At 36.8% G+C, this 72089-nt stretch overlaps 3 protein-coding genes and 1 long non-coding RNA gene across 4 annotated transcripts; 1 reads left to right on the top strand and 3 right to left on the bottom strand.

Annotated features, from left to right (window-relative positions):
* Positions 1 to 41718: 41718 nt before the first annotated feature.
* Positions 41719 to 43663, bottom strand: LOC121765163. Its single transcript, XR_006042744.1, has 3 exons — positions 43420 to 43663; positions 43248 to 43299; positions 41719 to 41853 (listed from the first exon to the last, which is right to left on the bottom strand). It is a non-coding gene; the product is annotated as an uncharacterized LOC121765163 (long non-coding RNA).
* Positions 43664 to 65302: 21639 nt separating this feature from the next.
* LOC121764697 (CBS domain-containing protein CBSX3, mitochondrial-like) lies at positions 65303 to 66971 on the bottom strand. The gene is made up of 6 exons (XM_042160714.1): positions 66834 to 66971; positions 66472 to 66668; positions 66315 to 66396; positions 66166 to 66239; positions 66035 to 66095; positions 65303 to 65541 (listed from the first exon to the last, which is right to left on the bottom strand). The coding sequence occupies exons 2-6, from the start codon at positions 66658 to 66660 to the stop codon at positions 65399 to 65401; spliced, it is 549 nt and encodes a 182-aa protein (XP_042016648.1). The 5' UTR covers positions 66661 to 66668; positions 66834 to 66971; the 3' UTR covers positions 65303 to 65398.
* Positions 66972 to 67316: 345 nt separating this feature from the next.
* LOC121764194 (putative uncharacterized protein DDB_G0290521) lies at positions 67317 to 68834 on the top strand. Its single transcript, XM_042160252.1, has one exon. The coding sequence runs from the start codon at positions 67317 to 67319 to the stop codon at positions 68832 to 68834; it is 1518 nt and encodes a 505-aa protein (XP_042016186.1).
* Positions 68835 to 68897: 63 nt separating this feature from the next.
* On the bottom strand, positions 68898 to 71113 carry LOC121765440 (tubby-like F-box protein 5). The gene is made up of 4 exons (XM_042161607.1): positions 70435 to 71113; positions 70275 to 70362; positions 69927 to 70059; positions 68898 to 69860 (listed from the first exon to the last, which is right to left on the bottom strand). The coding sequence occupies exons 1-4, from the start codon at positions 70696 to 70698 to the stop codon at positions 69200 to 69202; spliced, it is 1146 nt and encodes a 381-aa protein (XP_042017541.1). The 5' UTR covers positions 70699 to 71113; the 3' UTR covers positions 68898 to 69199.
* Positions 71114 to 72089: the final 976 nt, after the last annotated feature.

The raw sequence follows: 72089 nt of genomic DNA, 5'->3' as shown, positions 1-72089 counted from the left end.
TATTAAAAGGTGTTGTCATTTTAACACAGCCATATATATATATATATATATATATATATATATATATATAGTAGTGATATAGGGCAAGTGCCCACTAACTACATAACTAGAGAACAAATCACAGCCACAAGATTAAGAAAATCAAGGGCTAGTATTAATACATGTAATTTTAGAATTTAAAGGAGAAATTAGTTCTCTCTCACACAAATTTACTCCACAATAACCAAGCAGGGGTATAATGGTCATTGACGGCAGCTAGATCCTTGGTGAGAGGCCACTCGATCTCGTCGGAGACGGCGGCGAGGACGGCGACGGTGTTGTCGCCCTGGCGGAGGCGGATGATCTGGAGATCTCCGGCGGCGAGCTTGACGGAGTAGTGCGTGTCGATTAGGTGGACGATTCACTCTTATGTGCGGGATCGGCGGCGGTGTGCGCGGGCGTGCCGATGGCAGTGTGGCCGATGTACTCGGAGCAGCACTTCAATAGGTGTTCGTGGAGGACATGAAGGTGGCGGTGAGGGTGGTGGAGGATGAAGAGGGGTTCCTGTCAGTGGAGGAGGTAGAGAAGCGGGTGGTGGAGCTGATGGAGAGGGCAGAGGAGGGAGGTGGAGAAGAAGAGCGTGGAAGCGAGGGAAGCCATGGCGAATCGGGGATCTTCCCTATCTGTGTGCGTGATTGAGAGAGAGAGTTGGGCGAAGACACTGTTTTACAGCTCACGAAACTATATCAATTGATAGCAACTCATGATGTATGATGAACCACCATCTCATAATTTGAGCAAACTTATCAATTCGAATTTAATCAGTTGTACTAGTATTAATTTCCAATTCACTTATCCAACTATCACCGAGGAAATCATGAGTTTTAATTTCCAGTTCACTTAACGAAAGGGGTCATCGTGCTAATAGTGATGTATTTTTGTTAACAACAGTGAAGTAAAATCATGCTAATAGTGATGTATTTTGTTAACAACAGTGAAGTAAAATCATACTAATAGTGATGTGTTTTGTTAACAAAAGTGAAGTAAAATCATGTTAATAGTGATGTGTTTTGTTAACAAAAGTGAAGTAAAATCATGCTAATAGTGATGTGTTTTGTTAACAAAAGTGAAGTAAAATCATGTTAATAGTGATGTGTTTTGTTAACAATAATGAAGTAAAATCACGCTAATACTGATGTGTATGGTTAACAACATTGAAGTAAAATCATGTTAATCATTAAAATATCTTAATTGTATAAAATAATATAAAATAGGCCAATTTTATAAAATTGAGTCAGGCGCCAACTAACCAATTACCGTTGGTCTTGAGCACTTCCCAAAACCAGATTGCATTAAACAACGAGCACTTCCCAAGACTAATTTCTTCGAGTGTTCCATTTACAATCAATTAATTAAATAATAGTAATTAATTAACCAAACAAAAATACCTAGAAAGTTTCCACAACTATAAATTCAGCCGCTTTCCTTTTCACCTTCATCAACATTGAAAGAGAGAGAGATATATTTATGCAATGATTGAATTAGGTGATATATACAAAGTGGTGGTGGCGATGACGCCGCTTTACGTGGCGTTGGTGCTAGGCTACTCCTCCGTGAGGTGGTGGCGGATGTTCAAGCCCGACCAATGCGACGCCATCAACCGCTTCAACTGCTACTTCATCATCCCCTTCTTCACCTTCCAGTTCACCTCCGGCGTCGACCCCTACACCATGAACTTCCACTTCCTCGCCGGAGACGTCGTCGCCAAAGCCATCGCCGCCACCGCATCAGCTTTGCTTGGGTCATAACCTCCTTCAATCTTTCCAGCTTCAATAACACGCTCGTCGTCAGGGTTCCGTTGCTCATGGGTATTTTTTCCAAAAATACCCTTGGCCTATTTTATAATATTAAAATAAATAATATTTATTCCATTTATTTGTGTGGTTGAGATTTGTTCTCTAGTTATACACTTAAAATTAGTTATATTTTGATCACTAACCTATATATATAGTGAGATAATCAAAGTATAACTAATATTAAGTGTATAAGTAGAAACAAATCTCAGCCACACATTATCTTAATTCAATGCCCAAAATAGGTTAACATTTTTAGTTAATAAAAACTGCATAAGGGTATTTTAGGAAATCAACTTTGTTCTCATATTTTCACATGTACACACCATTCACCCTCACACACAAACACACACTCTCTCCATCTCAAAACGAAACAGAATTTAACAGAGCTCCCTCCCCCCCCATAGCTCTCGTCGGTCCCTCCCCAACCAAGTCGACACACAGATCGCCAAATTTTTCAAAGCAAGATCGATGCCGTCGTGTCATCGCTATTCAGGCAAAGTCCAGACCGAGCAGCTCCAATTCATCGCCTCACACGCACCTCCGGCAGCCCCGAATTCACCCCTCGAGATAAGTTGTTAAATTTTTTATTTCTTTAATTTTGGTTTCCCCTAATGGATTTGTAATTACCAAACTCATGAGATGCAGTAATTGAAGAAAGTGAGTTGGTGTTGAGTATGGGATATACCTTTGAATGAATTGACTTGAAAAGAGGTTGTGGCTTGCAGATTTCAGAGAATAAGTTGCAGTTTTACTTTCTGTAATTCGGATTTGAATCTACGATTCAAATTCCAGATCAGAGGTGCGGAGTATTCAAGTAGCTGAATTTCTATTTTTCTATAGAGAAAGATGCATGGGCATGGGGATTTGGATAGGCGGATAGAGCAATTGATGGAGTGCAAGCCGTTGTCAGAGGCGGAGGTGAAGATTTTGTGAGATCAGGCGCGGGCGATTTTGGTTCAGGAATGGAATGAGCTTTGATTTTGAATTCTCTTCAAATTTTGAGTTTATGAGCTTTGATTTTGAATTCTAAATCCCAATAATTGTGTATTCTACATGTTTTTACTTCATTGAAATAATAAAATAGTGCACTATAAACAATTTTCTTCACTGAAATATGAAACATTATATTTACTTCACTATATAAACTATATACATCACTGTACGTTCACTATACTTCACTGAAATAAAAACAAGGATACACTCTTAGCATGTTTTTACTTCACTGATTTTAAAAATATAGATCACTATAACCATGTTTTTACTTCACTGATGTTAACAAAATACATCACTATAGCAAAAAATCAAAGAAACGTCACTCTAACCCTGGAACACATCACTATAACCATGTTCTTACTTCACTGATGTTAACAAAATACATCACTATAGCAAAAATTCAAAGAAACATCACTCTAACCCTGGAACACATCACTATAACCATGTTTTTACATCCCTGATGTTAACAAAATACATCACTATAGCAAAATATCACAGAAACATCACTCTAACCATGTTTTTACTTCACTGATGTTAATAAAATAGATCACTATAACAAAAAATTAAAGAAACATCACTATAACCCTGGAACACATCACTATAACCATGTTTTTATTTCACTTATCTTAATAAAATATATCACTATAACAAAATATCAAAGAAACATCACTATAACCCTGGAACATATCACTATAACTATGTTTTTACTTCACTGATTTTAACAAAATAGATCACTATAACAAAAAATCAAAGAAACATCACTCTAACCCTGGAACACATCACTATAACCATGTTATTACTTCACTGATGTTAATAAAATAGATCACTATAACAAAAAATCAAAGAAACCTCACTCTAACCCTATAACACCTCAACGCCCCACCATTTCAAATAAAGTGAGACGCATATTGCCGACGACAGAATTGGAGTACTATCATTTACTCTCAATTAATTGACAAATTACATTCATTGAATCTTCAAATAGGAGTATATATATTTCCCCCAAAAAATTCATAAATCCGTACAAAACTATAGCGTTGGAGATTAATTACACACAAAAAAAGTCAATCATCCGACTAACTGAATGTCGCTTGCGCGGCGATCTCCTCCAGTTGCTTCTTCACGCTCAAATCGATCAATTTCGAGTCGGAATTCCCATACTGGATGGTGATTCCGGCGAGCAGCGACTTTTCGATCACCGTCTTCAGCTTCACATTCTTCGCCCTGGTAAGCTTCTGCACGCGCTTCGCGATCTCCTCCAGATGCTGCGACTCCAGCTCCACCACCGATGCCACCGTCGCCACCTCCGTCTCCGACAGCCGGTTCACGATCAGCTCGAACTCCGCCGCGATCTCCTTGATCAGATCCACTTGCTTCATGTCCACCAAGATATTCACGAAGTTCGCCACGTACGGCTGCAGCCCCAGGGAGCGGGAGATCTCGTCCGCGAGGATAACTTTCAAATGAAGTAAAAATTTACATAACCTAATTTTTCTGTGCAATGACCATTATACCCCCGCCTAGTTATTGTGAAGTAAATTTGTGATAGAGAAAACTAATTTCTCCTTTAAATTCGAAAATTACATGTATTAATACTAGCCCTTAATTTTCTTGATCTTGTGACTGTGATTTATTCTCTAGTTATATAGTTAATGGGCACTTACCTTATATCACTACTATATATATATATATATATAGTTGTAATCATATGATAACCCCTAAATATCGTAATAACCCTATAACCAAATCTGGACCACACATATTTCTAATCATGCGGTTGAGATATTGTCATTTCTCTCATTTAATTTCTGAATTTTGCCAAATATCACGTAAAATGATAAAATTATAGGTTTATTGCATAGAATGATAGTTTTGAGATTCAAACTTAGATTTACTTCATAAAAAAAAGCGCGAGGGTAAAACTGTCATTTCCCTCATTTAATTTTTGAATTTCGCCAAATATCACGTAAAATGATAAAATGATAAAATGATAGGTTTATTGCATAGAATGATAGTTTTGCCGGATAGAATGATACTCAGAGTTAATAAAATGATACTTTTGACTGACTGATAAAATGATAAAATGATAGGTTTATTGCATAGAATGATAGTTTTGCCGGATAGAATGATAATCTGAGTTGATAAAATGATACTTTTGACTGACTGATAAAATGATAAAATGATAGGTTTATTGCATAGAATGATAGTTTTGCCGGATAGAATGATACTCTGAGTTGATAAAATGATACTTTTGACTGACTGATAAAATGATAAAATGATAGGTTTATTGCATAGAATGATAGTTTTGCCTGGGTTGATAAAATGATAATTTTAGCTTATAAATGTTAGGTTTACTGCATAAAATGATAGTTTTGCCGGATAGAATGATACTTTCAGCCGATAGAATGATAGTTTTGTCGGCTAGAATGATACTTTTAGCCGATAGAATGATAGGTATTTTTTGTGTATAAAATGACATTTTTGTTTAATAAAATGATACTTTTACCTGATAAAATGATAATCTAAGCGGATAAAATTACAGAAACCTTATAAAAATGATACTCTGAGTTGATAAAATGGTACGTTTACTGCTTTGTAGGTTTGTATATTATGTATTGTGCCGTATATATTAGGTTTATTGCATAGAATGATAGTTTTGCCGGATAGAATGATACTCTGAGTTGATAAAATGATACTTTTGACTGACTGATAAAATGATAAAATGATATATGTTAGGTTTATTGCATAGAATGATAGTTTTGCCGGATAGAATGATACTCTGAGTTGATAAAATGATACTTTTGACTGACTGATAAAATGATAAAATGATAAAATGATAGGTTTATTGCATAGAATGATAGTTTTGCCTGATAGAATGATACCCTGAGTTGATAAAATGATACTTTTGACTGACTGATAAAATGAGAAAATGATATTTGTTAGGTTTATTGCATAGAATGATAGTTTTGCCGGATAGAATGATACTCTGAGTTGATAAAATGATACTTTTGACTGACTGATAAAATGAGCGAAATTCAGAAATTAAATGAGCGAAATTTGGATACGTAAATTTTATCATGAGCGAAATGACATATTTACCTCCGTGCTGTTACGGTTTGAAGCTCGACAAACACAACAATAACGCGATGGACTAAAACACACCAAGGATTTACGTGGTTCGATCAAAGATGATCTACGTCCACGGACAACAAAATGGATCTTTATTCACTCCACTCTCAAGATTACAATCTCTCAATCTATCTACTATCTCTTGATTATTCAATGAGCAAAACCGCAAGAAGCTCTTGATGAATACAACAAGAATGAGAAAAATGATTGAGCTAACTAACTTGTATGTGTGTGTGCGTCGACTGCTTTTATATGTGAATGGTTACAACAGAATCATAGAGAGGTTGGATTCTCTAGTAACAAACTCGTGCTGTTACTCCTGATCCTTACTTCAAACGGACTCCTTCCGAGCTGACGTGGATAACCGGACTCCTTCCGAGCTGCCGGACTCCTTCCGAGCTGCCGGACTCCTTCCGAGCTGCCGGACTCCTTCCGAGCTGCCGGACTCCTTCCGAGCTGACTATCCACATTTTTGAGTTGAACTTCACTTCGCATGCAGTCACAACTCCACCTCTTCTCTTATTCTCTTATGCCATCACATTCACACACTACAAATCTCCACCTTGAATGTGAAGCATAGAAACACTTTGCTGTCAACCTTTCCTTGCATTCACTTCTCAACCATATTTACCAACTCCTGACAATAGTTGAACTTGGCAGTTGGTAATGGTTTTGTGAGCATGTCGGCTGGGTTGTGGTCTGTGCTGATCTTCACCACTTTAACTTCTCCCTTGTCAACTTCGTCTCTGACAAAATGCATACGCACGTCAATGTGCTTGCTTCTTTCATGGAATACTTGATGCTTTGCAAGGCACAAAGCACCACTGCTGTCACAGTTGATCTCCACAACCTTCTGCTTCACACCGAAATCCTCAAGGATCCCCTTTAGCCATTTACACTCCTTAACTGCTTCTGTGAGTGAAATGTACTCGGCCTCTGTGGTGGAGAGGGCCACCACTGACTGCAATCCAGACTTCCAAGAGATGGCTGAACCAAATAGAGTGAAGATATAACCGGATTGTGATTTTCTATTATCCAGATTAGCAGCATAATCTGAGTCACAAAATCCCACCAAGGGCTCGGATCCCACATCATCCACTCCTCCATACACAATGCCAATGCCCTGAGATTGTTTAGCATATCTCATCAGCCATTTCACAGCCTGCCAGTGGCTTCTGCCCGGATTGCTCATATACCTGCTAACTACACTCATTGCTTGAGCTATGTCCGGCCTAGTACACACCATAGTGTACATGAGGCTGCCCACAATGTTTGAGTATGGGATCATGTCCATTTGCTTCTTCTCTTGATCATCCTTAGGTGCTTGGTTTCCAGAGAGCTTGAACTGCTGGCTCAGAGGAGTTGAGACACCTTTCGACTCATGCATCTGATACTTCTTCAACATCCTCCCAAGATAATCTCCTTGCATCAGCCACAGCCTCTTAGACTTCCTATCCCTGACAATGTCAATGCCAAGGATTCTTTGGGCACAACCAAGATCCTTCATCTCAAACACTGAGCTGAGTTGCCTCTTTATGCAGTCTACTTCCTTGATATCAGGGCTAGCTATGAGCATGTCATCTACATACAGCAATAACCATGCCACAGCTCCCTGATTCCTGTATCTGATGTACACACATCCATCAAACTTGGACTTTATAAATCCCAGCTTGTGCATCTCTTCATCAAATTTGAGATACCACTGTCGACTTGACTGCTTCAGACCATATAGACTCCTTTTGAGGAGACACACCTTATCCTCATCACCCGGAGCTATGAAACCCTCTGGTTGAAGCATGTAAATCTTCTCCTCAAGGCTCCCATGTAAGAAAGCTGTTTTTACATCCATTTGGTGTAATTCCCAGTCGAGTTGTGCTGTGAGAGCCATCAAGATTCTGATAGAAGCATGCTTTACCACCGGAGAGAAGACTTCATTGAAGTCTATGCCTTCCTTTTGTGAGTACCCTTTAGCTACGAGCCTTGCTTTGTATCTAAGCTTCTCAATTCCAGTGACCTCCACCTTTCTTTTGAAAATCCATTTACATCCAATGGGCTTTTGCAGATCAGATCTCTTTACAAGGATCCATGTTCCATTCTTCAACAAGGATTTTATTTCATCAATCATGGCCTTCTTCCATGCTTCTTTCTCCTTGCTCTTGATGGCTTCTGCATAGGTCAGTGGCTCTGAATACTCTATCTCTTCAGCAACACACAAAGCATAGTATATCATATCAGCTTGGCTGTATCTTGTAGGTAGCTTCTGTACTCTCCTTGGCCTATCTCTTGCAAGCAAATAGTTATCAAGATTTTGAGCTACTGGAGCTGGCTCTTTATTATTTTCTGGAATAGGACCCTCAGCAGCTACTGGAGCTGGCTCCTCTGCTCCTTCTTGTGACTGATCATCATCATTACCATGCATTCTGCCCAGCTCCACCTCAGTCGAAGTACCACCATAATCAGAGATACCTGCTGCAGGTTGCTTAATCTCAGAGAATGGCATCTTGCCTTCATCAAACTTGACATCTCTACTTATCACCAATTTGTGATTCCCGGGCTCAATGGACCATAGCCTATAGCCCTTCACACCAGGCTGATACCCCAACATAATGCACCTTAAGGCCCTAGCTTCAAGCTTGCTTTGCTTTATGTGTGCATATGCAGCACACCCAAAACTCCTAAGCTGGCAGTAGCTGCTGTCCCTGCCATACCATCTGTAATCCGGGGTATCAAAATCAATAGCTGAGCTGGGGCATTTGTTGATCAAGACTGCTGCTGTTGTCACTGCCTCTCCCCAGAATCTCTTAGGAACACCCGAGCCAAGAATCATGCACCTAACTCTCTCCAATAATGTTCTATTCATCCTCTCAGCAGTGCCATTTTGTTGGGGATTGTTAGGCACTGTTCTGTGTCTTCTAATGCCCTTTTGAGCACAATAACTCTGAAACTCATTCGAAAGAAACTCTAATCCATTATCAGTTCTCAAACACTTGAGGGATCTGCCCTTTTCCAATTCAACTTCAGAGCACCAAACTTTGAATTTTAGAAAAGCTTGAGATTTTTCTTTCAAGATGTATATCCAAACTCTTCTTGAATAGTCATCTATAATTGACATAAAATACCTCCCTCCTCCCTCAGAAACAGTAGGTGAAGGCCCCCACAAATCTGAATGTGCATAATCAAGTGGAGAGGAAGAAGTATGAATACCTTTCTGATATGGAAGCTTCTTGCTCTTTCCTAATGCACAATCCTCACAGCTTGTCAGATTCTGCTGAGTTCCAGATCTTATCAATCCCCTTTTGATGAGCTCTTTCAGGCCCTTCTCTGAGACATGCCCGAGCCTCCTATGCCATAAATCCAAGTCACAGCTAGTAGCAGCATTTACCTGTGAACTGACTTCAGTCTCACCAAGCAAATAATAGAGGGTGTTAATTCTTGTTGCCTTCAACAATTCCTTGCCTCCTTTGGACACTATCATCTCCCCAGCTTTTGACATGAACACACACCCCTTTGCTTCAAGAACACCAAGGGACACCAGATTTCTTTTAACCTCAGGTATATACCTTACCTGAGTAAGAATCAGAGAGGAGCCATCTTCATTTCGGATCTTGATGTCTCCTATTCCCTTCACTTGGCAGATTTGGTTGTTGCCTAGTAGAACGGTGCCATCACTCTTGGTTAGATTCAAGAACCACGACTTGTGAGGACTCATATGAAAACTGCATCCCGAGTCCATAATCCAAGAGTTGCCAATGTCTTGCTCAACTACATTCATTATCTGAGGCATTTCCAGATCTTCAGCAATATCTGCCTCGTTTGCACCATTCTGCTCCTCAGCAACCTTCTTCTTCCAGGAATGACAATTTTTCTTTAAGTGTCCCGGCTTTTTGCAGTAGAAACATTCCCTAGTTTCCCTTTTCTGAGGATCTTTACTCCCCTGATACTTAGCCTTTGCATTCTTGGTTTTCTGCATGGGCTTCTTGCCTTTGAATCTGACATTCAAGGCTTCTGCTGAATGATCAGTGGTGGATTTGATGGTGGATTTCTGCAATTGTTTGGCTCTCAAAACCGATTGCACTTCATCAAGAGTGATGGTTTTCTCCCGGCCATACAACATCGCATCCTTCAAATGATCAAAAGACTTTGGCAAAGCATTAAGAAGGAGAATAGCTTTATCTTCATCAACTAAACTCACATCAATATTTTCAAGGTCATCAATGGCCTTGTTGAATTCCTCCAGCTGCTCCTCTACGCCCCTTTCTTCAAGAAATCGATAGGAGTATAGTTTCTGCTTCATGAACAGCCGATTTGCCAAAGATTTCGTCATGTACAAGTTCTCCAATTTAGACCACACATCAGCGGCAGTCTTCTCCTTGGCCACCTCGCGCAAAACCTTATCCCCCAAGCAGAGAATAATTGCGCTATGCGCGCGATCAAGCATCTCCTGCCTTTTGATCGCAGCTTTCGGATCCTCTTCCACCACTGCAGCATCTTTATCGATAGGCTTCAGCGCCTCCGCCAGACCCTGCTGCACAAGGACGGCCTTCATCTTGATGCGCCATAACCCGAAGTCGTTGCGCCCGGTGAATTTCTTGGTTTCCAATTTCGTCGTCGCCATCGCTCCGCTTCCCACAGACGGCGCCAGTTGTTACGGTTTGAAGCTCGACAAACACAACAATAACGCGATGGACTAAAACACACCAAGGATTTACGTGGTTCGATCAAAGATGATCTACGTCCACGGACAACAAAATGGATCTTTATTCACTCCACTCTCAAGATTACAATCTCTCAATCTATCTACTATCTCTTGATTATTCAATGAGCAAAACCGCAAGAAGCTCTTGATGAATACAACAAGAATGAGAAAAATGATTGAGCTAACTAACTTGTATGTGTGTGTGCGTCGACTGCTTTTATATGTGAATGGTTACAACAGAATCATAGAGAGGTTGGATTCTCTAGTAACAAACTCGTGCTGTTACTCCTGATCCTTACTTCAAACGGACTCCTTCCGAGCTGACGTGGATAACCGGACTCCTTCCGAGCTGCCGGACTCCTTCCGAGCTGCCGGACTCCTTCCGAGCTGCCGGACTCCTTCCGAGCTGACTATCCACATTTTTGAGTTGAACTTCACTTCGCATGCAGTCACAACTCCACCTCTTCTCTTATTCTCTTATGCCATCACATTCACACACTACACGTGCTTTTTTTTATGAAGTAAATCTAAGTTTGAATCTAGACCACGTGATTTTAAAAATGTGTGGTCCAGATTTAGTTATAGGGTTATTATGAAAATTGAGGTTATCATTATAATGCATATATATATATATAAAACGAGTGTGTGCATGTGAAATAATTGTGTGAAAATGTGATAGTGTAGGGAAAAAATAAAATAAGATAAGTAGTGCATGGATTCAAGTTTATATGTATATTAGGATATGCGTATTTAATGAGAATTGGGTATTTCAATTTGTATAATATCCTGTGAAAGATTTATATAATGTTGTATCATTCTTTTATAATTTAGATAAATCTTGTGGGAGGTTGTATAAACGTGGCATTATATGAAGTCTTTTATGATGACACTTCATAAATAATATTAGGCTATCAAAGTAGCCGACTTGAATTTTTAGATAATGTATACTGTATTATATCAATATTGTTAGAAGGAGTTGGAGGGAGAGGTGTCACAGAAGTGAAAGACTCAAGAGATAAGACTTTTTCTTCGGCGGATATAAACGTGATATGATGAATGAGAAAGAAAATAATTTTGAAAGAAGTAAAGAGTAGAACCAGAAGCTCAGCTAAATTATCCGTCAGCATTAAGGTGGGTACAAATTATACTTTTAATTTTATATCTACTATGTGATTAATTACTATATATTGATTTGGAATGAATAATTTCAATTTTATTAATTTAGTAATTTGGGTTTTAATCAATGGGTAGGGATAAATATACATAATTTGTACTCCCTCCGTCTCATCTCATGTGATGGATTTTATTTCGGCACGGAAATTAAGAAAATGATATTTATTAAGTTAAAGTGGAGAGAGTAAAGTATGAGAGAGGAAAAAGTAAGAGAGATAAAGAGATAATAAAATAAAAAAATAGAGAACAAAGTTAGAAAGGGAATAAAGTAAGAGAGAGATGAAGTTTTTTTTAGATAAAAAAGGAAATTAATAACTTGATATGAGATAACTCAAAATAGAAAGTTGATCACTTGAGATGAGACGGAGGGAGTAGTACATACATAATTGAACTTTTTTGTTGACATCTTAAAAATGTGTATGCAATTGTTGATTTCTAAAGTTACTTTATTTATATTTATTTATATTTTTGGGATGGCATGTTTAAAGTGTGCTTGATTGATTTCTAAAGTTGTTTTATTTATGTTTTTTGGGTAATACATTTAAATTATTTTACGTAATAAATTCAAAATTTGAATTATTTTATATATACGTGATTTTTAATCCTTAAATAATGTAAATGTTTCTAAAGTTGTTTTATTTATATTTTTTGGATGGTACATTTAAATTATTTTACGTAATAAATTCAAAATGTGAATTATTTTATATATGTGATTTTTAATCCTTAAATAATGTAAATGTATCCGATCAATGGCGGACCCACATGTAAAGAGGGGAGGGCTTTAGCCCCTAATCGAATCCAATTTTTAAATTTTTTTCTATTATAAAATTTAAAATTTTATTCATATTTTGAACATATTGGTATATAAAAGCCCCTAATAGTATTTTAAATTACATGAAAATTTATTTTTGTATAAAATTTTGAAAATTTAGCCTCTACTCATGTTTATTTCTGCGTCCGCCCCGGTATCCGATTATATCGAGGCATGCATTGCACATGAAATTACTTAATTAATTTTCATATTTAATCGCATAATTGACGTTTATAAAAGATCTGTTCCGTTGTGTGCTCCCATCATTCAATTCTAGGTCATATTTCCATCGGGGTTTTTGCTTTTTTGGGTGTCTTTTTTCTCGATCAGTTTGTTGAAAGAAAAGGTGAGATTTTGACAAGAATATGGAATCATCCTCAAATTTGATTATCTGTTCAAGCTGTGTTGATGATTGGAGATTCCGGGGTTGGAAAAAGTAGTCTTTTTGCCGAGTTTTACATCTGATGCTTTCAAGGAGCTCTCTCCAACAATCGGTACCTCAATCATAATCTCAAAAAAAAAAAAAGAAAAAAAAGAAAAAAAGTACAGTTGAAATAATGTAGTGATAGTGGGTCTCATAAATAATAAAGTAAAAGTAAATGAGAAAAAGTTATCGTAAAAGAAAATGGACTATTTCTATAGGAAAGATGAAGAGGGAAATTCGGTCTATATCTTGGAAAATTCAGATATGACCATGAAACAATACTACAAATTTTCCAATTAATTGTACCATTTGTACCATTAGATGCACGATTAATACTACAAAGTAGTATATATAGTTATAAATATTCAAAATTAGAGTCGTGCATCAAATGGTACATAGTATTTCACATATCTTTGTTTGTGATACATTTTCTTATTAAATACTTCATTCGTCCCAAGATATTAGACTCATTTCTTTTGGCACAAGAATTTATGAGGTGTTGTTTAGTGGTGTAAGTGAGGTTGGTCATAAAGTACTTCCTCCGTCCCACCTCAACTGATCAACTTTCCATTTTGGGTTGTCCCACCTCAAGTGATTAATTTCCTTTTTTAGCTAAAAACAAAACTTCAACCATCTGTTACTTTATTCTCTCTTTCTTATTTTATTCTCTCTTTATCTCTTATACTTTTTCCTCTCTCATACTTATTCTCTCCACTTTAACTCAATACATATCATTTTCTTAATTTCCGTACCGAAAAGAAGTTCATCACATGAGATGGGACGGAGGGAGTAAATTTTTACCATAAATAGAAATGACTCAAGTATGTGGGGATACCCTAAAGTGGTATACGTGTCTAATATCTTGGGATGAATGGAGTACTTCCTTCCAACCTCAAAAACAGTACCCACGCGTGCGACACATGTGAGCAAGTAGAGCGCTCTTCGGTAAGCAACTTTCTCTCAATCACAACTATAAATCCCTTCATTGTTTAGCTTAGAGCATCCACATCCGTGCTCTTGCCAACGAGCATTATCAAGTGCTGAAGCTGAATTCCGAGGGATAAGAAGTGGATTAATGGAAATTTTATGGCTTAGAAGGCTGATGGATGAAATCGGGATCACACAAGACAAGAGTCAACTATACTGTGATAACAAGGCAGCAATCTGTATATCCGAGAATTCGGTCCAACATGATAGAACAAAACATGTTAAAGTCGACAGACACTTCATTAAGGAGAAGTTGGAAAATGGAGTGGTGGAGCTACCCTTTGTCCGTTCCGAAGATCAGTTAGCCGATATCCTCACCAAAGTAGTCAACTCAAGAAGTCTCATGAACGTACTTAGCAAGTTGAGCTTTGGAGATCCCACTACTCAACTTGAGGGGGAGTGTTATAAAAGGAAAAGATACCAAAGAATAACTCCAATTATGCTCCACAATTATTCACTTGTTCATACGAACATCTCGCCTCTCTCATTTCTCTCATCTCTCACATTTCTACCTCTCTTACATACCAAAATGAAGCACGACGACGACACCACTAGTTCCTCGGAGGAAGGTAGTCCGACCAGGGATGCCTTAGATGCCGCCGTTGAAGAGGCCATGGTGGAATGCTTAGCCGAACTGCAGCGCGAGGAGGCGGCGGCGGCGGCGGCGGATCCACAGGCCTATTCGACGTCGGACGGTTGTCCGACGCGACCACGCGGCAGCTCACCAACGTCTGGTTGCAGACTATTTTGCTGAGCAACCACTGTGGGGCCCGACTGTTTTCCGCCACCGGTTTAGAATGCCGCGTTACCTTTTTCTCAGCATTGTCCGAACGTTGGAGTCACATGATGAATACATGACGTATCGGGAAGATGGCGTCGGCAGACCCGGCCTTACACCGTTGCAAAAGTGCATGGTTGCACTCCGTCAGTTGGCCTACGGCACCACGACGGACATTTTCGACGAGTACCTCCACGTCGGGGAGACAACAGGCCGGGAGTGCCTAAAGAGATTTTGTAGGGGAATTGTGGAGGCCTACGGGGACACATATTTGTTCAGGCCGACTGCTGTTGATTGCCAGGGCCTGATGAAGATGCACGAGACCGTGCACGGCTTTCCTGGGATGCTAGGGAGCATCGACTGTATGCACTGGGAGTAGAAGAATTTTTTGAAGGCGTGGAGAGGCCAATTCACTAGTGGATACAAGGGCAGCCACCCGACGATGATCCTCGAAGCCGTCGCTGACTATCGGCTCTGGATCTGGCATGCTTACTTCGGTGTAGCCGGGTCGAACAACGACATCAACGTCCTCAACTCATCCATCTTCACCGAACAAAGCAATGGCAACGGCCCGACCATCGAGTTCACTGCCAACAGGCGCCAATACCACATGGGGTACTACTTGGCCGATGGCATATATCCACAGTGGCCTGTTTTTGTGAAGACGATCAGATGCCCAATTGGTGAGAAGAGGGTTTTATTTGCGCACAAGCAGGAGGTGGCGCGGAAGGATGTCGAGCGGGCATTTGGTGTGCTCCAAGCACGGTGGGCAATAGTGAAAGGGTCAGCTCGTCTCTGGTTCAAGGAAGTCATCGCCGATGTCATGTATGTGTGCATAATCATGCACAACATGATAGTCGAGCATGAAGGTGGGAGCATCAGCGACTGGAACGATGATGAAGGTGCATCTAGCTCGTCCGGCACGGCGACCGCACCCACCGCTAGAGGATTAACCACGGGCTTCAATGAGGTTCTATCTAGACAGACCTCAATGCGCAACCAACAAGGCCATGCTCAGCTCATGAACGACATGATTGAAGAAGTGTGGGCCCGTAACCGCCGACGCTGAGTTTGCGTCTTTTTTAATTCGTTTTGTAATGTATTAATTTTTATAAATGAAATGAAGTTTTTTCCCAATTTTTGTAGTTATTTCAATATTCAAATAAAAGAAAATGCATAGGGCGCGCCTTAGGGCGCCCCATTGCAAGTGGGAGGGTAGAAGGATAAAAATGATAACGTGGCGGTGCATAGGGCGCGCCTAAGGGCGTCCCATTGCTAATGCTCTAAGATGTGGTATTCTTGAGAGAAATCGCAGCACCATAAGCCGACATGACTTGATTGTAGAGTTGGTGGTTGCAAAGCAGAAGGAAAATTGTTTAATAAAGGGAATTGCTAATCACGTGCATCGATTAACGATACCACGATGCCCGCCCATATACACCGATCAATAAGTCAACTGATTAAATTTTTTTGGAATTCTAACAATTTGTGTTTTGAATTCTTTGTTATTATTCAGGTTCTTTAAAAATACACTTATCTACTACGCTTGTTGAATGAAGAAGAAAGTAAAAAATTACTTTTCTTTATTTGTAAAAAAAGAACTATTAAAGATAACATAGAAATAAACTAAAAAAAACACAAACTAACATTAATAAAAAGTTAAAATATGAACTAATATCATGCACTCCGACATCGAATGAGCTTCAGAATAGGATTTATAAGTGATATTTTTCTTTCATATTCTCTCACTCAACTCTCCGTCCATAATCTCTGACTTCGCCTTTCACTCTCTCTCATAGGGCTATAGCTCCACCGTCTCCACATACCGTTCAAGGAGAGCTCTCGTCGTCGGCCGCTGAAGTTGAATTATTTGAGGAAGCAGTAATAAAAGAGCATGTATTTATAGGCATAAACTAAAAGTGAACAACATTTCTAAAACCTTTCAAGTTTTACCTTACAACATAGACACAAAAATACATTTATCTAAATAATCAATAACAATTAAAATGAAGAATAAAACCTTTCGAATTTTATTGTGTGATTAGTTTATCGACTAAAGTGTATGTATCTCTTGTAGTTTACTGTTCGCTCTTCATCATAAAAATGCTTCAGAAAAGCATTTGAAACCCCCCTCCCCCAATCATAAAATCGAGTTCTTTCTATTTTTGTTCTAGCCCATTAATGGAATTCCATTTTAATGAAGGAGAGTAGATTTATTCCGAATGGGAGAGTGACGCACAAGGGTTATGCGTCGTTATTAATGAAACACACAACCCTTATGTGTCTTTGGTTAATGACGCACAATGGTTATGCGTCATTCAAAGACGCATAAGCAGTATGCGTCTTACCTTAATGACGCATAACCTTTATGCGTCACGCTGGTAAGTATTCCAGCCTATCACGCGGGTGACCCGGGTTCGATCCCAGGCAACAACACATTTTTTTAAGTGAGTAGTATTTGATAAAAATGAGTTATTCTAAACATTTATTTTTGGCAAATAGATATTACTCTAATAAAAGAGTTAATTAAAGAAGTTAATTGGAATTATTTTAAGAATTTTATAGACACTTCGCATAAGCTTCTTTTGTTACAAACATGTCTCAAATAATTTCATTTGTATAATGACTTCGTATTGATATTCCACTCTGATATTGTTAACTCATTCTTAAATTGCTAATTACAATCAAATCAAGCACAAGATCATTCAATCAAATCAAGAACAAGATCATTCAATCACGAGTATCAATATAGTGTATAAAAAATTGTTATTAATCTCATTTAGCAAAAAGTTAGTTATAAAAAATTGTTATTAATCGTATTGATATGTTTAATACACTACATTGATATTCGATCAAAAATCTTAATTTTAATAGTTTTCATATCTTTTTAAATTTAAATAATAATAAAACGAAATTATACATATAAATTTATAAACCACTAGATCTCTACAAATCTTATGATTTAAAATTAATTGTAGTTAACAATTAAAAATAGAGTTAACAATTGATTACACCCCTATCGTGACATATTATTATTTGTTAGTAGAAGATAGATACAACCCCATACGTCTTCATTTGCATTTTCTTTAATAAGCCAAATCAGGGTGGAATATCAATACGAAGTCATTATACAAATGAAATTATTTGAGACATGTTTGTAACAAAAGAAGCTTATGCTAAGTGTCTATCAAATTCGTAAAATAATTCCAATTAACTTCTTTAATTAATTCTTTTATAAGAGTAATATCTATTTGCCAAAAACAAATGTTTAAAATAACTCATTTTTATCAAATACTACTCACTTAAAAAAATGCGTCGTTGCCGGGGATCGAACCCGGGTCACCTGCGTGATAGGCGGGAATACTTATCAGCGTGACGCATAAGGGTTATGCGTCATTAGGGTAAGACGCATAATGCTTATGCGTCTTTAAACGACGCATAACCCTTGTGCGTCATTAACCAAAGACGCATAAAGGTTGTGCGTTTCATTAATAATGACGCATAACCCTTGTGCGTCACTCCCCCATTCGGAATAAATCTAATCTCCTTCATTAAAGCGAAATTCCATTAATGGGCTAGGACAAAAATAGAAAGAGGAGTCACTTGTTTCCTAGAGCATGGAATAAAGAGGAGCAAAAACAATTATGAAATGCAGGAAAATAATATTCCAATAGAAGAGGAGTCACCTGTTTTGACGTTTGTAAGAACATCATCATCAGTGCAAGAGAATTGCAGTGTGGAGACGGTAACTATCCTGCTTTTTGCCATGTTTGTTTCTAGCTAAGATTTTAGTATATGGAAAGCTAATATATAAACGCTGAAATTTCTCTTTTCATTGAAAGGATTCATTGCAATTTATATTCCAAAACTTATGATTAGTGTAAATCACATTAAATTTGTTGAGTAATTGTGGTTACGTTTTGTAACTGCAACCCACAGTTAAATATATTTTTTTATCATTAATATAAATCACATTAAATTTGTTGAGTGATCGTGGGTGATGTTTTGACACTGCCACCCACATTCCAATACTCCATATATTTACATCGATTACATAATTTCTAGGTCATTGATTTAATTAGATACCACGTCAGTACAAAACTTATAAATATTCAAATTCATACCCAAAACTATATAAATATTCAAGACTAAGGTCAAAATTCGCTATTTATATATGTATAGATATTTATACTAATATAAAAGACGAGTTTTGGGCATAATTTTAAATATTTATAAGTTTTGGATGTCATTGTAATTAATTTGAATTTATATTATATTCATATGTAGTACTCATATATGCGTTACTTCTTAATAATCCACGATGTAAAAATTTAATATTCCCACTCATGCGTTTAGGATAGTGGGTTACGGTGTCACGGTGCGGAGAGTGACATATCTTCAGTCGAGTATAGCTACGTAAGAGATGGAAGACTAAATAAGAATGGAGATTAGAGAGTCTCAGACATCCCTTGATTCCTATAATTTACAAATAATCCTAGAATTAGTGTAGATTTGATAGGGACCTCGAGCCCCAAGCCCAAACGACCAACTAGGTCGTGCCCGACATCTTTTATTGTTAGTTTATTATTTATTTCCTTGTCTAGCTATAGTATTTTTGGGACACAAACCTTCTCCTCAAGCAAGATATTTACCGTATTTTAGCTTAGGACTTATATAAATCTTTTTAGATTTTCTTCTTGATTCTTTCCTGAATCGTAGAGTCGAATCGAGCAGGGTCTGGGCTCTATAAATACTAGAGTCCATTAGAGAGTAAAAAACATCGAGAAATCTATACAGTTTTGGGGTGTTTATGGAAATTTCATTTTATATTAAAATTATAATCTAATTGAAATTACTTTTTTTATTTGTGCATAACCGACTGGTGTATGTCAATCATTGTAAAATTTCATTTATGTGTATTTAATAAAAATATACCCCATTTATGTGAGGTGGCACTACATATTCCCTAATAATATTTTAATTTCATTTAATCACTGTAATGAATGAGTTCTTCGAAAGAGCATATTATAAGAGAATTGTGAATACCAAAAGCTATCAGATTTTGTTTAAATGTCAATGTATTCAACTGCATTGGCTATTTGGTGCTCGCCTTGCTCTTGTGATTGTGTTTCCAACACCACCTTCACGTCTTTGGAGAGTTTCCGTTCACCTTCTACATGCAGTGGATGTGTATGGAATTAGATTGTTTTGGCTGGTCAAAAGTTATTGCTTGATGTAGAATTTAGTTTATGTTCCTTTTGTTTTGCATCATTAATGCAAAGTTGTTAAGGACTTAATCCCTAACGATCCGATAAAACGGACAATAACGAGATAAAGATAATCCGGCGCCCGTGAGGGTCGGCGGAGATAAAGATCTGGGCGGCTGTGCGCGGGTTCCAACCCGTCGGGCAACGGCTACAGATCAGATATACGTTCCGGCTGTGCGCGGAGACCTTCCGTCGGGCAGCAGGTAGCGTAGGGAATTATGGATTCAAAGCATAACTCGAGGCATTTGGCCAAAATAATATATTTGTTGATGGATGATTAAATATGATAACAAGCTCTCCTATTTATAATACTAGAATACTACCCTAACTTATTGAATAAGAAAACTAAGATATGGAAAAGATTTGCTAAATCCCTATAATATCTAAACTAAATAAATATAATATAGGTTCGTATCAACTCCCCCACGGTTAAAATCCACCTTGTCCTCAAGGTGGGAACCACGAAGCCACGAAGAGTTGAAAGAAGCAGCTTTGGCGATTTATCTCCTCCTGGATCAAATGCCCACCGAATAGTTGGGCGTCTCCCTTCATCATTTCCACCCAAAATCACCAATAGAGAACCGTGTTGGGTATAAGATATGGTGGACACCCCCGCCACATTGTTGTCACGACAATTCAACGCTGAAATGAAAAGTTTTGCCACACCTCCATGAATGCTCAAACACGGCGTGTCATTTCCCGGAGGAATCAACCTTGCATCTTTGTCGAACGATGTTGATCGATGATTCATATTTGGATCATCACTGACATTCAAATCCACATTGACACAAGCAATTACGGGCAAATCGGTATAAGCACTATCTCCTTTCTTGCCCAAACAATTTCCAACAACATTTTGGGATGACACTTGAACAACATTGAGTGAGGCGATTATCTTCTCCACTTCACCAATAGAACCATCCTCCTCTTTATCTTCTAGCATTGTCTCCTCATTTTCACCAATCTTCCCATCAGATACCCCAACGAGCACTTGCGGTGGCTCATTGTCGTTCTTGACAATCCCTTTGTTCTTGAGAAACTCTCCAGGGGACTCGTTGTTTGGAGCATCAAGAGGAGCGTCGGTAATGTCATTGGGAACATCATCACCGAATACTATCGTGGGAGTATTATCAGTTTTCTCTTCGGCTAAATTCTCATCTTGAATGTTCTCCTCAAACTCATCCCCATCATCCGCATAACAGAGAATGCGTTGTTTACACACATGTCTCATCACCCATTTCTCGGGACAGTGCCAGCAGAGACCCAACCTGGACCGTTCTGACTTCTCCGCCTGGGAGACCCGTATTAGAGGCAGGCGTGGCTGCTCCGGAGTTTGACTGGTCACACGTGCGGGCTGACTGTACAGGTCTCGCATTGGCTTTTCGGTGGAGTAGCGGGGCTGGTGGGAGGCGGGCTGGACTCGCGCTCTCACCTCCTCCCGAGGGCGAGGTCGGTCCCAGCACGTCTCCGAGCGTCGGGGCCGGTCAACGGTCGGGTAGCCGCGGTCCTGCTGTTGCGCCGGTGGGTCCCAACAGGTAGGTCGGCGCTTGGGCGGTGATGGCGAGTACATATCTAGCTCGTAGGATGAAGAATGTTGATATGCAGTGGTCCGACGGGTCCATGGTGGGTCCCAGCAAGTGGGCTGTCGGTTATGGCAAGGGTGAAACGGCTGCACGAGTTGAGGGAAATTGTATTTACGATGGCAATAGCTGGCGTAGTCGTATGACATGTCGACGGACTGAATCGTGGTTGTGGTAGAAATGGTGGTGATTTATTTGGGGATATGGATGAACGCAGACGGAGGATGCTGAGCTCTCAATGAAAGCACCAGTTGTTAAGGACTTAATCCCTAACGATCCGATAAAACGGACAATAACGAGATAAAGATAATCCGGCGCCCGTGAGGGTCGGCGGAGATAAAGATCTGGGCGGCTGTGCGCGGGTTCCAACCCGTCGGGCAACGGCTACAGATCAGATATACGTTCCGGCTGTGCGCGGAGACCTTCCGTCGGGCAGCAGGTAGCGTAGGGAATTATGGATTCAAAGCATAACTCGAGGCATTTGGCCAAAATAATATATTTGTTGATGGATGATTAAATATGATAACAAGCTCTCCTATTTATAATACTAGAATACTACCCTAACTTATTGAATAAGAAAACTAAGATATGGAAAAGATTTACTAAATCCCTATAATATCTAAACTAAATAAATATAATATAGGTTCGTATCAAAAGTCCACAAACGAAAGAGGAAAGGCGAGCATGCTCTAAAAGTATGAACCAGGTAAGGTACTTGTTATATATGAATTGAAGATTATAACCAGAAATTGGATTTGGAAATTGAACTAAGCACAAACCCAAAGAGGCATTACTCTTACACCAATACCATTAAATAACATGCACATTTCAGGTTCAGTGAGACTGTTTCATTTCAGGTTCAGAGGGTTTCAATAATTCAGGTTCAGGTTCAGGTTCAGGTTCAGGTTCAGGTGAAGTAGAGAGAAAGTGAAAGAATTTGTATTGAGTAGGATTTGGGAGATGCCGACTGTAGTGATATATTGGTGTGTTTAGGTTTACATTGTATTTTGATTAGATAATTTGTTGGATTATTTTAGTTTTGATTTTTAGTGCCATTGGAACTATTTTTAGAAATGTACATTACATGCTACACTCTTAAATTTTGTTAATAAATAGATTCATTTATATTTAATAAAATTGTAAAACTAAATATTATTTCATACAAAAATAAAACAAAATGATACAGCTAGAATTCAGAATCGGTATACAATAAATTTTTATGAAATATATTTCTTAAGAATAAGTCATGTTTGTAACCTAATAAAATTTATACTACTTTTATTAAATGTATTATTTTATACGTTTCTTATTAATATATTTATAATTTTATAATGATATTTTTTTATTATTTTAAATAAAATTTCATACTTAAAAAAAGTGAAATTGGTCGTGCATAGCACGGGGTGTGATAAAATTATAATTTTACTAAAACTATTTTTACTAATGCATTTTAACATTGTTTAATGGATTTTATCGATACATGAATATTAATTACAAAACATACCTTCAAGATCAAATTTTTTTCGGATATTGAAATGTTGGGAAGAAGGGAAGAAAAAAAGCTCTGAAACTGAAAAGAAGTCGAAGAAGAGACTCAAAGAGGCCGCATGAATTTATTATTCGTTCTCTGAGTTAAAGGTGACTGGAATTCAAGGGCATGGACCGAACATGTTGGGCTTCATATTTAGCTAATGTAATTGGTTAGATTGTAGTAACAATTAATTTGTAAAAATGCGTTTCACATTTTATTATTATACTATGTACTGAATTCCAATGTTTAAATATGTTTTAATTTATGCTTACATTTTATTGTAGTATGTTTAATGGATCATATTTTCATTTTCAAGCTATGTAATTTTTATCGAATATACATTATATTTTATATATAAATAAATTACAAGAAAGGTTTTTGAATTGAATGGGGAAAATGAAATGAATTTTTTTTTAAGATGAATTAAAAATATTTGAGAAAGTCAAATTAATTTGTGATATAGTTTTGGTGTTTGTGGGGTATGAATTATTGTAGGTATTGCAACACTCAAAATGGAGTAAAATAACGTGACATAATTAACTGTGGGTTCTGAGATGGGGTATACGTATACCGTTTATAGTATGGGATGTAAACAACCTTAGTATAAATGAATGAAATTCCGGTTAATAATATTATACAATTACGGATCATTATTGTCAATATACTCATGTTGTTGCATGATCGAGTCTATTCCATTCTATCAAAAGTTTTAAATATTAGATAATAATGTTGTGTAATATTTAATGCACAATAATAATGATGATAATTAATTTTTTTAATCCAATCAAATATATGAAATATAATTTAAACCTAAATTATTTTATAAATTTCAATATTTACAATGATATTCATATAGATTTTTATGAATTATATAAAAGTGGAGTTTAGGGAAAAAAACAGAATGTCATCATGTTTTTTTAATTAAAATTATTCTTTCTTGATATAAGCATATAAACAGATTTATAGCCAAGATTCGGGTAAAAAAACATATACTATTAATAAGGATTATCAAGTAGGCCGACCCAGTGTAAGATATCGAATACAGATCTAAAACCTCCAAAATAGAATAAATGATCAACAAAGTAAAATTGAACTGGGGCGGAGGGAGAATTTTATTGATATTTGGCTCATTTGTTGGTCATGATGAGTATATTTTAAAGTCAAGGGTTTAGGATTTAGGTTTCAAGGTTTAGGTTTTTAGTGTATAGGGTCACTCTATTGCAATGAAATGAAGCTCGGGGAGTTTTGGTCATATTTACATGAATGTCATTTGAATAACAAATTTATTTATTATTTAAAATTATTTTTTATAAATAGTTTATGATTTGAAACGTAAAAAATAGACATTTATTATTGATATAATTTGTAACAAATGACAATAAACTTGATATTCAATGTCAGGTTAATAAAAGAGTTATTTATTAATTAAAATAGTTTTTTATTAATAGTCCATGGTTTAAATTGGTGGAGTATATTTGCTCTACGGGTTTTGCTTTCCACGTTCCAAAAACCACCGTACGTGACCTTTAATTAGCATTTGTTCCCTAAGCATTTCACCTACAAATATTAAATTTTAGTAAACGTTTCATATGTAAATATTACTCACTCCTTCCTCAAAGGATATACACTTTGGAATCGGCACGAGTTTTAATGCAAAATTAGAAAAGTAAGAGAGAGATAGAGAGAAAAACTAATTAAAGTATTGTTAGTGGAGAATAAGCCCCACCTTGTTAGGGTGAAAGAGTTTCCAAAATTGGAAAGTGCATATTCTTGTGGGACGGCATAAAAAGTAAAGAGTGCATATTCTTATGGGACGGACGGAGTATAATTATGTTGAAGATGGTAGAAACTAAAAGGTCTTTTGTTTATGAATTGTGGAACATGAAAGGTTAACTTCACCATTAGGGTGGTCATATTCGAGTTGTCTATAGTTGCTCGGTTAGTTGGTTGATGAGTATATGTATTTTGTGCATGGTAGTAGAGGCATTACAAATTTATGATTTGAATCTGTATCTTTTTATGGAGTTTCTCGATATAAAAATAAGGTACAGTGATGATGGGAGAAGGAGGGTTTAGGCTTTTTCGGTATTCGAATTATTAGTATGATTAGTCGAAGTCTTTAATTGATTAGATTTATTCTTTTAGTTAATTGGGTACTGAATTATTTGGCTAATTAAGTTTTTTTTATTGCGTTGCAATCCATACTAATTTATATAAGCACCATTTTGGTTAATTGAAATCACAATAATTATATTACTCTTATGTACTATACGTTTGCTGGTTTAAGTATTCTTTTATTGCGTTGCAATTCGTACTAATTTATATAACCACTATTTTGGTTAATTTAAATCACAGTAATTATATTTTAGTCCATGTTATTTGAAAATACCTTAATCCGTGCATAGCACAGGTGTGATACTAGTTTGAAATAAAATTCAGTTCTCGAAATCCTAAAGCTTGACCTGCTGCTAGGTTTATTCTCTATTTTCCGTCATATATTTCCACAAACCAGTGCTCCGTCCCGAGCGATAGGCACTCGAACTGGTGCTTCCATTGACTACTCTTCTCCCTCAACACACTACCCGTTCTCCCTCACCATATAATAGCCATGGCACCAGGTTCGATGGTTTAAAAGCCCCCACCCTCGACGAAGTTCTTCGGTTCTGAATCAATGCTCAGGAAGTTGGAAATCCTAGCTTCTGGCAGAAACATGATAGCAGACAAACATAAAGAACCGCCAGACCCCAGTTACAGAGACGCCGGCAGCGAAGCATGTGTGAAAACCATCGCCGTCTCGGACTACAGCCCCGACGACCACACTCGGGAGTCCATTCCCCGCCCCCGCATGGAGCCACCTCGTTTCTCAGGTGAGGATGCTTCTAATTGGATTCACAAGATCCAAAGGTACTTCAATCACTCTTATACTCCAGAATCTGACCGCCTCTATCTTGTCACGTTCTTATTTGACCCACCGGCGTCCGATTGGGCAACATATTGGAAGGAGAACAACTCGGAAAAGGGCTGGGATGATTTTTTGATAGCAGTCAAGCAACGTTTTGATCCAAATCTCTATGAAGGTTACATTGGCAACAAAACTACGATCGGACCGCCCGACCCACCTGCTTTTCCTTCGGATACACGCTGGTGGGGATTGCCTTCGTCGCTCACACAACCGCCAACAGCCGTGGTGCCCGTGGCCTTACTTCGCCCTTGTTTCGACGGTGAGAACGTCGTCGAGTGGATTCATAATATACAGAAGTACTACAATCACTGCTACACGCCTCTGTCTGATCAGTTATATCTTATTAAATACTTGTTCGATCAATCGGCGTCAGACTGGCTGACATGCTGGAAATATAATCATGCCAGAGAGGGTTCGGAAGATTTTCTATTGGCCGTCTATCACTGATTTGCTCCAGAATTACCCAGGGATGATATTTCACATGTTGTTGATGATCATCAGTTGGTTGATCTGTTAGAAGAGATGATCAGACGCCTATGCTGGATCAAGCTACTGCTAATCAACTTGATCAAGCCGCTGCATGCCGACGCTCACATTGCATGCCGCAGCTTGATCAAGCCGCTGCTAACCAAGTTGGTTAAGTCGCTGCTAACCAAATTGATCAAGCCGCCACCTGCCGAATTGATCAACAAACCGCGATCCGTGATCTCAAGTCACTGGACCGCCAAGCTGATCAAGCTGCAATATATTGTCTCAAGTCACTGGACCATCAAGCTGATCAAGCTGCAGTGCGTTGTGCGCTAGCTAGAACAACCACGAACTCCACGAGAGCTGAAGCTGAAAATGAGACAAAGAAGAGTAAGGAGTGTGCGGCACAAAAGGAGCCAATGATCAACCTCACACATGTTGAAACCGCGGACAAGCCAGCTAAGATGGAGGACCACATATGTACTTGGCGCGACGTGGTGTTGCGCGGTTTAAAGAGGAAACATGCCTTGCAGAGTTTGTTAAAGTAGATTAGTACAATGTTTAGAGTTTGTTAAAGTAGATTAGTACAATGTTTTAGATCGTTTGAATGGAGTATATATGTATTGCATCTGGTTACATTTGAAGCAATAAAAAATGTGGATTTAAGAGCTCTCTCTAAATATATCTCTAGTGTGTGTGTGTTCATGGCTTCCACAGCTTTCTTTCATGGTATCAGAGCAGGATCTCACTGATCCTGGCTCTTGATCTTGGTTTTTGTTCTTTTTCCTTTACTACTAAAAAATGGCAGAAGCCAATGAAACTATTCCGGTGGCAACACTGCCACCAATCTTCTCTCAGTTGCCCCCTATCTCGGTTAAACTAACTGATGGAAATTTTCTCATGTGGCAGCAACAAGTAGACGTTGCTATGTATGGCTATGGCCTAAAGGGGTTTATTACAGGTGAAACAGAACCACCTCCATAGATGATAGTTGATCAAGATGGAGTGTCCATGGTGGCGAATCCTGCCTTCACAACTTGGCAAAGGCAAGATAGAAGAGTGGCTGGATGGCTGCTATATTCTTTATTAGAGAATGCTCTAACCTTTGTGGTTGGACTCAGATCTGCCAGAGACATATGGAGCGCTCTGGAGACTAATTTTGCAAGCCGCTCAACAGCAAAGGTCATGCAATATCGCCAGCAGATGCAGAATTTAAGGAAAGAAGCCATGTCCATGTCTGATTATTTGGGAAAGATGAGAACCTACTTTGATTTGCTGGGATCAGTTGGCTGCAGAATCTCGGAGGGAGAACAAGTTCTTCACATTCTAGGAGGGCTTGGACAAGACTATGATCCGGTTGTTTGTGCAGTTACCTCTAGATCAGATCCATGGAGCATTGGAGATGTTAGTGCCTTTGTACTGACCTTTGAATCAAGAATGGAGTCTACCAGAATGCATTCTGTAAGCTCAGATGGATCTAATCCTTCACTCGATCTTGTCTAGGATCAACCTGGACAGAAAAGATAGCAGCAAAGTTTCAGTAATAGCAGATTCGAGTCTGGAGGTGGAAGAAGTTTTGGAGGAAGACACAACAGAGAAGGCAGAGGTGGAAGAAGCTATGGCAGCGGTAACAACAAAATCATCTGCCAATTGTGTGAGAAACCAGGCCACACTGCTGCAAAGTGCTGGCACAGGTTTGAGCATAACTTCACACCTCCACAAGTCCAGTTTAAAGGAAATGCTTCACAGCAGCAGAATCAAGGATTCTTTAATCCATCAGCCAATCTGGTCCAGTCAGTGCCTAGATCTCCATCAGCTTCCTTCTCAGTTGGAACACCATCAGAGTTCAGCTATGCTTATAATCCTTCTTCAAGCTGGTAACCTGACTCGGGGGCAACACATCATGTCTCCAATGACTTGAGCAATCTCAACATAAGCACTGAGTACACAGGAGGTAAAAATCACTTACTTGGAAATGGTACTACTGTTAATATTCATAACATTGGAGAAAGTGCTTTAAAATCTCACTCAACTAACTTTTCCAGACAACTTCACCTCAAAAATCTCTTGCATGTCCCTAACATAACCAAGAATCTTCTTAGTGTGTCTAAGTTTGCTCAAGATAACTCTGTATTTTTTGAGTTTCACCCGAGTTTCTGTTTTGTCAAGGACCTGAGCACCAAGGAAATTGTGCTCAAAGGAACTCTTGAGAGAGGCATATACCACTTCCTAGTAGATCATACCCCAATCAAGCGTGGCTCAGTCCCCTTTTCTTCTTCCAGACCGGAGAATCCAGCTGCTCATTCCTTGACCATGGGCACTTCACAGTCCAATGATGTTTCTAGTTCTTTTTCCTGCCCAGATTTGTCTGTTTGGCACAGTAGACTAGGGCATCCCACTTTAGATGTAGTGAAAAGTGCTCTTAACAGCTGTAATATCTCCTTTCAAGTAATGAAAACTCCTTCACTTTCCTATCCTAGTTGTGTATCTAAATCTCATAAATTGTCTTTTCCTTAGTCTGTTGCACAGCATAATTTACCCCTTAAACTTGTCCATAGTGATCTTTGGGGGCTATCACCAGTAAAATCTACGAATGGCTATTCATATTATATGTCCTTCATAGATCAATTCTCTAGATTCACCTGGCTTTATCTTCTTAAACACAAAAATGACTTGTTCACTGTCTTTAAACAATTCAAAGCCATGTGTGAAAACCTGTTGGGATCAAGAATTAAAATACTTCAATCTGACTGGGGAGGTGAGTTTCAAGGTCTGGTACCTTTTCTTAAAGAATGTGGGATCATCCATCTATTCAGCCTGGGGAGGTGAGTTTCAAGGGATCTGACTGGGGAGGTGAGTTTCAAGGCCTACTTCAATCTGACTGGGGAGGTGCCTTTGTCACTGCTATTTACTTGATTAATCTCATGCCATCTAAGGTCATCAACAATTTATCTTCTCATGAAAAACTCTTTCTTAACAAACTTGACTATTCAGCCTTGAGAATTTTTGGTTGTCTGTGTTTTCCTATACCAGGCCATATAACAAACACAAGCTTCGGTTTAGATCAGTTAGGGGAACCTTTTTAGGGTACAGTTTGTCTCATAAGGGCTATAAAGTGCTCCTGCCTGATGGAAAAGTAATTGTCTCCAGGGATGTTATTTTTGATGAATCTACTTTTCCCTTCCAGACTTCTGCTTCTGTCTCATCTTCTCCATCAGTTACACCACGTCATTACTCTCTTTCTCTTCCCATACTTGCTTCTCCTATCCCAGATAGTCCATCTCCGCCTACTTCACCTCCATCTTCTTCCTTAATACATCCCATTGATTCTGCTGCCAGCTCTCCCACTCAAGTTCGACATCATCCACATACTCATTCTCATGATTCCCCTGGATCTTCTCAAACTGATCTTGCACCTGGCCTTGCTCTACCCACCGCTCAAGTCACTCATCCCATGACCACCAGATCCAAGTCTGGTATCTTCAAGCCTAAGATATACACTCTTTCTTTGTCAACTCCTCCCTTGTCCAAATCTGCTTTAGAAGCCCTTCTAATTCCTGACTGGAGAGCTGCTATGTTGAGTGAATTGAATACACTTCTTCACAATAAAACATGGATATTAACAACACTTCCTCCAGGGAAGAATCTTATTGGTTGCACTTCGATTTTTAAGCTTAAATTACATCTATCTGGTGTTATTGCAAGATATAAGGCTAGATTGGTTGCTCAGGGTTTTTCTCATCAACCTGGCTTTGACTTTAATGAAACTTTCAGTCCTGTTGTGAAACCTACTACTATCCGAATAATTCTCAGTCTAGCAGTCTCACTTGGTTGGTCAATCACTCATCTTGATGTGAATAATGCTTTCTTAAATGGCGAGCTCAAAGAAGATATATATATGAAGCAGCTTATGGGTTTTGAACAAGGTGGACCTCATTTGGTATGTAAACTCAACAAGGCCATCTATAGTTTAAAGCAAGCTTCTAGAGATTGGTTCATTACAGTGCATTCTGTTCTCATTCGTTTGGGATTCATCCAATCAAAGGCTGATGCTTCAATGTTCATAGACAGAAGGGTGCAGACATTATCTACCTTCTCATCTATGTAGATGATATGCTCATCACTGGCACCTCTCAAGCCTCTATACAAAGAGTCATCTCTCAACTGAATTCATGCTTTCTTGGGGAGGTGAGTTTGTTTCTGGGAGTTGAAGTAGTGAAGACCATCAATGGAGGCCTTCACCTCTATCAATCTAACTACATCAAAGATCTCTTAAAGAAAAGCTAACAGACAGGTGCAAAAGAGAGTCCAACTCCAATGATCTCGAGTTACGAGTTGAGCAAGCATTCTGGGGAACCCATATCTGATCCAAAATAGTTGGAGCCTTGCAATATGCTGCAATCACTAGGCCGGACATCAACTTTGCTGTGAACAAAGTGAGTCAGTATTTTGCAGAACCATTGGACACACATTGGAGGACAGTTAAAAGGATCTTGAGATATCTCTCAGGAACTTTGGATCATGGAATTCAGATTAGGAAATCAACTGGTGACATTTCTGCTCTTTCAGACTCAGACTGGGCATCAGACTTGGATGATAGGAGGTCTACCACTGGTGTCTGTGCTTATCATGGAAGAAATCTTGTGTCGTGGTGTGTGAAGAAGCAAATTGTGGTAGCTAGATCTAGCTTAGAGGTTGAATACAGAAGTCTAGCTCAAGCTGCTGCAGGGGTGAGCTGGCTATCTTCAATGTTTGGTGAGTTGAAGATAAAGAAGAAGGGAAGTCCAGTGATTTGGGTAGATAACATGAGTGCTATAGCCTTAGCATCGAACCCAGTGCTTCATGCAAGGACCAAACATATTGAGCTGGACATACATTTTGTTAGAGACAATGTACTAGGTAAGGAAATTGAGTTGAGACATGTTCCTACGGCCGATCAGGTAGCAGACATTTTCACCAAGCCATTGAATCATCAACCCTTCGTGAAGCTAAGAGAAAGGTTAGGTGTAGTGTCGTTAGCCTCGCTCGGGTTTAGGGGGTGTGTTAGAAGAGATGATCAGACGCCTAGGCTGGATCAAGCTACTGCTAATCAACTTGATCAAGCCGCTGCATGCCGACGCTCACCTTGCATGTCGCAGCTTGATCAAGCAGCTGCTAACCAAATTGATCAAGTCGCCACCTGCCGAGTTTATCAACAAGCCGCGATCCGTGATCTCAAGTCACTGGACCGCCAAGCTGATCAAGCTGCAATATATTGTCTCAAGTCACTGGACCGTCAAGCTGATCAAGGTGCAGTGCGTTGTGCGCAAGCCAGAACAACCACGAACTCCACGAGAGCTAAAGCTGAGAATGAGAAAAAGAAGAGTAAGGAGTGTGCGGCACAAAAGGAGCCAATGATCAACCTCGCACGTGTTGAAACCGCAGACAAGCCAGCTAAGATGGAGGACCACATATGTACTTGGCGCGACGTGGTGTTGCGCGGTTTAAAGAGGAAACATGCCTTGCAGAGTTTGTTAAAGTATATTAGTACAACGTTCAGAGTTTGTTAAAGTAGATTAGTACAATATTTTAGATTGTTTGAATGGAGTATATATGTATTGCATCTGGTTACATTTGAAGCAATAAAAAATGTGGATTTAAGAGCTCTCTCCAAATATATCTCTAGTGTGTGTGTGTGTTCATGGCTTCCGCAGCTTTCTTTCATGATCAACCTCCAATTATGGAACCGACCAAAAATATTGTTTCTAATGTTATGGTCATGAATACCGTAGATGTGGTTATTGTGATGTGGTTATTGTTACTACGGAGAACAACGGAAATAATATGGACTGTGTTTCGGTTGATATAAATCCCATAGATGACAGTTTCATTGATGAAGCTTGTAGCAAGGCGTAGAATATTAATAATGGAGTCATCGCTACCGACGATATTGAGGAGATCCAGTATACCAACGAGCAGTCCGCGCAGGTTTAAGCTCTTGCAGAGACTGATTTCTGCACCGATTTTCAGTCAACTCCCAATCCAAGGTTTCCATCTGATCCCTATTTGCAACCCGTGTGGTCAAGAGGAGGTCCGAAGGATCGATTAGAAGAAGCAACGAACAAGGAGGTTTCAATGGATTTAGATGGTCAAAGTAGTATTTCTGGTATGTTAATGTCAGGTTCCTATATTGCAAATCCGTTCTGTACGGACAATTAGAAGGAAGCTCCGGCTACATGGGATCCTGGTGAGTCTACTCGCATCCCGAGATCCAGTTCGATTGAGAGTTTAATTTGGGCTATTGCTGGAGGTGTTTGTACAACTAGAGTCAGGGTGACTTCTTAAAGAGCTGGACTTTAGTTCGATGCTCTCTGCTTGAAATGCCAATTCCCTCGAGTGTTGATGGTATGAAGAGCTCCTCTGATTTTGCTGATGCATTAGATGATTTTTCTGATGCTTTGACTCTTGCGTTCGTCTGGCGTGTATATTTGACATTCAACGTGATTGACAAATATGATATTTCTCACTTCCATCCTGTACATGAGGTTAGCTCTCATAAAGCTTTGGTTCAGTTCCTTTGGCTTGGAGGCCAACAATTGGACCTCACCTCACCGCTGTCATGTCATCCGCATGAAAAACGTCTTCACCTCCTGGCTTTCCCAAGCACAGACTCCCTTGGTGGTGTTTGAATCAGTACATGGACCTCCCCAAGCTTCTAACCATTCTGGATCCTTCAACCATTTTGCACTCAAGTGGTTAGGCCTGACGTTTATCTCAGGATCCAAGTGTAAAATTTATAGGCATGTGAAGCTTCAAGAATTCTTACTAGAGAATGTGAGCAACAAAATCCCCATAGTAGAAGGCTTAGTTGGTGACAGCAAAAACTACAAATATTTGTGGAGTATATCTACAAGATATTCTCATATCTCTATTATTTTATATATTATTGATTTAGCACATCTATCCTATTTCTTGATCACTAAGTTAGATTATTAGGGAGTATTATAAATAGCAGCCTTTGTTATCTTTTGAATCATTCATTGAAGAAATACAATTTATCTTTTTTATTCGTCTTTTACTTTTAGTTATTTACTTTCACTGCAAATTCATCTCGCCCAACCCTAATTGGCCGAGAAATCTAGGCTACTCGGCGGGGAGACCCTGCGAACGAACCTAACCCTTCTCCGGTGACTTCGCGCTGCCGGAACCGATACGAGTATCATCGTATCATCTGGTGCTTTCATCTGATCTCTTTCTCCGAATTACCTCCATCATGTCATCATGTACCTATGCTGCCTATTACCATCACCAATTCGACTACCGCCAGCCCCAATTCAGCCAACCTCATCCGCGCCCTGAAACAGAACCATATCAGTGGACATCGCTGTACGCCGCCCCAACTACTGAATATGGACAGCCAGAACCACCGCCCTTCTCCGACAGACAGTTCTCCTTGCCACTGCCACGTCTCTATCTGTCAACATGTACCAGCAACGACAATTCTGGGAGTTGCAATCGCTCGAACAAGGATTGCAATATGATGTGCCGTCGTTTAGCGCGGCAGATCAATTACAACCCGATCCCCACCAGGGCCATCAATTCGACCACCACACACAACCGCCGCAGCCACGACCCCCTTCCTGTTGGGACCCGCCTTGGTATCACTTGCAGCAAGAGTACAAATCATGTGTTCAAGAATCCCCAACCGGCTGGCCATCTACCTGCTGGGACTTGCCGACGCCCTATCAAACATCAGAGTATCATAGCCGCCAATTTTAGTACCAGCCCCCACTAGTCCAGAATCAGTTTGCTCACGACGCCCACTACCAACTAGAAGCGTACTAGCAACGGGCTGTTGACCAGCTGCCTGCGCAGCCGCCCTATACGGGCTTTGATTTGTCGGAACCACCGCCATATCCGGGTTCGGAGCCTCTCGGCATGGCACGTGATCCGGTGACACCGAATTTGAAACCGAACCTACAGTTCGTTACCTTGGTCTCACAGCTTGAGCACTTGACTGCAACTATCAAGCAATTGACGTCTCAGATGGATGCAAACAAACGCTGCCTGGGCGATCCACACGCCGCGACACGACCTCCACCAGACCCTACAGCCAGTGTCATGTACACGGAGCCGGTATCGTGTCCCCTACCACAGATGACCGCCGCCGCATCAGCTGATCTCCATCACGATTCATCTAGAAGCTCGCTGCCTGTTGTCGTTGCTATCCCGCCTCCACCAGCTACAATATCTCTGTCGTGCGACTCCAATTTCGGGTATGACTCGATGGAATTAATTGTCGTTGATAATGATGAAGTGGAAAAAAATGTTATTCATTCTAGTGTTGATGTTAGTGGACCAATTTATGGTAGTAAAGATGGCATAGATGATCCATGTAATGTTGTTTTTACTTGCCGAGAACCTATACATGTGGTGGAGCATAACAGGTTGGATATTACAATGTTGAGCAACAAGAATGATTCTTTTTTGTTGAAAGAGGACGAAGATGGTTCCATTGAGGATATGAAGAAGGTAATTGCCTGTGTATATGCTGTTTGGCATGTTGGTAATGTTACAAGTATTAATCATCGATCAACTTTCCTCGACGCTGATGCACGGTTGATTCCTTCGTGCAATGACGTGCAATGTTTGGGCATGCATGGAGGCGTTGACAAGCTCCCTAGTCACACGCACTATCTTAGGGCGAGGCATACATCTAGTCAGCTAATGGATGACTTCTCAAATCTTGGTGGTACAAGAAGCATGTGAATAATATTGAAGTTGGCAAGAGTACTTGTATCCCTTCTTACAAATGTTGTTCACCAACGAATTCATGGAGGATGTTCTCATGAGGGGAAGGAATGAGAGAAGTATTTTGTTGATGTTTTGCTTGATGTGCCGGGAAATGAGAGAGTTCGTGGGCGTATGTATACATTTGATCCAGGTGGGGATACCTCGCCAAAGCTTTTGTTCGCCACACTCTTCGTTTTGTCGTGGGTTCCACCTTGAGGGCAAGGTGAATTTTAACCATGGGGGAGTTGATACGAGTATATCTACAAGATATTCTCATATCTCTATTATTTTATATATTATTGATTTAGCATATCTTTCCTATTTCTTGATCACTAAGTTAGGTTATTAGGGAGTATTATAAATAAGAGCCTTTGTTATCTTTTGAATCATTCATTCGAGAAATATTAAATCAATTTATCTTTTATCGTTCTTTTATCTTTTCGTACTTTATTTTTCCGCAAGTTCATCTCGTCAAACCCTAATTGACCGAGAACCCTAGGCTGCTCGACGGGAGGATCCCGCGAACGGACCTAACCCTTCTCCGGCGACCTCGCGCTGCCGGGACCGATACGAGTATCCTCGTATCAATGAACTTGATACTTAGCTGTGAAAGTGCACTCTGGTTCACGTTATTGGTGTTTCTGCCGTTTTCAGCCCACCGTCCAACCTTTCTAGAGAGGGAGGCACTGAATTACCACGGATGGTGAATTTGGCAATAGCGCAGTACAGCAACAACAGACAGACCAAATCGAACGATCAGGCATTGCCTTGGTTCAACTCCAATTTTATCTTCTTGCCTCGGTTTTTGAGTTTGTTGAATTCACTAATGCACACATTGCTGTTGAAGAGTATTACCGATTTGTATCTCGCCAATTGCTACTTTTAGGCACATGGCTTGACCTCTCTGGTCTTTCGAACAGAAAAGCTGTCAGTGTGTTTCTTCAAGTTTTGCTTCATCAAGTCCTTGATCATGATTTGGATGAGATTAGACATACAGTCATCCTTGGAGATGGTAGCAATTTAGACGAGGGAAGCTGGATTTCTGTTGCAGCAGACTTATGTCTGGAAGTCCATGCGATCTCAAGAGAGTTTGAATGGGTTGTTCTTAACATAGTTGAGGCTGCTGATCCAACAATTAATCTGGTTGATGCAGGCGACGAGCTAGAAGTTCAAATTGCGTTGGGGAGGGCAAGCTTGGACGCAGGCAATCAGCTGCAAAGGAAGCATACGTGGCTCGTGGTAACCTGTGCGTTGCTTCAATTTCCAGCTTTAGCACATGGAATTATAACGTCATCTCCGCCTTGAAGACAAGGCGATTGTTAATAGGGAGGGAGTTGATAGGGAGCTCGAGCCCCAAGCCCAATCGACCAACTAAGTCGTGGCCCGACATCTTTTATTGTTAGTCCTTGTCTAGCTATAGTATTTTTGGGACACAAACCTTGCTCCTCAAGCAAGATATTTACCGTATTTTAGCTTAGGATTTATATAAATTTTTTCAGGTTTTCTTCTCGATTCTTTCCCGAATCGTAGAGTCGAATCAAGCAGGGTCCGGGAGAGTCAAAAACATCGAGAAATATGAAATAAAATACAGTTCTCGAAATCCTAAAGCTTGACCTAGTTGTTGCTAGGTTTATTCTCTATTTTCCGTCATATATTTCCACAAACCGGTGCTCTGTCCCGACTGATAGGCACTCGAAGCCTATCAAGATTCTTGAGCTATATTATAATTGTTGGTTATAATGTACAACAATACTTTTTTTTTTTTTTGAGTTTGCTCAAGTTCTAGATTCCTTAATTTCATTTTTTATTATTCCAATATGTATCATTTCTTCATCGTCTAAAAATAGTGTGAATAACTAATTCATTACATAAATAATTTCTAATTATGTAAGTACATTATTATAATGCGATAAATTTCTATCATTTTATGTTCCATTTTAAATGCAATAATGAGTCATAATATTCATATTACACTAATATTGTTTAAGATTAGAGTAAATGTTGAAAATTTTCATTTTAAGTTTATTTAATTTTATGTGTATACAACGAGTTGTTATTTTGTATATATTTATTTTATATTTTACTTAAATTGTTCCTCATTTACTTTATTAATTGACAATATAAATATATATATATATATATATATGATAACCCCTAAATATCGTAATAACCCTATAACTAAATCTGGACCACACATATTTCTAATCATGCGGTTGAGATTCAAACTTAGATTTTCTTCATAAAAAAAAGGCGGAGGGGTAAATATATCATTTCCCTCATTTAATTTCTGAATTTCGCCAAATATCATCTAAAATGATAAAATGATATATGTTAGGTTTATTGCATAGAATGATAGTTTTGCAGGATAGAATGATACTCTACTTCATAAAAAAAGGCGGAGGGGTAAATATGTCATTTCACTCATTTAATTCTGAATTTCGCCAAATATTATGTAAAATGATAAAATGATATATTTTAGGTTTATTGCATAGAATGATAGTTTTGTCGGATAGAATGATACTCTGAGTTGATAAAATGATACTCTGAATGATAAAATGATACTCTGAATTTCGCCAAATATCACGTAAAATGATAAAATGATAAAATGATAGGTTTATTGTATAGAATGATAGTTTTGCCGGATAGAATGATACTCTGAGTTGATAAAATGATACTTTTGACTGACTGATAAAATGATAAAATGATAGGTTTATTGCATAGAATGATAGTTTTGCCGGATAGAATGATACTCTGAGTTGATAAAATGATACTTTTGACTGACTGATAAAATGATAAAATGATAGGTTTATTGCATATAATGATAGTTTTGCCGGATAAAATGATACTCTTAGTTGATAAAATGATACCCTGAATGTTAAAATGATACTCTGAATTTCGCCAAATATCACGTAAAATGATAAAATGATAAAATAATAGGTTTATTGCATAGAATGATAGTTTTGCCGGATAGAATGATACTCTGAGTTGATAAAATGATACTCTTGACTGATAAAATGATACTCTGAATTTCGCCAAATATCACGTATAATGATAAAATGATAGGTTTATTGCATAGAATGATAGTTTTGCCAGATAGAATGATACTCTGAGTTGATAAAATGATACTTTTGACTGACGGATAAAATGATAAAATGATAGGTTTATTGCATAGAATGATAGTTTTGCCGGATAGAATGATACTCTGAATGATCTGAATTTCACCAAATATCACGTAAAATGATAAAATGATAAAATGATAGGTTTATTGCATAGAATGATAGTTTTGCCGCATAGAATGATACTATGAGTTGATAAAATGATACTCTTGACTGATAAAATGATAAAATGATACTCACAGCAGATAGAATGATACTTTAGTTGATAAAATGATACCTTTGGCGGATAGAATGATAGTTTTGCCGGATTGAATGATTGTTTTTGCCGGATAGAATGATAGTATATGTTAGGTTTACAGCATACAATGATAGTTTTGTCGGATTGAATGATACTCTGAATTGATAAAATGATACTTTTGACTGATAAAATGATACTCACAGTAGATAGAATGATACTTTGAATTGATAAAATGATACCTTTGTCGGATAAAATGATAGTTTTGCCGGATAGAATGATACTCTGAGTTGATAAAATGATACTTTTGGCTTATAATGATAGTTTTGTCATTTTATAGGTCGAAGTATCATTTTATCGGCTGCAAAATTAAATGAGCGAAATGACAGTTTTACCCCGTGCTTTTTTTTATGAAGTAAATCTAAGTTTGAATCTCAACCGCATGATTAGAAATATGTGTGGTCCAGATTTAGTTATAGGGTTATTACGGAAATTGGGGTTATCAATATAACGCACCCCTATCTATCTATCTATCTATATATATATATATATATATATATATATATATATATATAGGGATGTATTCATTTCCTTTTTCCATATTTCCTCCTTTTTCCTTCTCGATCTCAACCGTTAATTACATACATCCGATGGTTGTAAATATTCGCTAAACCCATTAAATTTTAATCATTTAAAAATCGAAAAAGGGCAAAATAGGTAATTAATTAATTGGTGGTTATGGAAATTCCTTGATTCTCTCCTTGGAAGATCTTGCGTTTTGTTTATTTCCTCCTTTGAATATCTTCACCGTTATTTTTTTCTTTTCACACGATTGATTGAGTGTAATTTCTCAACGGATTAAGAGTTTAGAGTGGAGTTGTAGTGAGTCGTTGAAAATGGAAGCTGTGAGCATTTTGAACTCTCGTATTCTTCGCCAAATCAGTCTTAATCAGAATTCTGAATCGTGAGCATTTTTTGCAAAATTGTGATTTACTGTATGTGATTGATTGTTCGTGTTATGAAAGAGAACATGTTTATAGTGGTGAATATAGTGGAGTTGTAGTAAACAACAAATGTTAAAATTTTAAACTTCATATAGTGGTGAACATGATCTGAAGTAATAATGTATAGATCATATATATCGATTTGGTATATATTGATGTAATGTTGGTTATGAAAGAAATATATAGGCACTATTTCTGAAGGGTAATGTACAACATATGAAAGAGATAATACATTTAATATATAAATATGAAGATGTAATGCACTATTTCTGAAGGGTAATGCGCACAGTATGTCATATAATGCATATTAAGCTTAACATGTATTGTTTTGTGATTAATAACAACGTTTAAACTGATACGAATAATGCACCGAATGGAAACGAATAATGGATATTATTGACTATATAATGCACTATATGTGAACTACAATGTATACGAATAAGATGTGTCGTGTTTCGATGTTTGGCACACGTTTCTTATTTCCCCTAAGGGTTTAATAAGTCTAGGGGCTAGGGTATAGTACGTACACATTAATAACAATGTTTAAACCGATATGAATAATGCTCTGAATGTAAACGAATAATGGATATTATTGGCTATATAATGCACCATATGTGAACTGCAATGTATACGAATAAGATGTGCCGTGTTTCGATGTTTGGCACACGTTTCTTGTTTCTCCTAAGGGTTTAATAAGTCTAGGGGCTAGGGTATAGTAAGTACACATAAATAACAATTTGTAAACCGATACGAATAATACTCTGAATGTTAACGAACAATGGATATTATTGGCTATATAATGCACCATATGTGAACTGCAATGTATACGAATAAGATGTGTCGTGTTTCGATACTTGGCACACGTTTCTTGTTTCCCCTAAGGGTTTAATAAGTCTAGGGGCTAGGGTATAGTGCGTACACATAAATAACAACGTTTATACTGATACGAATAATGCACCGAATGGTAACGAGTAATGGATATTGTGGACTATATAATGCACCATATGTGAACTGCAATGTATACTAATAAGTTGTGTAGTGTTTCGATGTTTGGCACACGTTTCTTGTTTCCCCTTAGGGTTTAATAAGTCTAGGGGCTAGGGTATAGTATGTACTCATTAATAACAACGTTTAAACCGATACGAATAATGCACCGAATGGAAACGAACTGATACGAATAATGCACCGAATGTAAACGAATAATGGATTTTATTGACTATATAATGCACTATATTTGAACTGCAATATATACAAATAAGATGTGTCGTGTTTCGATGTTTGTCACACGTTTCTTGTTACCCCTAAGGGTTTAATAAGTCTAGGGGTTAGGATGTACCGAATTTTTTGTTCGTTATTGGATTCTATAACACCGAATTACTCTAATAACTGTGAGGTTAACTCATTGAAGTACTCATCAGCCCGTTGATAGTTCGTATTCCCTACAACTATCAAAATAATGACAATTTCTCGATAAATAATGTAACGTTTTAATCAAAAAATGCACATATCTGATGATCACAGTGGTAGTTAAATACTTTAATCGCCTAATTACAAATGTACTTAAGAAACAATAATACACACGCATGATAATTTATATCAAACCAATTCACTCATATACACCATAATTCTAAAAATGCATAGTATATTGCACATAATGACAATTTAATAACACATAATGCACAACTTAAAAAAAGTAATGCACATTGTATATTGCTGAATAATGATAATTTCTCGATGAATAATGAAAGGTTTAATTGAAATAATGCACATGTCCATATCCCTCAGCTTCATCCACTTTTGACAAACAATGTATCACAGGACATAAATATGCAAAGTGTTGGCTAATCTCTAAATTACGAAATTAACAAAAAAAATAAACAACAGATCCGTTATCCCTTTTATATCGTGGATTCAACTGCTTCAAGCAGTTAAGTAAACAACAGATCCGTTATCCCTTGTTGGTGTTTCGGTTCCCCCTTTATTTCCAGACGTACTAGGGCCTATCTTGGCCAACCTATCGCTGAATTTTTTACCAGAGCAACGGGAATAACGACGTAGAGGGCATCGTCTATGTCGACTCTAAGCTGCTTCTCTGATATGGACCAAACAACATAACACATCAGAAAATTATCACTAAATCAAAAGACAACACTATATGAGCTTCATAAGGATTAATGCATATTTCAAAACAAATAATGCTTAAGTCATAACAAATAATGCACATAAACTTGACCCATAATGCGTAAGACAAAGCACATAATGCACCCAACATTACATAATTATCAATTTAATCAAGTACACACACTACCTCTGATGTTACAGATACAACTTACCTTTGATAATGCACAATATACTTCACATAATGTAAATATCATGATACATAATGCAATCTCTAAACCAAAAAATGCAAATGTATTACACGCTAAGTTTATTAAAACATATAAAGAATACCACTCAAAATGCACAATATATCTCATAATGCGTAATATACAAAATACATCTCATAATGCTTAATATAATCCAAATAATGACAATAACCTGCTATATAATGCACTGCCTAAACCAAATAATACACATATGTAATCTTCACTGAGTTGATTAACCAATATACAAAATACATCTCATAATGCCTAATATACTCCAAATAATGACAATAACCTGCTACATAATGCAATGCCTTAACCAACTAATGCATATATGTAATCTTCTCTGAGTTGATTAACCCATATACACAATATTTCTCATAATGCATAATATACTGCACATAATGACAATTAGACACTACATAATGATACATAATTCACTGTCTGGCATAAAAAATGCACACAGAATTCTTACATACTGTATTCTGGAGCACACTATCTACTCTACATTATGCACAATGTAAAACACACAATGAATCTCCAAGCACATACATAATGCACTAATCTCCAAACACATACATAATGGTTAATATTAATACTATAATGCTTAATATTAATACTATAATGCATACATCTTGTTACGTAATGCACAGGCTAAGTTCAATAATGCATATAACTATATGTCTTCAAAATAAATTGCGTAACACACAATACACGGCACACACCTCTAAAATGCACCATATACTGAAAAGGTATGCTATTACTCTTTTAGATAATGCACTACATATTAAATAAGACAACATCAAAAGTAATAAGTCGGGATAATTACTTACAGCAAGACAAACAATAAATGTATATACTCTTGAGCACTGCACATCTAAATACCCCTAAAATGCTAGCTTTACTGGAAGTAATGAAACTAGACATCTAAATAATGCTATTCATATTCATAAAAGGTGAAAACACAGACAAGATTATTACGAACCAATTGACCGCAAAACAATTACCTAAAATGGTCCAGTAAAACCATTTTTACACTGTATAACGAGCAACAAAGAGACATGCAAGTAGCAATCCTCACCAAAAATAATACTGAAAAGCACAACCAACGAGTGCAATTTACCTGCATCTGTGATGCTTGCGAGCGCGGACGACCTCTTTTTGGCATATTTGATCTGGAATAAACCGAAAAATATAAGATACCTGAATTGAGACGTGGTAACGCCGATAACTAGGTAATTCCGATATTCTACAGCCTAGTCATACGCTCAGTTGAATGTTTTCCATTTACATACCTGCGAGATTTGTTGAATAATAGTCGAAACACGTCAACGCCGGTCGATTTTGTGGCAGATGTAACCACGGTGGAGTGTAATCGACGAAATTTGTGGCGGAGGCTGTGGAAATCGAATTGTGGCGGATGTAATTAGGGTTTTAGAGAGTGGAAGGAGTTGGGGGAGTCGAGGCGTCTCCTGGAGTAAAGAAGGAGAAAACTGAAGAGTTGGAAGATTGCAAATCGCGTGAAATTCGCGACTGCCAAAAAAAGGCGGTTCCATTTTCTCAATTTTACTATATTACCCCCATAATGCACAACGAAAGGAACTATAATGCAACACGAAAATAATTAATAAGGATTAATGTGGTCCGTTGATTGGAAGGATCTAATGGTTATTAGTATGAAGAGAAAAGGATCTTAGAGTGGAAAAGGAGAATAGTGCTCCCCTATATATATATATATATATATATATATATATATATAAATTGATTTGTGCATCGTACAAGTTTGATTAAAAATGAAGTTATTTATAAAAAAAATATTGTTTAAATCAATAGTAATAAAATATTACAGATGCATATATCGATATAATTTCATCATAATAACATCATATTTTAAATTAATTACTAAAAACCAAATACAACTATATGATCTCATGGTTAAAAATGACAGATGACATATGTGTAAGATAATATAATGAACAACCCCAAAATATATAATTAAACAACTTTATAAATCAACCAAGTGCTTTAATCACAAATGTATAAAACAATTCAAATGACCATTTTATTCTCTATCACAAATAATAATCATAATTTTACATTGTATTAATGTCTACCACAAAACAACAATCATAATTTATATTATATGGAGTAATAGACAACATAAATGCTTCAATGCTATATACATCAATAAAAGTAGAGATAATCATCAATAAAAGAGTCAATAAAATATAGAGATAAAGTAGTTAAGTATGCGGAACATAAAAAATTTTAATGCTAAAATTTTCAAAACATTCACACAGTCTCTCTCACGAAAAAAAGACATATTACTTATATAATATTTGTGCATAAAAATTATTTCCAAAGTCAAACATAAAAGTAATTACAAAATAAATAAATAAATAAAACATTAACCAAAATAGAATATCACTAGTAATTATTAAAAATAGAATTCATTATCTAGTAAATATTTTTTTTGTCAAAAATAGAAAGAGTTTAGTGAAGATAAAATTTTTATGCACGAAATTAAATGAATTAAGTATTTATCAATTATAGATAGAGGAGCACTAATTGTTACACATTATTTCAAGATGATGAGTGAAATTTTACCAAAAGTTGAGATAAATTTTAGACGAGTGGGACTACGTATCTTACACACGCACAAATAATTTTAATTAGCTAATCGACAGTTTTTTTTTGTACACTAAACTATGTGCTAAAACTGACGATGCAGATTATGCATGCGTGCAAATCTTAAGTCTATGTCTAATCATAAAATGTCATTTCATAAATTGAAAATGTTTGCTAACTAGGGGTGCCCTTACTTGGATAACAAAAGCCAAATTCACCATCAACTGCAGCAAAGCCATGTTCTGAAATAGCACACATTGACATATCCATCAAATACAACATTTTTTCCACTACACACCTCTAGAGTCAGTCAAAACTATTCCACTGTATAAATTCTCTCCAAACTTGGCAGTAATTTCTCTTTATCATATCAGCTACCAGTTATAAAACATCGATTATTGGTTAAAAAAATATAAATAAAGTGCAAACCGAAATTGGAATGGAATCAGTAAGTAAAAGCCATAAACGGGAGAAATAGGGGCGAATTGAGTAGTTACGAAAAATGAATTGAAGGAGATACCCTTTCATCAAGGACAGCGGCGTTGTGGCGGACGGCGACGCGCGCAAGCTTCTCAGAGCTGGTGTTGGCGGAGCGTAGGAGCGAGTGCTTCCCGGGATCGAGGCCAGGATAGTAAAGGTAAACGAAGTTGGCGACGGCCAAGCCAAGAGCAATGTCGCCGACGAATTCTAGGCGCTGGTAGGAGGCGGAATTACAAAACAAATAAAAAACACACAGATCTATACATGGGAGTTTTGAGGATATTTATAAGACTGTCATTTTAAATAAAAAAATATAACTTTAATTACAATTGATTTTTGTTAATGAATTTGTAATCTTATCCGGCAGATTAATATGAGGAAATTATCATAATCAATGAACTTAATGAATATTGCAGAATAAGAAGAATATGGACCGTCTATTATTAAAAATACTAATAGCTCGAATAAATCTATACATATAAAAAAAGAATTTTAGAGATATTTACAAAATTGCTATTTTAGATTAAAAAATTATAATGATTAGAACTATATTTTATAAATGAATTTCTATCTTTAATAACCGACAGTCTCATGTATAGTGTGGTCAATTAATTTGTGGAATAATTATTTTACGCTCCATCATCATTGTGTATTAAGGTGTTGACAATTTTTTTTAGCAGTTTAAAAGTCGGGAATTTTGGCTGGAGTTTGTAGGCAAGTTTGTGGAGTACTAAAATAAGAATGTAGGAAAATGGCGTTAAAACATTAGATGAATCGAAAGGGTGGTGAAAATAAAAATCAATTCAATTTATATGCGTGGTTATTTTTTGTGTGCGAAATGATCTAATTTCATTAAAGAATAACTGTTCATTTGAAATGGCAGGTTCATGTTCACTAATTAAATCATAAATTAATTAGTATTTATTTTAATGGTCATTAATTGGCTACATAAATGATGTCTTTTCATTTTAGTTAGAATTTGAAAGGTTTAGAAAAATTTTTGTTTATAAATACACATTCTTTCATTGTGAAATTATCATTTCTTTTAGTATGGTTCTCACATTATTTTTTTCATGTCTCGATGATAAATTGTATTACCAGAAAATGAGATAGAAGGGTCGTGGACGAAGACCGATGATATGGTTGGATTTTTGTGTAGCAATGTAGTACTCCCTCCGTCCCATGCTACTCGCACTTTTCATTTTAGGCCGTAAATTTGGGATTGATTTTTTTGTGTAATTAAAAAAGAATTTTAGGTGTAATGAGACATCACTTAATAAAAGAGCTCTTAACTTAAACTAACATATTAATTAAATGCATTAATTCTAACTTAAATTATAAATAGTGTAAGGACTTTGTGACGAGCCGAAAAGCAAACGTGCGAGTAGCACGGGACGGAGGGAGTATCATTTACCGCCGCCATACTCATATTCGTTTATATATTTGGATTTAGTTTTTTTCAGTATTTATACTACTATTATATTAATCTGATTAGTACCACGTATATTTTTAAGTTATTGGGATAACTATTAGGCTATTCATCAAATTTAGGGCTTCTCCATATTATTGGCCCGCTATATTTTTGTTTATGTTACTAATTTATATAACCAATTAACCATCGTTTTGGATCACTGAAATAAGACATTTCTACTATATTGCTCTACATTATCACTACCATTTTTTCTTATTTTAATAAATATAATTTTTCTTTCCAATAGTAACCATTAGAATTTTCATATTTTTATTCTACTGATTGATTGTTGATTTTATGTATTGCAAATTAATTTTGTTTCATTGTACAGTTATGGTAAGTAAAATTTATTGATTAATTTTTTGAATTACGTATATGTACTACTGTAGTTATAAGAGGTGCAATGGATGGCTCCAAACAAGGCAAATGAGGAGAGTGACTAGGTTATAACGACAATAGTAGACTTTTAGTTTGTAATAACGAGGTTGGTGATTTTTTAATTCTAAAATTAATGTAGTGTATACAGATTTTTTCAAAAAATTATGAGTAATTCTCCCTTTGTATTATTCTTTATTGTGATAGGTTTCTATCTTCTACTACTCCATGATTTAACACTTTAACATTATATTTTATGATTAATATTGATTTATATATATTTTTATATTCCTCATATAATTTAAAAAATTTTACTCATTTTGTTTACAACTTTCATATAATGATGTTAATAATAATTTTATTCACTTAGTTTATGATAAAAAAACAAAATTTTGAATATATGTTAGTCCGTGCATAGCACGGGTGTGATACTAGTATTAATAAAATTTGACATTAGAATAATAAAATAATAGTTAGTAAGTTATGAAAAAAATTATTTGTAAATAACCTTAACAATACAATAATAAGAATAACAAAATAAAGAAAAAAAATAATTAAACACAAACACAACCAAACACACACCATAGCTTCTTTTCCATGATTATTTGGAAATAACGATTGACTCTCCCTCAACATTATTTTCCTCAATCCTCAAATTGATGATTTAAATAAATAAAAAAAATAAAACAATCGGGACATCCGTTCGATAGCGGACAAGAGCACGAATGTCAAGTAGGACGTCCGCCTTTTACGACGAACAACCTTTCATCCGCCTGGGACGTCCGTCACCCGCTAGGCAGTTGCAATAGTGGACGTCTGCGACGTCTTCACAAACTAAAATCTTCAAACCTTCATGACTTGTGACTCTCTTGATACAACAACATACACAACATAAAGTTGTCTGTGACTAAAGACTGGCTTTTTAAAAAATAATCCAACATGATAGAGACATTGACCTTGGCTTTTGTTAATCGTCATTGCATACGACACAGCTAAAAGGAAATTGTCGTCGTTGAAATTTGAATAGTAATCTTGGATCAAATGGTATTAAAAATTATAAAATAAAATAAAATAAAATAACATGCATAACTCAAAATATATTTAAGATTTTCGAGCCAAATCAATGATTATCATAGTAATCCATATATGGATTGTAATTTTTATACCACAAAATTATGACACTTGTGTGGTAAAAAAATTATTAGTATTTGTATATTGCATATCCAATTACAGAAAAAAATATTTGAATATTTGATTAAATATTTAGTTAATCAACTAATATTCCAATGCATAAAAAGCGATTAAGTCATGTCTTTCATTAAAAAAAGAATATCCATTCAGAACGGTTAAAAATTTATATGCCATTTATTACTAATTTATATTAGGATCACTAAGAGTCAATAAAGAAGAATGCAAGAGGGATTAGAATGCCAAAAGCTACTAAATTTTCTATAAATACCAATTCTGTTAAAATTGTCATGACCGTGGTGGGAAAAAGAGTATGGTGATTGTCATGTGTTGATGCCTCAAACGTACGGTCGGTGTCATGAACTGAAAGGTTTCACGGTGTAAGTCCAGCAAATGCGTCGTTGGAGGAAGAAAGAAAATGAACATTATGCTTGAGAAGATAGACGAGTTACCGGAAATAACAGATGAAGCATGGAGGAGTTGTTGGACATTGCAGGTGATGAAATACAAATTTAGTTGGAAATACAATATAGAGAAGCAGATGGAGGAGTTGCTGGACATTGCAGGCGATGAAATACAATTTTAGTTGGAAATACAATGCAGAGAAGCAGATGGAGGAGGCGATGAAATGTAGAGGATGATGGAAGAAATACCAAAATGGCAATCCTATTTGGTATATCGCACTAATAAACTTTTGACAAATGAAAATATGTATAATCTCAATTCCAATTAAATATATAGATTATGGAAGCACTTTAAATATAAATATACACCATTTATTATATGGAAAATTTGTGCACATTATATTTATAATAAATACTACACTATACATACAGGTCCATCATTTCAGGTATTTAATATTATAAAATCATTTTTTCACTAAGTCATCTTACTCGTAAATTAATATACAAAATTAATCACATCACTCGTTTTAATAAGAGTTTTAGGAGATTACTCTTTTTCTTCTTTATAAATACAAAAAATGTAGACAAATAAAAGTGCAACTATAACTTCAAATTTGTTGGCATTAAATACTACTCCATATAAATTAAATTAATACTACAAATGATAATGTACTGTATAAATTAAATTACGTAATTATATAGCTAGACATTAACTGTATGAATATTATACATTTTATTAAATTATATAAATATTTAATAATAATAATAAGATAATCTAAAAAACAAATTTTATTAAGATGATCTAGAGTTAATTTTATTATATTAATCATTTTTAATATAGCATGAATAAACTTCATAAACAAAATAAGAAAAATGATTGTTGCATGATAAATCAATTAAATTTAATATTTTATAAACTAAAACTACTATTAAAAGAAGTGATTGTCATCCCAATTATTATGTTACTAGTACTATTTAGTGTTTATATATAGTGTCTATTATAGATTAGTGATCTAGTGAAACCATTACTTAATTGCATAACTAGAGAACGAATTTAATTCACTATAAAAGTGATTTAGTTCACTATAGGAAGGAGTGAATCAAATCGTCTTTATAGTGAACTAAATCTTTATAATAGCGTTTTGGTTCACTCCTTCTTATAGTGAACTAAATCAGTGAATTAAATCGTCCATATAGTGAACTAAATCATTTTGATCTAATGGCTGAAATTTGTTCTTAGTTATACGCTTAATATTAGTTATATTTTGATCATCTCCCTAGTATATAATATATATACAATATGCCTAAACATTTCAGTTCACAGGTTGTGAATACATGTGCCGTGCATCGCGATTTCTTTCTCAAATGTCGCGGAGATGACCGACGGTACAGCAGCACCACCATCCGAGGCAGTCAGGCAGCAGAGGAGGCGGAAGAGGAACAAGTCGAAGAGGAGCAGCAGGAAACGAGGAAGGAAGCAGTGACGGAAGCGTGAGTCCTTAGGCCTCGTGAGCAACTCAAACCGCCGATGAAGTTCCAGAATTACGCGGCAAAATAGGCGTGTAATAGTGTGAAGTAGTTGCTGTTATTTTTACGTAATTAGGATACATTATTTTTATTTAAATTATTGTTGAGTCGAGTGAATTATAAGCTCCGTTTGGTTTTTTTTGTTGGTTCTTTCCTGGATGATTAGGTTAAGTCGAACCAACCCTAAGATTCTAGTTTTATATAAATGGGGAAAAACTATCAGTTGAGAAATATATCAGATATCATTTTAGCCCAAAACAACGTGTGTTATTTCACAAACCGTCGACGCCGCTGCCCAACGTGGAGAACCCCGCGCACAGCCGCTAGAGCTTATCACCGCCGACCTGCACAGGTGTCAGATATTGTGGAACTAAGCTACAACAGACTACCTGATGAATTGAAAGATTGTTTGCTATATTTTGCGGTGTTTCCAGAAGACTATGAGATCTCTGTTTGGAAATTAACCCGTCTGTGGATTGCAGAAGGATTCATACAAGGGAGGAAACTGCACAAGAGTATCTGAAAGATTTAAAAGGACTTCCAAAGGTGAGGTCAAAACATGTCGGGTTCATGCATTCTGTGGTTTAAAGGTTTTACAAGAGAAGCAAAGGTTCTTCATTGAAATGAAGTGTGTGAATGGAGATCTTGTTCCACAACTATCTGAGATTGATAAACCCCGCAGACTTTGTATCCATTCTAATCTTGAGATCTTCTTCGCTCGGGGAGGAAAGAACAAAGTTGGTTGCATACGTTCTCTTTTATGCTGCTACAAGACTCCAATGAATTTCCCCGCAAAGTATGCCCCGACTATGGTTGATGAATTGGATATGCTCAGAGTTATGGAATCTGAGTTCATCAAATTGGGTCAGGTACCTAGAGGTGTTACCAACCAAACTATTTCACTTGAGGTACCTTACTATATCTGTTGATACTCTTAAAACTCTTTACGAAGCCTTCTCCAGCATGTGGAACCTTTAAACTCTTGTAGTCTACACTAAGAATAAATCCCTTACAGTCAAAGCAAATATATGGAAGATGGTACAGCTGAGGCATCTGAAAACGAATGCTGTCATTACAGAAATTGCCGAAGGTGATGGTGAGGGTTGCCAGAGTCTCCAAAGTCTGAGCAGAATATCACCGGAAATTTGTACAACCAATGTCTTCAACAAGGCCCCTAACCTGAAGAGATTGGGCATTCAACGAAACTTGGCCATTCTGTTTCAAAAAATTCCTTGGGAATGCTTAATCAACTTGAAAAGTTAATACATACCATGATTCAATCCCATCGAGTAATGCGTTTTCCTGAGTTAACAAGTTTGGATTGGAAGCATATGTCTACGTTGGCGAGGATGGAAGCTCTACAAGTCCTCAAATTGAAAGACAACGCATTTATCTGAAGGCTTCCACTCTCTCCATTTCTTGCTCATTGAAGATGCAAAGCTATTAATGTGGAAGGCCTCAAATGATAGTTTTCCTAAACTTAGGTATCTTGTGCTTAGAAAGTGCAAGGAACTTAAAGAAATCCCCGACGGTGTGGTGGGAAGCCGGGAGAAGTTGGACATAGAGCACCTATCTGCATCCGGTGTTGAGTCTGCCAAGAAAATAGATGAGATGAAAAATGCAAATCAAGGGGAAAAGGGAGCATCCAGGTTCAAGCTCGCCGTAGGTTGTGGATGCTAATCCTAGTAAACCTTTTATCTCTTTTGAAAATGTTTGCATTATGACTAGCACTAATTTGCTGCTCAATTACATGGTTTTTTATGGACTATTTGTTGGTGTTTAAGCTCATTATAAACGCTTTGATGTGATGTTTGTGTTACACTTATGTCATGATTCGGTCAACACAAGAGAAAGAGACGACCAAGGATGGTTGGATTACACACTATGGCCAACGTCTCTGTTTAATTACTACTCCTATGTTATATGCCACGAAGAAAAGAAAACAGATAAAGAAGTAAAGAACAAGACTACAGTGAATAATTGAGGGAGTAATATTTTAAATTTTTTTTTGTGACATTACTAATGCTTTAATAAATAAGAAAAGGTCAATAAAGCACTTGAGCCTGAAAATGGCAAAAATGAGGAGGAAAAAGTGAAAAAATGCCTCAAGTTAATTAAATTTTTTCAAATGCGTACTAACGCCGAGGACTTGTCGTATCAACATCAACAAGGTTACTAGAAAATTACTCAATATTATAATCGTAACCACCACCAGAACTGTGTATGAATTTAAAAAATCACAATTCTTCTCTACAAACCAGAGAAAGATACTAAAAGATGCAAGCTCAAAAACCCAATTAGGCCACATTTATCTAAGGCCCAAGTACGCAAAAAACTGAATCTAGCCCAGCCTCATTCCACTATCATTAATCTCATATTGTAATTATTTTTATAACAATTTTAAATAAATTTTATTTATCTAATTCTATAATTTCAATCTTCTCCGACCAATTTAAAAGGCGAGTTTTAGGTATAATTTTAAATATTTATAAGTTTTGGTTGTCATTGTAATTAATTTGAATTTATATATTCATATGTAGTACTCATATATGCGTTACTTCTTAATAATCCACGATGTAAAAATTTAATATTCCCACTCATGCGTTTAGGATAGTGGGTGACGGTGTCACGGTGCGGAGAGTGACATATCTTCAGTCGAGTAGCTACGTAAGAGATGGAAGACTAAAAAAAGAATGGAGATTAGAAATCTCAGACATCCCTTGATTCCTATAATTTAGGAATAATCCTAGAATTAGTATAGATTCTTGAGCTATATTATGATTGTTGGTTATTATAATGTAATGAATTTCTATCATTTTATGTTCAATTTTAAATGCAATGATGAGTCATAATATTCATATTACACTAATATTCTTTAAAATTAGCGTAAATGTTGAAATTTTTCATTTTAAGTTTATTTAATTTTATGTCAATAGGTATACAATGAATTGTTATTCTATATATATTTATTTTAATTCTTATACTTAAATTGTTCTTCATTTACTTTATTAATTGACAAAATAAATATATGAATATAAAAATAAATTGATTTGTGCATCGTACAAGTTTGATTAAAAATGAAGTTATTTATAAAAAAATTTATTGTTTAAACCTATAGTAATAAAATATTACAGATGCATGGATCGATATAATTTCATCACAATAACATCATTTTTGAACTAATTACTTAAAACCAAATACAACTATATGATCTCATGGTTAAAACTCACATATGTTTCAGACAATTTAAATGAACAACCCAAAATATTATAATTAAACAACTTTATAAATCAACCAAGTGCTTTAATCACAGATGTATAAAACAATTCAAATGACCATTTTATTCTCTATCACAAACAATAATAATAATTTTACATTGTATTAATGTCTAACACAAAACAACAATCATAATTTATATTATATGGAGCAATAGACAACATAAATGCTTCAATACCATATACATCAATAAAAGTAGAGATAATCATCAATAAAAGAGTCAATAAAATGTAGAGATAAAGTAGTTAAGTACACGGGACATAAAAAAATTTACTGCTAAAATTTTCAAAACATTCGCACAATCTCTCTCACGAAAAAAAAGACATATTGCTTATAATATTTGTGCATTAAAATTATTTCCAAAGTCAAACATAAAAGTATTTACAAAATAAATAAATAAATAAATAAATAAAACATTAACCAAACATAAACACACTGGCAAATAAGTTTTAGATTAATAATTAAACTAAAGAAAATGTTGGCGGCTCAATATCAATTATCGAAATAAACTACAAATTTCAAATATGATTGTCAATTAATTACAAGAAATGAATACTCGTCAGAAAATAAATTGAACAATTATAATATAATTTTCTTTTATAATCCTGAAAAAATGTAATGTAACTATAAAATCAAACAATTTTTATGCTATACTCCCTCCGTCCTCTATCAATCGTTTTAAACTTTTTAATAGTAGACGACACAAGTTTTAATGCAAAACTAATAAAATATGAAAGTGGTATAATTAAAAAGTAGAATATCACTGTATTTATTAAAAATAGAATTCATTATATAGTAAATATTTTTTTTTTGTCAAAAATAGAAAGAGTTTAGTAAAGATAAAATTTTAGACGAGTGGGACCATGTATCTTACACACGCACAAACAATTTTAATTAGCTAATCGACAGTTATTTTTTTTTATTTTTTTTTGTACACTAAACTATGTGCTAAAACTGACGATGCAGATTATGCATGCATGCAAATCTTAAGTCTATGTCTAATCCTATCCTAATCCTAATCCTAATCCTAATCCTAATCCTAATCCTAATCCTAATCTAGTTAGGCCAAAACACTGAACGTGGGATTCTTCATTCAACAATCATTTTTTTCAATATATGTTAGAAAGCTTTAATTTGGCTCTTAATTATAATGATCATGCCATTAATACATTCCCGGGTAATTAAGATAAAACGAAATGTGCGATAGAATGTTACCTATACTCCTATAGCTACGTAGTATATGTGTTTGAGCTTTGAATGATTAAGGAAATTAATCATGTGATTTATATATTTTGACCATTAAAACAATGAATATATGGCCATTATTAATTAGTTTAAACATAGAATTAATTACTTTCCGGTATAGTTTACAAACTATGCACAACATTTTTTGGATAAATTGCCTCAAAGTGCATATACTATATCACAAGGAAAAGTATTGAAAAATGCATTTATATATATATATATATATTAGTGGACAAAGTAATGACCTAAAGTGCAGTACTTCATGTTGATTTACAAACAAGTAGTACTTCTTAAATAACAATCATAGTTCACACTAATTAAACACGTAGAAAGAAACACTGTTCCATCAAATGTTCTCTTGTGGAGATTGTAGATGTGCTTAATTTATTTGGAATTTTTTTTGACATTTTTTAGATTTAAATTTGTAGGCAGGATTTGTCGATTGCAAAATTATACTGTATATTTTTGTATCGATGTGGAAATTATTGTTCATTAGCACGATTCAATTGAGATATACTAGTTATTTACGTCATCATCTAATGGTACATAGTATATATATTTGATACTAATAAACAAATCTAGATTATTACAATTACGAACATATATTGTAAATTGAGAAACAATATAACTATATAATTAATTAATTAAATTAATTAATATCACTTAGAATTAATTATATAAGTGAAATTAATTAATTTATATAATTAATGAGCCGTGCATCACTTATCTATCTATACATATATAAAAGGCAAGTTTTGAGCATTCTTTTGAAATATTTATATGTTTTGTTCTCATTCAGAAATATTTTTGTTATGGACCAATTTGAATATTTATAAGTGACTCTCATGAATATTTATTTAGATATTTTAATGAGCATTTAACTAATTCTTAAAACACTGCAATGAGTAATCGACGGTTACAAATCTTTTAAAAATGATAATGAGCATTTAACAAATTTTGTAACATTTACTGTCTTTATTTTATATTTTATGATGTTTGAATTCCATGATCTATCATATCCTAATTTTGTGCGTATAAAAGTGTAACGACCCGCTAAGACGATATTATTAGAAACAATATTATTAGCTTGATTATCTATAAGTGACTTTTATGCGATCAAATCTGAGCTACGATAGATTTTCGTTGTTGTTTGTTTTGACGTTAGGCAAGTAAATAGAACACGTAAAAATATTACACCTATATGAATATAATAAATTTAAATAAAGAAATAAAGTCCCATAATAAAAATTTTAATGTCCGATGCATCCAACAAAAGTTAATCTATACATCGTATGTTTTAAGAAAGCGGGTACTTCAACGCGGAAGACCACGAACTTGAACCAATTATTCCTACACCAAATTAAATGATTAAGTAAGCAAATACTCAAATAATTAATAATTAAAAAATAATAATTAATATATATATTTATAAGCATATCCTAGAAGGAACCATTGTCATGGCTGCATTTAATGCTGCCTTAATGAGTAGTAGAAATAAAGAGTGTTGCATTAATGAAGTGTGGAAAAAAAAATCTTCATCGTCATCCTCTGACACATATGGTGATCATTCTCTGAAAGAATAATTGCAAGATACGCCACTTGCCATCTTTTATGAATAGGTACATTTACGCACTTTCTTTCACTATAACACATCACCATCAGATATCCTAAAATTTCCCCTCACAAACCCCACATAAACTTTTACCCCACATCAATCTCACAACAAAGCTGAAGCAAGAGGAGGAAGCAACTCCAGCTGCTCTTTTTCACAATCACACGAAAGCACAAATTCAACAACTCTCTTTCACAATCAAACAAAAGTAAGTACCACAACTCACTTATCCACATATTAAAACCGTACATGTAGGCAAACTTAGTCTTGAAGAACATGCCTAATCAAGAACACAATATTCAATATGTTGCAAGTAGGTAATATAACCAATCAAGAACATAGTCGCCATGACACATCTAAGCATAAAATGGCAGTTTCTCAATTAATTATAGGAACTTATCTTGAAGCAATATGTAAATCTGCCGAAGAACTTCCGGCAGCGAGCTTGGCACTCCGTCACCGACAAAAACAGCCCACGCTCCAAAAACACATATGTCCATTTTCATTCCTTTGAATCTGGAAATTTTGAATGTAATTAACAAAGTTTATCATAAAAAATAATAATAATAATATCTTTGTAAACAATGAGAGAGAGACCAACCGAGGGACAGAGACCGCTGCTGATACGGCCGGACTCCGGGACGAGGACGGCGAAGCCGCCGCCTGTGCATGCACAGTGGTGGCGGTGGCGAATCTGGAGAGAAAGAGGGGATGGCGGCGGCGTGAGGAAGAGAGAAGAAAGAGAAGAGGGAGAGAAGGGAGAGAAGAGAGGGGCGCCGCCGGAGCGGCGGCGCTGGCAGGGCGGCGGATCGGCGGCGACAAGAGAGAGGGGAGAGAGAGGTTGTGCATTTTGTGAAATGAGGGAGAAGATGGTGACTTAGTGTTATGTAGGGTTAGTCATTTTTTTTCCTTTGAGCTAGTGTTTTTAGGAATTGGGCTGCATGTTACTGGGCTAAGAAGATGATGGAATTAGAAAATAATAATTCGAGCCCAATTCCTTCAAATTAATTTGAGGCTTCAATGCATAGTGTTTTGTGTGGCCCATTTCGAAATTTAATTATTTTTGGGCCTAAGAATAAAATGGTTAAGTAAGCTAAATAATTAGTTGTGACCCAAGTTGTTTTTTTCAGGAATAATTAGTAAAGTATAGAACACCAATTTTAGTTGGAACCGAACTAGCAAACGAAGTAGTAATAAATAATATAAGTTTTAGAAACTTCTTAATAAATAATATAATAAATAATAATAATAATACTAATTATAGTAACAATAATTATAATAATAAAAATATATAATAATAATAATACTACTAATAATAGGGTTTTTTTTTTACTAATAATAATAGGGTTAAATCTTGAGATTTTATTTCTAATTTAATTAGATTAGTTTCAAACTAAATTAGTGTTTTCCTATTGTGTTGTTTCAAAAGGTTATCTCTGCGAGTAAGATCGGAGTAAGAAATTCAAGTTAAGGAAACTAAACGATCAAGGTGAGCTTTCTTATACTAAAATACAAATCGTATTTTATGAAAACCCAAACACATGTTCGTGATTTTAATGATGTTGTCTTGCTTCAAATGTTTTGTATATGATGCTTATCTGTTGGCTACGGCCAAGTGAATTATGAATGATGATATATGTGAATCGATTCGATTTTGAGTCCTGGTAGGGTGGTGTCCCTACTTGGAACCTTTGACCGTGAACGGCAGAGAAGGTGACCGTGGAAGGTGGCCACCTTCCCGACATAAGGATACCTCTGACATGTTGGACAGGGAAGGTGACCGTATGAGAACACCATCTTAGCGGCACAATGTGATCAGATATGGCTAAAGTACAGGGAAAAGGGGCTGCAGCCCAATGTGAATATTTTTAGTAAGCTCGGGTCCTTTTCAATAACACCCCCGAGTGCTACTGCGATGATGGCTTGGCAATATTTTCAAATGTATATGTGTAATTTTCGGCAATGTGTTCACTGAGTACTTTTTGTACTCAGCCTTGCATATATTTCTAAATGTGCAGGTTGAGCAGCGAAGTGGTGGAGGAAGTGCTATTGAGACAAGACATTTAATTCAGTCAGATTTTGACTCTCGAAGGTTTATGTCTTCATACATGGAACCGCGTTCATTTGCTTCCGTTGTGCATCATAAAAGACTCAAGTCTATTTTGTTCAAAACTCTGATATTTTGAAATTCTTTCAAACAATTACTCGAGTCTTCGTGATCGAGTATCTTTCTTCTATGTATCAGCACTTAAATAGTCATGTCTCGCAACCAATGTTTGATTTTATTTTCCCTAATTTCCTTCCCCGCTTCTTATACCCCCGCCCCTAGTCACGGTTCCCCGACTATGCTATCCTTAGCTAGTGCAGTCGTGACAGAGTGGTATCAGAGCTTTCTTTCTCTCTCTGAACCCGAGAGTCTTCTTTGAAAATCTTTGGTCTAGCCTTGTTCCACTAGACTGTCTAATCGATGAAAATGCTCTTAGCACTCCCACCAATCGCACTCAACGAGGAAAAAGGTAACTTGTTCTTTATCAAAAAGAAAGTCAAGTTGTTTAAAAGTTTGAAATGGAGAAATAACTCGTGCAGTTAATTTGAGTGAACAGATGAAAATACTAAGTTTAAAGAAAGAGTTGATGTTTCTTGATTTGGTAGCGTTCTTAAAGAAATAGTTAGTATGTCTTTTCTTGGCTAAAGACTATGAATGTATGAATAAAAGAAGTAACTTTCCTAAATGAAAAAAAGGTACTGAAATATGAAAGTATAAAGTATACGAGTCTGGTACCAATTGGTGAAATGACATCTCTTTTTGAGTTAGTCATTGAATCATGTTGCTAGTATGGGGAAATCAAAATTTCCAAGACTTAGAATACTTAGTTATGCATTCCTTCTAGAACACAATATGAACTCGAACTTAGAAGTACAGTATGAACATTTCTCGCTTCCCGAGCGACGAAAAGAAAAGGACGCGATAAGAAAGAAACTTTGTCACGAAAAAAGCAATCCAACATAGAACAAACGATGTTTCTAGAGAGATGGTAGGGGTTAGATGTCATTTTCTATATCCCAATGACATGAATAAGCCATTGTCTTTCTTGACAATCCAATCACTTCAAAGGATCATACCTTTGATCCAACTAAGCGAAGTACACATACATAGCAAGAGAATATGATTACAACGTAAACAAAGAACCTAGCTATACAATATAAGTAAGCAGAAACGGCATGTTACGAGGATGAGCGTTATGACGAACCAAGAGTACCAAAGAGTCGTAATCCCCACATATGGTCATCTGACGTGATCGTAAAGTGAAAATAGCTTGTGACCAAAGTTTCTCATAAATCAGTTACCATTCTCTATGAAGAATTAAACAAGGGAGTATCACCATTGTAGTTAACCAAGAAGATTCATCAGCAACACTTACTTGGATTCCCATGAATTCCATTTTCTCGCATCCCCCTTGATCAAAATACTTTTGTTGAATTAAGATATTAAATGACTTCTTTTGCAAGGTAATGTGTCATTATTTTCCCTCTTCTATGTCAAGGTTGTGAATCACTTTCAGTTTTGAGCTTGCTCCCTCATGTTTTCTGATAACCTCCAGTGACTACGGTCCTTCTTTACTCATTCTGTGTAAAAGCAATACATTGACTCTCTGAATTCTTGCAACCAAACTCCTATACTAGAAGCTGCTTTATTTATAGCCTTTAGAATGAACATGTTTCCCTAAACTATTGTCTCTTCAATGATAATATTCTTCAAAGATCATTAGTAGACCTTTAGTGTTTTCAAATGTGCTTGCTGACACTCATTAATCTATAAAGAATGTTCACCTCTTCTTAATCCACTATAATTATTCCATTATGCTTTGAGCTCTTTAGCAACTCCAAGTCTAAAGTAATTTGCTCTCTTCCCAAACTAGTTTGCTCTGGTTGTCTTCTCTACTAGTTAATTTCCGTGATTTGGTTATAAACTTTGTGAATTCATTAACGTGATATAGTATCACGATGTTGTTGACCCAAAAGGGTAGTTCCTTGTTATTCTTCTTTCTCAAATCCACTTGAGCCGAATCATTTTCAGTCTTACTATATTGGAGCAGCCATCTAGTGAGACCTTAAACATTTTAATTTGACCATTTATGTTTTCAAACATATTTATTGACAAGCTCTTTGTTTTACATGAGTACTCTCATCTTCTGAATTCAAATATGACTGTTGTCTCTTGATTTGAGCTTTTCTGCAAGCTCCATGTTAAAGCTGGCACATTGCTTCTCCCTTGGCTAGTTTCCTCTTGTTTAGTTAGTTTCATGAATTGCTTATAAACTCTAAAAAATTTCATTGATATGATCTTATATCATAGTGTTGTCGAGCAAATTACAATTGTTTGTTTTTCTTATTCTTTTCAAATCCATTTGTAACCAACCATCTCAGATCTTCCTGTTATCATCTGGGGACACTTGAAACTTTTGTACTTCACTGTTCATTTTGATTATATTATTGGTAACCTATTATTGACGTCTACATTCTATTCATCATACCCTCACTTTCGCAATTTATTCCATCTGGCAAGCTCTTCCCACAATAAAATTTCCAAGCCGCCCTATGGGTATAGCTCAAGCCCTTTGAAGTTGTATCTTTTCTTTTCTGGGAGTGAGCATAATGAGCCCAATTGAGCCTAGTCTTTGCACTTCATGAAAACCTTTGTTGCAAGCTACTGGTGAAAATTTGTGGTGAACCAAACACTCACGTAATTGAAATAATTATAATCGTTTTATTTTCATGGCTACCTTGGAGCCTACACAAAACAAGAACGATTCGAATATTTCACTTGGAATCCCAAATTCAGTTCCTATCAAAGTTAAAACGGTTAGATCAACTCTATATTTATTCTATGACTTAACACTGCAAGACATTGACCACTGTAGAAAGCGCCAAAAAAACAAGAAGAAGTAAATAATCTGAAGTGGACATCCATAAAAATAATGCACCGACCAAAAGTGTCAAGACTAGAACGACAAGTCGTTATATTTATGCTATGGCTAAACACTGCAAGCGATGAGCTGCAAGGTGATCGAACGTTACGTACTTAGACAGTAAAATTTGGAGAAAAGAGTGATGGCGATATTCGTTCAAATTTTTAATTCCACCCTATTAGTCCCTTCGTAGTGCGCAAGATCTCTATGTATACAATTATGTGATCAATCGATACGATTAAGACTAAGTTAAGTCAAAAGGTGAAATAATTAAGATCTATACTACAATGATGACTAAGAAATAAAAGTGTGAGTACACTAATTATTTTCAACCTAACGCCAAGATGACATGAAAGAAGGTTTGACAACTGAGAACGAACGGGAAATGACGTAGAAGCGAGGAAAGAACAAGCAAAGATTTGCGATAGAACTTTGGAATTAGAGTAGCAATGCCAAAAGTGATATTAATGTCAACTGCGATGCAACATAATACGACTTCGTGAGAAAAATCCGAAGTTGGATCAAGAAAGCGCAAGACCGGCAAAAATAAATACTACGCCGATGAACGTCGAACCGAATTGAAATTTAACATCGGAGAGAAGGTCTTTTTGAAAATATCCCCTTCCAAAGAAATAACCAGATTTGGACTCAAGGGTAAGCTAAAACCACGATTCATTGGACCCTATGAAATTCAAGAGAAAGTGGGCCCAGTAGCTTATCGCTTGGCTTTACCACCCAACTTTGGGAACGTACACAACGTATTCCACATCTCCCAACTTCGGAGGTACGTGTTCGACCCAAAACATGTGATTCGCCACGAAGAAATCGCTCTAGAGCCTGACCTGAGTTACGAAGAAAAGCCGGTAGAAATATAATAAATTTAAATAAATAAATAAATTCCCATAATAAAAATTTTAATGTCCGATACATCCAACAAAAGTCCCACAAAATTTAATCTATACATAGTATGTGTTAAGAAAGCGGGTACTTCAACGCGGAAGACCACGAACTTGAACCAATTAATCCTACACCAAATTAAATGATTAAGTAAGCAAATACTCAAATAATTAATAATAAAAAAATAATAATTAATATATATATATATATATATATATATAAATATTTATAAGCATATCCGAGAAGGAACCATTGTCATGGCAGCATTTAATGCTGCCTTAATGAGTAGTAGAAATAAAGAGTGTTGCATTAATGAAGTGTGGAAAAAAAAATCCTCATCGTCATCCTCTGACACATATGGTGATCATTCTCTGAAAGAATAATTGCAAGATACGCCACTTGCCATCTTTTATGAATAGGTACATTTACGCACTTTCTTTCACTATAACACATCACCATCAGATTTCCTAAAATTTCCCCTCACAAACCCCACATAAACTTTTACCCCACATCAATCTCACAACAAAGCTGAAGCAAGAGGAGGAAACAAATCCAGCTGCTCTTTTTCACAATCACACGAAAGCACAAATTCAACAACTCTCTTTCACAATCAAATAAAAGTAAGTACCACAACTCACTTATCCATATATTAAAACCGTACATGTAGGCAAACTTAGTCTTGAAGAACATGCCTAATCAAGAACACAGTATTCAATATGTTGCAAGTAGGTAATATAACCAATCAAGAACATAGTTGCTATGACACATCTAAGCATAAAATGGCAGTTTCTCAATTAATTATAAGAACTTATCTTGAAGCAATATGTAAATCTGCCGAAGAACTTCCGGCAGCGAGCTTGGCACTCCGTCACCGACAATAACAGCCCACGCTCAAAAAACACATATGTCCATTTTCATTCCTTTGAATCTGGAAATTTTGAATGTAATTAACAAAGTTTATCATAAAAAAAAATAATAATATCTTTGTAAACAATGAGAGAGAGAGAGACCGACCGAAGGAGAGAGACCACTGCTGATACGGCCGGACTCCGGGAAGAGGCCGGCGAAGCCGCCGCCTGTGCATGCACAGTGGCGGCGGCGAATCTGGAGAGAAAGAGGGGACGAAGGCGGCGTGAGGAAGAGAGAAGAAAGAGAAGAGGGAGAGAGGGAGAGAATGGAGAGAAGAGGGGAGAGAGGGGCGCCGCCGGAGCGGCGGCGACGAGAGAGAGGGGAGAGAGAGGCTGTGCATTTTGTGAAATGAGGGAGAAGATGGTGACTTAGTGTTATGTAGGGTTAGTCATTTATTTTTCCTTTGAGCTAGTGTTTTTAGGAATTGGGCTGCATGTTATTGGGCTAAGAAGATGAGGGAATTAGAAAATAATAATTCGAGCCCAATTCCTTCAAATTAATATGAGGCTTCAATGCATAGTGTTTTGTGAGGCCCATTTTGAAATTTAATTATTTTTGGGCCTAAGAATAAAATGGTTAAGTAAGCTAAAATAATTAGTTGTGACCCAAGTTGTTTTTTTCAGGAATAATTAGTAACGTATAGAACACCAATTTTAGTTGGAACCGAACTAGGCAAACGAAGTAGTAATATATAATATAAGTTTTAGAAACTTCTTAATAAATAATATAATAAATAATAATAATAATACTAATTATAGTAATAATAATCATAATAATAAAAATATATAATAATAATACTAATAAAAATAGGGTTAAATCTTGAGATTTTATTTCTAATTTAATTAGATTAGTTTCAAGCTAAATTAGTGTTTTCCTATTGTGTTGTTTCAAAAGGTTATCTCCGCGAGTAAGATCGAAGTAAGAAATTCAAGTTAAGGAAACTAAACGATCAAGGTGAGCTTTCTTATACTAAAATACAAATCGTATTTTATGAAAACACGAACACATGTTCGTGATTTTAATGATGTTGTCTTGCCACAAATGTTTTGTATATGATGCCTATCTGTTGGCTACGGCCAAGTGAATTATGAATGATGATATATGTGAATCGATTCGATTTTGAGTCCTGGTAGGGTGGTGTCCCTACTTGGAACCTCTGACCGTGAACGGCAGAGAAGGTGACCGTGGAAGGTGGCCACCTTCCCGGCACAAGGATACCTCTGACATGTTGGACAAGGAAGGTGACCGTATGAGAACACCATCTCAGCGGCACAATGTGATCAGGTATGGCTAAAGTACAGGAAAAAGGGGCTGCAGCCCAATGTGAATATTTTTAGTAAGCTCGAGTCCTTTTCAATAACACCCCCGAGTGTTATTTTGATGATGGCTTGACAATATTTTCAAATGTATATGTGTAATTTTCGGCAATGTGTTCACTGAGTACTTTTTGTACTCAACTCTGCATATATTTCTAAATGTGCAGGTTGAGCAGCGAAGTGGTGGAGGAAGTGTTATTGAGACAAGACATTTAATTCAGTCAGATTTTGACTCTCGGATGTTCATGTCTTCATACATGGAACCGCGTTCATTTGCTTCCGTTGTGCATCTTAAAAGACTCAAGTCTATTTTGTTCAAAATTCTGAGATTTTGAAATTTTTACAAACAATTACTCGAGTCTTTATGATTGAGTATCTTTCTTCTATGTGTATCAACACTTAAATAGTCATGTCTCGCAACCAATGTTTGATTTTATTTTTCCTCATTTCTTTCCCCGCTTCTTATACCCCCGCCCCTAGTCACGGTTCCCCGACTATGCTATCCTTAGCTAGTGCGGTCGTGACAAAAAGGCATAGAGTTGTGGATGAATTACACACTAACAAAAGGATTCTTCATTCTCTCTCAAGCTCTCAACATTTTACTGCACGTTTTAGGAACATTGTTTTGCTCAATTTTTGGAGCCCATTAAGTTCATAGGTGCCTAGCGGGTTTGAGATGTTATATACGTTAGAAGGAAGTCATTTTATCTTTAGGGATGATACGTCAATTCGAGAGTACTAATTGTGATGAATTTGTCTTGCGGAAAGAGGGTTTTTCTTGACTAATTTTCATTGTAATTTTCATTTCATTTATTGTTTTTGTTTTCTTTGATTACAATAGTTAGAGTATCGCGTGTATGATTCCATGCTGACTAATAAATGTATTATGACGGAGGGAGTATATATTAATTGTAGTATGATAAACCAGACATTTGATTATATATTATCGATGTACAACATGAATTATGGAACGAGCTTAATAGTACTCTCCTCGGATAAACTCGTTTAGTCGCTTCAATTCTTCATGTTGCTGCTCTACTACAGCTTTCACAACATCCACAATGGAAATCATGCCTACTATCTTCCCATCTATAACCGGGGCATGCCGAATCTGATTCTCTGCAACATGCATATCAAGTCTTCTTACTAACTCATGATATAGACCCACGTTTCTTTTGGGTATGGAGATTAAGGAAGAGTGTTTAGTTAGTTAAGTGGAATTAAAATAAAGTATTATTCCCTCCGTCCCCTAAATATACAAACTCTTTTCTTTTTTATCCTTCCCTAAAAAATAGAAATTTTCTATTATAAGAAATTTCTTTCTCTAAAGAGACGGGACCCATTTTTCACTAACACGCTTTTCTTTCTATCTACTCTTACTTTACCAATTTTGAATAAAAATATGTGTCGTTTCAAAAGTTCATACTTTTAAGAGAAGGATGGAGTATATAAAAGAAATAATTAGTAAGAGAATAAAATAAATAATTGAAGTAAAATAAAGTAACGAGAGAATAAAATAAGAGAATTTAAGTGTTTTTTATTATATAAGAAAATGATTCAATTATAATAGGACAGCCAACAAAGAAATACGATTCTAGGATGGAGGAAGTACCAGTCATGAGCTGCATTGCATGAAGAATGCTTGTATCTGATGTTACTGTCACTAGCTTGTCCTGTAATATAGCAAATCTTATAGTCAAAAGTTGAAATGGCAATCAAATCTTCAAGACCAAAAGGACCAACCTTATTAGTCATGATCTCCCCAACTTTTGTGTATATAGAGGACCTGTCTTGCACAATCACCTTCCTCAAATAGTCTGTTTTGACATGCAACATTTTACACCTTACTTACTATATTTATGTAGAGTCTTAACAAAATTACACGATGTTACCTCGTTCCGTTAGAATTCCGGCTATATGATGTTGCTCCCCCGGATTCAGAACCACGAGAGACCCTACGTTGTTCTGAGCCATCTGCAATGTTTCACTTCATCAGTATACGTCATTACATGACATGATATTTCATTAAAGAAGGGGGAACTCACTCACTTGCTTGATAGCATCACAGACGGTGTCATCTGTCCGACACCAGAGCCAGGACCCGGCCTTGTCTTGCCCTTTGGTTGATAGCACCTCTGCAACCGTAGTGTTGCGCAGTCCTGTCTCTGGCCTTGCACCGTTCAAACCTTGCGGATGCTTTGTTGTCCAAAATCGAACTGTCTGTAGAAGCCCTTGCATTGTTGATCCTAGATTTGGAAAACAAAAAAAAAACATATGACCATGCTTCTTGCAGTATTGTGTTTCCTAGTATGATTTACTAAATTTAGGTATGAAGTTTCTTAGGTAACACAGTGAGAACAGGACATATATGTGGAATGAGTGACATGAGAAAGATCAAAATTAGATTGTACCTTCTTAGCATAGAAGTATGCCTCAAGCTCAGAAATTCAACTACAGAATAATGGCTTAATTTGTCCTTATAAAGCAAGCAGTTTGGATTAGAATGTTTCTTCCCATAGTCAGTTGCTTGTTGGATTAATTTTGTGTGTTCTTTTCTTGATTAAGTTGTTGCAACTTTAACTTTCTAAACTGTCCAAGTAATTAATTGTTTTTGTTCAACTTGAGTTGGCTTAGATTGAATAGTCTTTTGTAGTACAAGGAATAGATACCAAGTTTGTGGAGTAAGAAAGGGCAAAACCCAATGGAAGGGTGAAAATTTGGACAAAATTCTAAACTTGGTCCAAAGTTGGACATGATTTTGGGCAAGTAAAGTTGATTCCCTACAAGGCCAAGAAATCATCTGCACAACAAAAAGTTATAAAATATCCAGTTACTACTTAGCTGATCATCAAAATCTATCTCAATACAAAAACAAACTCCTGCTCCCTCACTTCATGGCAGATCGAAAGTCGTTATTCTCTCGATTTTGGCCTCCATCGGCTTCACGCCGTACGCCCTCCCAAACCGGTGCTGCACCACCACCAGCAACGACCACTAAACAAACACCTGCATCCCAATCTAGCACCTCATCACCACCACCACGTCGAGCTGAAGCCAAGACTCCGGCCAGGCAGTCGACCACCAAAGGCAGCAGCTCTCCCGCCACTCCACCTAGAGCAGAGCCTCGGAAGGCATCCCCTGAGCCAAGCAAATCGCCCACAACTGAATTGCAAACCAAAGATGAGCCTAAAACCTCATCACCATCGCGGTCCCCACCCTCGTCAAAGCCTGCTTCACCCTCTCGATTGTCGTCTCAATCTAGATCACCTCCCTCTTCACCCCAAGCACAATCCCCATCTCGTGTGACCCCCTCCACGCCCAAACGAGCATCAAAACCTGCTTCTCCCATCCGTGCCACTCCTCGTTCTCCCAAGCCTGCTTCCCCATCAAAAGCCCCCATTTTAGCATCTCAACAAGAACCAGAGGCCAAGGAAGAGGATAAACCTGTAGTAGCCAATGGGCAAGCTCAGGATGGGAAAAGCTTCAAGCACGATGATGACGAAGACAAGCCTTCTCAAACATCACAACTTGACGATGCAGCGCCACCTGCCCAAGACCCGGAGAAAGGTGAAAAAAGCAAAAGCTTGGATGCAAAGCCTGAAGATGTGAAAGAAGTAGTGGAAGCAGACGAGAAGGAAATCGTTGATTCTGTTGCTCCAAAGTCTACCTCTGCAGCACAAATTGTTGAAAAGGCCGAAATCCCGAGCGAAGAAGACCAAACCCTCAGAAAGAAGCAAGATGGCCCCTGCATGTTAGCAACGCCCGGTGACACTACAGCTTCTCAACCAGTGAAGAAAAGCAAAAAGATCATGACTGACATGTCGAAACTTGCCAAGGAAATAGCCGGTGGAGACCACAAAAAAGCCGTTTCTGACAGGCCTGTAAGCGTCATAACCCTCGTAGGAGAGAACAGAGGAGCATCGATGCACATGGAATCCGATCATTCAAAAAGAGAGAGGCCGATTCACATTCACCGGAGCTACAAGAGCAACCCCGACCAAAGTCCTGAAGCAACCACTGATGGAGATGAAAGTTCCCAAGCGAAAAAGTCAGAAAACGCGAGATGCATGGAAGATCAACCGTCGGAGGCATATGTAAACAACAATGCACAAGGGATCAACAACTCCATCGTGTTCAACACTTCCATAGTAGAAGGAAGTCCAGGAGTTCACATGGTTGTAAGCCATCAGCCAATCCAGTCAAAAGACGAAACAAGTCTGCCTGAGGCACGAAAGGCTGAAGTTAGCACCAGTCGTGCAGAGAAACTCACCTATCAGCCAACAATTAGAAGAAGATGCCTGCGAGGTCTTCTCTTGGAAACGAGTGATTCTGAGCAAGAAAAGCCTCGACGCCATGGTTGTCGTGTTTCATGCCAGAAAGGGAATAGAGAGAACAACATAGATGTTCTCTAAGATGAAAATCACAAGTCCACATACATATATACATACAGAATAAAGCAGATGCTGCACTTGAACTGACACTTGTTTGTAAATATTTTTCACTTGTAAATAAATAAACCAACATTTTCCATAGTCACTAGCTTACATTTACAATTTGATGTTTCTACATAAGCAACACAAATCCAAATGGTTTAAGTTCAATTTTTTTCCATAATACAAAAGCATCGAAAGCGAAACCATATCCTTGACATCTTATATGTAAAACATATCTTATGAAGGATGAACGCAACACATACCTTCTTCCACGGAAAAACAGGACCTAAAAGTATATACTATACGGGTGGCACTCGCAGAGCCACAACTTAAAAATAAAAAGCCTACTCACATACTGGTTTCGTATCAAAGCTGCTTAAACAGATAGCGAAAGCTTGGAACGCAGAGAGGGGATATCGAAAGTCCATGGTAAATATGTCCTTTCCAATCTTCCCGAATTGTAAGATGACATTCTCTTGTTCTGAAGCTGGAACATTCTCTGATGAGTCCCCGGCAGCTACAAGCTGAAAATTCTTGACCGATGCCACAGTAACACGTCCTCTGAAGTTGAGACACCAACACTGCAGCTGCTCATGCCATCTCGGAGTTTTGTTCTTCAAAATGAGTGGTTCACCAATGCTGCTGTTCAATTGTTTGGACTTGCCTCTGATAGGGATGTCGGAAGCAAAATCTGGTTTTCTCACTTGAGAAGCTGTCAAGGGGCTTAAAGTTTCATCATGACCATAACCAAATGTCGCACTTCCACCTTCGTCAGTTGATGATACTGGAATCGTGTGCATCGTGCAGTTCATCCTTCTTGGCCCTCTTGTGCGGAGAATGTTAAGTTGGTAAGCAATGGTTGCAACATTAAAGCTGCAAATAGGCATTCTTGGTGCCACCTTCTTGGGGGAAATTCGTTTCCCCAACCAACGGTGAGATTGGATAGGAGTGTTGCAGGGAGGCTGAGAATCGTGAGCGTAGGATTTGGAGCCAAAAAAGTTGGATCTGACCACATAAAGTTATAGTTTAAACAAGAGGATTGTATTGAGGATAGAAATGAAAGCTAGACACCTTAGTTTTCCTGCATAACAATCACTGGTGTGAGAAAACTCATTTGCTGCAAAAGATATGACAAAATCTGTTTTCATCGCTCTTTTGATTCGTTTCGCTGCTAACAGAAACTTACAGGCTTCCCCAGAAATAGCTGCATAGATTCAGAAATAGAGAACACACATTTTAGGAGGAGCTGAGGCAAAGGCTCTAACTATGATAAGAGCACGCACTCTAGGTCATTAAGGCAAGGGACCCTACCCTAGCAAACAGCCCCCAATTATCAAAACGAATCAAGATACATGTAAATCACAACACAAATCATCAAGTCATAGATTGCGTTCCAAGAGAGAGAAGATGATCACTTGCCAGGGGTTAAGCCGAGGTATAACCTATAAGTCGAGGTTGCCCTTTCCCTTTGGATAAAGCACTGTATCGGAGAGTCCCTTGGGCCGGGCTGATACACATTTTCAATCAATCAGCAGCAATGAAGCAAAGATTAATGCACATAGGGAGAAATCTACCTTACCTGCTTAAGAGACATAGGGAAAGTGAGCAAACCACATTGCTCGGGAATCCGAACGACCTCTCTAACTATCCCCCTCCAAGACTTGCAAACCGCAGCACAACACACCACAGATCTCCGAGCCGGCCACACACGCTGATTAGCCTCTACTCTAACAACGATATCAAGAAGCAACTCCGGAGGCAAATATGCCCACCGGCTCTGCTCCTCTACCACCTCCACACTACATTCCTTCTCATCTATGCCCCTTTTCCCCTTAAATGCCATCTAAATCCAGAAATCTAAAACTACAAACCCCCAAAGCCAAAATTGAGGACATCTTTAGCTAAAACTAAAACTACTAAAACCAAAATCAAAACCATGCTTTCAGATATTGCACAAAGAGAATAAACACCAGTAATCATCAATCTCATAAAACAAGCAAGAAATCAAAAATGGGAAGCTGTAAAATAAGTAATTTTCACGCATCACTGTCCCCCATATATACACACATATTGATGATGCATCTCTCCAAGGAAAAGTGCCCCAATGTGTGGGGAAAGTTTTCAAGAGACAAATTCAGTGGATCAGAACTGACCCCAAGAATTACTCCCGCCACGTTCCCCACTTCTTGAAGCAATGATTAGATTTTTCCCAATTTCGAATAACCTTTTTCCTTTTTTTGTGAAAACTCAATAGTGACAACATGGTGTCTGAATATTGTCTGCTTTTGTGTGTCGTTTTAATTTGGTATTTTCTAATATTTTTTATGGTGATAATAATTTCCAACTGCCCCTTTCATGGTCGTTAAAACTAACAATCAGCAGAATGTGTGACAGAAAATGAGCAAGAGGGAAAGAGCTGATAATGGGGTAGGTATGTTATGGGTTATGACTTGTTATTTTCAAAGACACTATTTGTTAATTTTGCCTCCGATATCGTACTACCTCCATCCACCATTTTAAATAGTCATTTCGACTCGTCACGTATTTTAATAAATTATTTGACTTTGTTAAAGCATCTGCAATAGCAGTCGTCCCGGCGGACGTGCGACCGCCTAGCGGCTCGTCCGTCGCGGACGTCCACTATTGCAACCGCGTAGCGGTTGACGGACATCCGGGGCGGACAAGAGGATGTCTGTCGTAAAAGGCGGACGTCTGTCCCCTTGTCCGTGCGCGCGAGCACGGACGTCCCGATTTTTTAATATTTTTTATATTTTTTATATTTATACTCAATTTTACAACTCAGTGCACTTCAATTTTTGTATATTTGATAAACACCAACAATTAAAATGAATTAATTGTATTTTTCAATTTGTTTATTGGTTAGGGCGTCGACTAGTCCTAGTGCTAGTGCAGTGGAATGTCCTTATGACGTCGCATGAGGTGTTTTTGAGATGTCCGTGTACTATTGCAGATGCTCAAGAAAAATAAAAGGGAAAGTAAGTGGAATGTGAGAGTATTAGTTTTATACTCCCTATGTCCCATATAAATATGTGCACTTTTTATTTATGTTCGTCCCATAAAAATATGGACATTTCCATTTATAGAAAGTTTTTCCTAACTCATCACCTATATATATTACTAATTACTAATTACAACTCATTATACTAATTATTTACAACATACTCCCTCCGTTCCTAAAGAATATGCACTTTGGGTGCGGCAAGGGTTTTAATG

This window comes from Salvia splendens, chromosome 14, assembly GCF_004379255.2.
Source record: "Salvia splendens isolate huo1 chromosome 14, SspV2, whole genome shotgun sequence".
In the NCBI taxonomy this organism is placed as follows: domain Eukaryota; kingdom Viridiplantae; phylum Streptophyta; class Magnoliopsida; order Lamiales; family Lamiaceae; genus Salvia; species Salvia splendens.
The sequence above is the reverse complement of the archived record's forward strand: the minus strand, read 5'-3'. Positions and strand labels throughout refer to the sequence as shown.

What these genes read in the sequence shown, in the direction of transcription:
- LOC121764697 (XM_042160714.1), bottom strand. Translation starts at nt 66,660, where the DNA reads ATGCAAGGGCTTCTACAGACAGTTCGATTTTGGACAACAAAGCATCCG. An exon ending in TCTGTGATGCTATCAAGCAA is followed by an intron (nt 66,397 to 66,471) that starts GTGAGTGAGTTC and finishes GAAACATTGCAG; the next exon opens with ATGGCTCAGAACAACGTAGG. An exon ending in GGGAGATCATGACTAATAAG is followed by an intron (nt 66,096 to 66,165) that starts GTTGGTCCTTTT and finishes GCTATATTACAG; the next exon opens with GACAAGCTAGTGACAGTAAC.
- LOC121764194 (XM_042160252.1), top strand. Translation starts at nt 67,317, where the DNA reads ATGGCAGATCGAAAGTCGTTATTCTCTCGATTTTGGCCTCCATCGGCT.
- LOC121765440 (XM_042161607.1), bottom strand. Translation starts at nt 70,698, where the DNA reads ATGGCATTTAAGGGGAAAAGGGGCATAGATGAGAAGGAATGTAGTGTG. An exon ending in ATACCTCGGCTTAACCCCTG is followed by an intron (nt 70,060 to 70,274) that starts GCAAGTGATCAT and finishes GAATCTATGCAG; the next exon opens with CTATTTCTGGGGAAGCCTGT. An exon ending in TGTTATGCAGGAAAACTAAG is followed by an intron (nt 69,861 to 69,926) that starts GTGTCTAGCTTT and finishes TTATGTGGTCAG; the next exon opens with ATCCAACTTTTTTGGCTCCA.